General features: G+C 43.7%; 1 protein-coding gene across 1 annotated transcript; it reads right to left on the bottom strand.

Annotated features, from left to right (window-relative positions):
* Positions 1–4,253: 4,253 nt before the first annotated feature.
* Positions 4,254–46,786, bottom strand: SLC7A10 (solute carrier family 7 member 10). Its single transcript, XM_065661599.1, has 11 exons — positions 46,609–46,786; positions 20,267–20,471; positions 13,439–13,590; positions 12,584–12,709; positions 11,543–11,696; positions 10,020–10,143; positions 9,821–9,924; positions 8,614–8,710; positions 5,889–6,038; positions 5,501–5,678; positions 4,254–4,434 (listed from the first exon to the last, which is right to left on the bottom strand). The coding sequence occupies exons 1-11, from the start codon at positions 46,745–46,747 to the stop codon at positions 4,292–4,294; spliced, it is 1,572 nt and encodes a 523-aa protein (XP_065517671.1). The 5' UTR covers positions 46,748–46,786; the 3' UTR covers positions 4,254–4,291.
* Between the last annotated feature and the right edge of the window lie 7,208 nt (positions 46,787–53,994).

Here is a 53,994-nt window from a genome sequence, read left to right as displayed (position 1 = left end):
TATCAGACCACATCTGTTCTCCTGTCCCTTGTCAGCCTCTGTTATCTAATGGCAAATGCCGTTGGATTAGCTGGCCTCCTCAGATTCCAGCTCTTGTGTCTTTGCTACAAGGAACAAAAACCTGATGTGGGTGGTAGAAGTTTAATATTCCATCTTCATTCTGTATGTTTCCTGCCTTAACGGTGCCTTGTAGGTCTTCCTCCCTTCTATCGTTCTCTCTTCTCTTAGGACTTGAAGACAAATTTCCTTTTGGGCTCTAAACATCTCTTGGTCACTTTCTAATGCTTCTCCTTGGACTTTCCTTTCTCATTTGTCCAAACGCAGAATTTTCTCATTGAAGGTATAACACTGATGAGACCTGCCAAAGACTGAGGAAGGGAAGTTTAAAAACTGAAGAGGCTTTGCGTGCGTTCACTGCTGGAGGTGAGGATGGCAACAGGGCACACTCATTTGAACTCTAAGGCTTTAGGAAAAGACAAACCCCAAGCAAAGTTTACCCTTCATATTTTTTTTCACATTTTCAGTTATGATATATACTTCAATATCTCTCATGAAGCTCCTCAGCAGCTGAGTAATTGCTAACTTCTTGTTATTTAGTGCTTGATACAAAGGAGGTGGAAAGCAAATGTGGTTTGTTTTCAAGGCTTTAAGAATTCACACATAGGAGAGAGAGTGAAACATGAGAAATACCTTGACAAAGGCCTCTGAAAACGAAGTGTGGGAGAGCATGTTTGCTGGGGGTTGTTTGCCTGTTTGTTCATTTATTTGCTTTCACCTCCAAGATGAATCATTTTATTTAGCTTCAGCTTTTTGTCATGGAGAGGCACATCTGCTGTCACAGCATCAGCTTGTTCACAGACAAGCAACGGCAGTGGGCTCTCTGACGGGTTTCCCAACCTACCACGACTCTTCACCAGGCGATGGTGGTGGTCTCCAGGGGCCACTGGCCTCAGTCCCCTTGTCAAGGGCTGAGTCAGGGTTGTGCTTTCAGAAATGATTGAGTGTGGTGAACGACATCTTATCTGCATATTTCTGGATACATTTTTTGGTAAAGATGCTTCCAACTCAGATGTATTATTAAATACACAGCGATGCATCTATCATTCTGGAATCGGATGAAAGCTCTGAACTGATGCAGGTCTCTCTCCTTGACGCTGCTGAGATCGAACTTCTCTGATTTATGTGCTAATGTGAACTGAAAACAGCCAATTCCTTTATCAAGTTTATGAAACCACTGAAGAGCAGGTAGGCCAGCAGCAGCAGCTCTGCCTCATTCTCCCTGTGCTTCCCACTGGTGCCCACCCAGCTCTTATGTCCTATTGAGGATCGTCTTACTTGGAAGAGGGACTGTCTTCCCTGTCTGCATTTTGCACAGCACGTAGAAGAGTGATGGTATGATCTACTGCTGCTTTTCTCAGTACAGTGATAATGCAGGTAAGAATAATCCAATACATCTTTTATTGACTTTTCATTAAGCTGACTTAGATGTGACACCATTTGTAATGCTTGCATCATCTCATTTTCTCTCTGAAATTCTCTGAATGCTGTATTATTGCCAGTACTAAAAGAATACACAGCACAGAATATTTTTATGCATTGCAACCTCTAATATTTTATGCTACATAAATATAATAGCATATAATATGTAGTATTACATAGTATAACTTTGCTTTTAAAGCTTTGTTTAAATTCCTTTCTTTTGGAAACAACTTGCTTTTCCATATCAAGTATCACAGTATTCTTGGTGTGCTTGTCTGAAGGTTTGCCCCTTGTTCGGTGGGCTTTAAAATACTAGTAATTACATCTCCTTTGGGCCTGTTACTTCATCTTTTGGAAAATTCAATCTTACACGGGGTTAAGCATGCTGCTAAATTTTATTTAGCATATGAATTTATCTTTCTAGTGCTGTACATTGATTTCTGTGGTTAGAAATTTTACACATTGGGAACTAACTTTTGCAAGCCTTTAAAAATAATATATGTGATATTTGAAGGCACAGATGAAGCTGTTCCTAAAAATGAAATGAGACATTCTGGAACACCTTTTGGGGATTGGTATATAATTCAAAGATGAGCTCTACTAAGTCGTCTGGTTCTAAATTCAGCCTAGTGATTTAAGGACCAGTGTTGATTGTTTTAATTCAAGGCAGTATAATCAGGGAAAATTTGAGCCAAACTCAATTAACAAGGAAGCAATTGGTCCTTTAATTTTCCTTTTGATTTCATTTAAGAATAGCCAAGGAAAGCCTCAGTAGCACATTATTATTATTATTATTATTATTATTATTATTATTATTATTATTATTATTATTATTACCATTCTTATTACCATTCAGTCTTCTTGTCTCAAGAGCTGCAAAGTTTGGGTACTGGCTGATTTCCACACCTTAATTGTTTAAACCAACAAAAATAAAACCACACCAAATCTTCACAGTTCTGAAAGCAGTCATCATTGCGGGTGCTGTAATACATTTAATTTTACCACTAGATAATGAAGTTCTAGAAAAAATTAACCTGTTGGAAATTATACCACAGAATGGGGATTTTAAACTATGGAAAATAAAACTTGGCCACGAGAGCCTCCAGTGCGGGTGAAGTGTTCAGGTGCTGCTTAGTCAGAATAAATAGGGGAGGTGTGCTGTGAATTAAAAACAAAAGCAAGCTGAATATATATGATTTTCATTGGCAAACTTCATATATTCAGAACAGCATTTTAAATGTGGAATCTCTCTTTACATGTGTGCATTTGTACACACAAAACCCACACCTTTTTCTTTAGCTAAATACATATTTTAATCTCTTAGGATTTACGGCTTTATACAAAGAGCAGAGTGTAAGTTGTGTCTTTTGAGGGTCTTCTGTCTGGAAGTTCAGAGGGATGGATAGGTATTAAAAAAAAAAATACTTCCGAATAAAAGTTATGTTGGAAAGATAATGCTTCTTGAATTTGCTCCGTATTTTGAGTCCATACTTAAATCTTCGTAGAGCGTGTGGTACTTGATAAACTAAGAGACAATGAATCCTTAATTTTTATACCAGGGCCTGTAACACATAGAAAGATACTTTTAAAATTAAATCCACAGGGCTGTTACCAAGGCTACTGAACGTGACAGGGTTTGTTTTCAGAAGTTGCAGAAGAATGGTAGCGACTCAGAATGTTGCCCAGAGCTGTTCTTGTGTTTTGCATTTTCAAAAGATCCTTTGTTGTGAAAGGGGCCATATTGCTACAGCTGCAAATCTTTATATATTAATTAAATAGGTGAACTAGAGGTTTTTCTTTGCCACAAACAAAATAATGCAAAACAGTTTTTAAAGAGCATCAGATATGAGGATGATTTAGGTTTGCTGCTTAGCTTAGGGTAGTTGAAATGGGGAATTTGAAGCAATGTGACATGGAATCACAGAGTGGTTTGGGTTGGAAGGGACCTTAAAGCTCATCTGGTTACAACCCCCCTGCCACAGGCAAGGACACCTGCCACTAGACCAGGTTGCTTAGTGAGTGGTGTGAAGAGCACTGTCCCCATTGGGATAGAGGAATGCAGCTTTGCCCTTGCAAAAATGCCTCGGAATTGAGATACTTGAGATCTTTATCACTGCTTCTGCATATGTTTTTTTTTACCCATGTCACCAAACGATGCCTGGACAGTCAGGCAGGCACAGGTTTGTACCTTGGACTCTAAGGACCACCCTGGCTGGTTAGTGCTCAGTGCAAAGCCCTGGCTGCACGGGTGCTTGGGTGCTCAGACAGGGGTGATCCTTTGGGCTGGAACTCTGACACCTTCTGTGATTTGTGGGAATTCACCCCACCCAGGTACAGGGATTTTCTGGCTGTCATGGGTGTCCCAAGGTCTCCTCACTTCCTGATTTCTCCACTTTGATTTTGTGTTGGGAGCTGCCCTACTGGTGAAAGGCCTGAATTCGTATGTCTCTGATGGACCCTCACAGCAGCTAAAATCAGTATTCCAGAGCTGTATCTGTGCTGCTTTTCCCCACTGAGCATGTTTGCTGCCAGAAAAAAAAAAAAAAAGCAACCAGTGCCTTATTTTATATTTTATTTTTCTTTCCCCCCCCCCCTTTTTTTTTCAATTTTTTCTCTTTTTTTTTTTTTTTTTTTTTTTTTTCTTTTTAGGGAAAACCTAACAGCTACAGATGCCATGAGGGTGCAGCACGCTGATGGGCTTCACTACTGGAGCTCTAAAACCTTTTTTTTTTTTTTTCTTTTTTTCCAGAAAAACTTTTAGCAAAAAACAGGATGTAAACAAGAAGCCACTGCAGCCTCCGAGGCCACGCCGTTACTTCCTCATGTCCGCCCCGCTTGCCTGCTTCCGAGGGCGAGAGCGGGCCGAAGGTGCTGAGGGTGCCTCTTCCTCCGCGGCAACTCCCCCCTGAGGGTAGACCACAAAACACAGCTTCTGTCCCCAGCACGTCATGGACTCTGCAGGAGCAAACGTGCGGGCGGTTAATGGGGATGGCTGAGCTCGTCTAATATCACGATGCTGGGGTGATGCAATGTGTGAATCAGTGTGCATCTTCCCCTCCATGGCCGCTTGCTCCGGCTGCGCAGAGACTGCCCCTCCAACCCTTCTCAAACCCAGCTCAGTGATAAAACAGTGTTGGTGAAGCAGGGGCAGGTTAAGATGGGCAGTGTTAGGGATGCTTTTCCCAGCCCCTTGCAGAGCTGTGCTGGCAGAGATGGGCTGGGATGGCTGCCAGCCCTCCTGGCACTGTGTGAGCAGTGGGGACTGCTGATCTTGGGGACCTCTGGTCAGAGCAAAGGGCTGCAGTGTGCTTGTTTTAAAGTCCTCGCCTCAGAGCAAAGCAATTAAAAGCCAATCATAGCCAAGCCATCAAAGACTTATGTGCAGTTTTAATTTTATACGAGTGATAACATAAGGCTTTCTTATCTTTTGAGGGTGAAATAATTCACTGTGCCATGTGGGGTTTGTGCAGCACAATGTGCTGGTGGCAGAGTGGGATGAAAGCTTGTGTGCATTTATTAGTCCTTTTGTGATAGTTCATTGAGCCTTAATAGAATTACAGACTGGTTTCGGCTGGAAGGGACCTTAAAGCTCTTCCAGTTCCAACCCCCTGCCATGGGCAGGGACACCTTCCACTAGACCAGGTTGCTGCAAGCCCCATCTAACCTGGCCTTGAACACTGCCAGAGATGGGGCAGCCATGGCTTCTCTGGGCAACCGGTGCCAGGGCCTCACTGTTGCGCTCCTATGTATCTGGCTCTGAGGCAAACTCTGGTGCGTGAGCTGAGCGGATGGGGTGCTACACAGACGCACGAAAGGAGGTGAGCAAACATTCTCAAGAGTGAGCAAAAAAGCTGCCCAAAGGCAAGCTTTGTGCCCAGGGGCTGCCTGTGACCAGGCTGGTGGTTGGGCTCACACGGGATATTCCCTTGCTGTTTTAGTGCTGCTGGTTTAGAGGTTAAGCAGATCCCTGCAGACCCAAGCACAACCAGGAGTGCAGCAAGGCACCACGGCACTGGCTTACCTATTAGCCTGTTAACACTCTTTGGTTTATTTCTCCAGTAGACTCCAAGAAAGAACACTGGCACACCAGTTAAAATGATAATAAGTCCAACTCCACAGACAACTGGCTCAGAGTATAAGCTGAAGATCAGCAGAAATGCCCAAAACGCCAGGTAAGTGATGGGGATGAGGAGGTTCACCTACCAGGAGAGAGTAGAGTAGAGCACAGCTGTGGTTGTGTGTATCCCATTTTTACACTAATGGCTCTTTGGGACATGGTTTGGGACCATAAAACATTACTACTACATCAAAAAATAAACCATTATTCAAAACAGATGGAGGGCTTGGTGTGCCCATCCCACCCTTTGCACCACTATTGCAACCAAGAGATTTAGCTTTAACATTGTCACCTTGATAGGTCTGAAGATTTTGGGTTTCTTGCATCGTAACACAATCAGGCCTATAATTGTCACTCCGTAGCAGAGGTAGTTAATAAATGACACATAGTTGATTAGCGTGTATGTGTCTCCAACAAGCATGATGACAAGAGTGGCCATACACTGCAAAGAGAGAAGTATAACCTTCCTTGAGTCATTACTAGAAAGAGTAGCTTAAACCCAACAAAAACAAACAAAAACCCCATTAAAGCATTTAAATGCTTTAGGCCCCACTGGGTATCTGCTGCCTCCTGTGGTTCAGAGTGTTGTTCCTGAGCTGTGCCACTAGGGCTGAGGGGGGACTTAGGGTTATTTGGGACATGCAGAGGGTCTGTTTATAAATACCCCGAGGTGCTGGCAGAGGTGACTCTACTGGCCATAACTGGGCAGGCAGGGCTGAGAGGGTTGGCAGAGCTCTGTATTGCTCTACTCTACCCATTCCTGTTACTTGTTTTAAAAGCTATTGACCCCTATGGTGAGAACTGCTGATGGAAGAAGGATTTCGTGCAGACTGAACATGTTGTGGTCAGTGCACTACGTTGTTGCAGGTGCCCTGTATATTATAAAGAATGAGCTTTGCCCTTTATCCCTGCTGGCCCACAGCTCATTCTGCAGATGACTGGCATCATTAATCTTTTGAGCATTACTTGTGTTTGGAGGCTGGCAGATGGATAGTGGAAATTTCCATGCTATAAGCTCGCTTGTTTATACTGTGCAAAGCCAGGAGAGCCGGCCCCTTGAGTCCCACACCACTGCTGGTCAGTACCCTGGGAGCCGAGCCCTGGCCTCCATCACATACCGGTCCTGTGAACATTGTCTGCTGGTGGCCAGAGCCTGAGGGAAGCCAAGTATCCACATCCCTTCAGAGAGGGCTCAGGTTTTTGGTCTCTTACTCCAAGCTCTCTTTTTGCTTATGTCCCTTTTTCTCAATTTGCTCTTCCAATGGCAAAGTCCTCTTGGAAGGGAGGTCTTCTGCATCACCAGCACCAGGAATTAAGCACCAATATCAAATAACTCTCTGGTCCCTCCGTTCCCCTGTTCAAAGCCTCACAGGTTTGACAGGGGGATTCCAACACCTTGGGCAGTATCACCACAAAATGGATTTAAAATAGGAAGGTGTTTTATATCCATATAACATGTTTCTGGCTTTCCTCTGACCGTGTCGTACACACACACAACCCTCTCCTGCCACAGGTTTTACAGCGACGCTGCTCGGAGCGTTGTGATTCTGTGCATAGGTGACACCAATGTGTCAGGTCTGCTCATGGTGTGGGCACGATTGCTGGGTGGCACAAGGCTGCAGGGGGTCTGCTGCTCCCTCAATTGCCTGGCCACAGCCACACAGCAGGCGGGAGAGGTGGATGCTCCCCACTGTATTGCAAAGAACCCCAGTCTGTTTATTTTACGCTTAGCTTGGTCCCTTGATTTTTGAAAGGATTAGTAAAAATACAGGCCTCGCTGGTGGTGTTAAAAAGGCCTTTCTCCACGTACAAAGGCACCTTTCTTCATGCAAAGAGCTAGGTATGATTCATTGGAAGAGAAAAAGGAACCTGGGGTATTAATTAGGCTTGCCTAAATTCTGACCCAGTTTGCTATTGTAGCTGTCTACTTTATATTATATTTGTTAAGAAATCAATATTTCCTAGGACTTGTTATACCCTGAGCTGCTTTAAAACACCTTGTTCTGTGATTGCACTGTGATTCAAGGAGGATGTTTTGAACAGAGCAGAGGATTGGTGTACGCCTGATGGATCAGCCAGCTGTTTCACAGTGAAGCAGCCTCTGAAACTCAGTGTGTAATTTCAAACAATGTATTTTTAAGGACAAAAGAGTTCCGTTTCATTGGCACCAGCAGCCCAGCAGTAGCCCATGGTGGGACCAGGGGTCTCTGCCTACCCCAACACCTTGCATGGGCAACACATGAGGTGTTTGCGGTGGGCACTAAGCCCCAGGGATGCTGTAAAGCCTCAGCTAGATGCAAATGTTGCCATAAAAGCAGAATGTGCAGGAGGCTTATTTGGTGAAATTTGGTCTGGGTGTATTGTGCCAGAATTGCTTTTATTGCTGGGAGACAGATACACAAGTGTGCACCTTCTTAGTGCATCCGGGGTCAAACCTGCCTGTTTTTGTATCCGTGGCAAATCTGCAGCTAGCCAAGATTTCAAATAAATGCCCTTTGGGTAATTCCCGTTCTCACGCCATGCAACAGGGGACAGCAGCACCAAGGGTCATTTTCCTCTGTAATGTCTTCGATGCTGCAGTAAACCCCATCACATATCCTAGCGTCACTATTGGTGAAAGTGTATGAAGCTCTTTGTTCCCAAATGCTTGTGTAAAGCAGGCAGAATTCATCAAAAGAGCTTCTGCCTTCTTAAACAAATTGTCTGTTTCAGCAGTCAGTCCCTACCTCTGCCGTGGATAGAAAAGTGGTAGTGGGCTTAAATTGCAGCTCAAGTTAGATATGAGTGAAACCGTCCAGGCCCCCGGGATGGCTGGGAATAGGAGGGATTATTCCTGAAGCTGGAGGCTGCTCCCCTTTGGGGCCACTGGATGTGCTTGGCCAGCACCCACCAGCAGCACTCCCAACTGATTCTTCTCCTCCTTATGGGGTTTAATGGCCTCTCAAGCTCTTGTCTCTGTGATTTAGTATTTATAAAAGCAGGTTACAGAGAGGCAGAGCAGGGACAGTAAAACTTACACAGACGAGCAGGGCAGGGATCGGTGTGCAGTGCTTGACGTGGATCATGGCAAGCAGACTTGGCAAATGGCCTTCTCGAGCACCAGAGAAACATAACCTGGAAATGAGAGCAGTAATGCTGAACCAGCTGGTTGTACAACAGCCTCTTCAGTTCCTAGCCATAGAACATCTCTAATCTCAACCACCTGCACTGCTGTGGAAGAGAGCTGCAGCCTATGGGTGCTGGGCTGCAACTGGGGAGATGACTAGAGACTGCTTGTATAACCTGGTGTAAGTCACTGAAACTAGACCCTTCAGCATATGAGGCCTTTAATGGCTAATAGCATCTGTGCAATGACCTGCTTTGAGATGCCAAATTACCTCTGAGCAGGAGGACCGAAATCTGTCCAGTTTTGTCAGCGTTGCCTCCTTACCCAGGGTGGGATGAGTACTGTGAAGGTTGTGTGGGGATCAGCTATATACAGCCAAGGCACAAAACACCTCATAGGTAGTGTTTCCAGTGTCAGAAAGGTCTTAAATAAGGTTTAACATGCCTGAAGTTTAACTTCACTTCTAAGTGCATAACCTGTAACATATGCACTCAGATTTGTGGCGTCTCATTGTACTCGTGAAAGTGCTGAGATAAATAACTTCCCAAGGCACTTAAGGCTTGAGTTGTTTCCTCAAAACTTTTTTATAACTTTTTAATTAAGTTCAGAGAGGTCAGTTAATATAGGCCTTTATAGACTACACTGCAATATACTTTACAGATTCTGGCCCCACTATCAGCAGCGTGCATGCAAAACGTCTTGCCCGAAAGGAGTTTTTCCACTACAGAATGAAAATGTCTGTAACTGGGAACAGCACCAGGCCCTAAAACTGCTCTTTGAGTGAAGCACGATTTAGCTTGTAGCTACTGGAACTTTATTGATGTAAAATGACTTTGGTTCCATGCTAAAGCCGTGTTAGGCTCTTACTGTGAGTTATTCCACATCTGCAGACAATTTCAGAAGCTCGTAAGGATTATTTTGCAAGAGATTCCACGATTCAATATTACATTTGATGATTCAAAACAGAGCAATTCATAACTGAATGTATCCAACACACCCAACAACGACCTCATGCTCTACAACATCCAAAATGTCTATCTAGCATTTCTTTAGCAAATGCAATTAAACCAGCCCCTCCCCAAATTAGATAATGTTCATAAAATTGTACTGCATCTAACCTTGATGAGGTAAAAAGGTATCCATTTATTCCTCCAAATGTAGATAGGGCCACTGAGACTGGCATAACCCAGGAAAAATAGCCCAGTAACTTTTCACCAAATGTCTAAAGCAACAGAAGGCAGAGAAACTGAAATACACTGCAAAGCACAGAACCAAAATCAAAGTGTATTTTAGACATCCAGGGAATGGTTTACTTACTACCGCCACAGCGTTGGAGGACAAGAGCTCTTGGGGTGACATGGCAGTGAAATATGCAATGTTGGTGAACGTATACACAAATGTCACCAATGGGATGGATATGAATATGGCACGAGGTAGGTTCCTAATAAGAGAATTAGGAGGGTAAATAAGAAATTACAGTCATGTACAGTGAGACTACAACAACCATGTACAGCTGTATGTACAGGCACCAGTGATGCAGTGAAAGGCCTTGTTTTGCTTTACTTTCCCCTGCTCTGAAAAGGAATAAGATCCTGTTGTTCAGGTGGCTGTCTTGGCCTGCTCCGTGCCGTAAACCTGGTCTGGTCATAACACTACCATGACAACTTACAGCAGTACAGATCTACTTGACCTCTGATCCAGAGACCTCCTTAGAGGTGGACACCTGAACCATCCTGTATCAAAGATAATAATGGATTTCTCTCTGTGTGTCAGATTTGCAAAAAAAAAAAAAAAAGTCTTAACAAATTTATTTAACCTTTATGATTTTAAACAGGTTTATTAAAAATGGGAAGTCTTTTTTTTATAGTTTCCCCTTGGAGACTGCAATAATAATAAAACCAGCCATTCACACCTTTTTCTCTTTATTTCTCAACTGAGGCCACATTTGCCTTATTTAAGTCATGACTTTTCATTATTCAGCTTTGAAATTGTGGTGGTCCATTAAAACGATGGTGTTTTACTAAGGGAACACTGTGCCACACTTGCTTTATTCCTGCCAAGATCTTCTGGACGTGTACTTTGCCACTCACTAGTGCGAGTTACATGCAGAGCCGCTTGTCAGGCTGCAGCTCTAATTCATTCCCACCCAGGCACTGTAATAGCTTCAATTTCTCCTTGTTTAATCACTGTGTGCCTTCGATGCCCAGAAATAATGCTTGGAGAGCTGCTCTTGCCATTCGTCATTCCACTTCATCAGCTCAGAAATGTTTAAACATTTGAGCTTTGCTTACTAAATTAACATTCACTTTCCCTCCAGCTTTCCAGCCCGCTTGTGATAAATCATTTCCAAGCCCCTTCCCGTACCCTAGACCAGCATGATGTTGGTCACCCTGGGGGGAGCAGCCACACAATGACTTTCTGATCTTCTCTTTCTGGTGTCTGTGGAAGATCCCCTTTGGGTGAAAAAGCAAAGGGACTTAAACATAATCCCACGTTTTTCTGGTAGAAGTGATTCTCCCTATAGCCACTTGAATAGCATCTCATTGATGGTTATTTTTTGCTATAGAAGCACTGTATGATTGAACAGTGCCATAAAGATGCTGCTTTGTTTTACAGGCTGATTTCAGTTAATGCGTTACGCAATACATTTTTAATTCCATTGTTCCTTTAACTTGCCTCCCATCTCTTCCAAACAAAAAAATCTCTCTCTACTTTAGAAAGACCAGTCCCATAGACATGGAAGGATACTGCTGTAGCTTATGAAATGAATTACATTACCAGATAGCTCCAATGTCTCAGCACTTCAAGAAAGTGTGTATGGCACAGAATTGGATACTTGCCTGCGGGGGTCAACCAGTTCTTCCGTTACATAGTTCAAGAAGTTCCAGCCACTGAACGCAAACGACCCTTGAAGGAAAGCTAAAGCTAAATGCCCCACAGATGGAGTCATCCAAAAATTGAATGCGTTGCTTGGTGTCAGCTCTTTGTAGTTTCCTGCACAAAGAGCGCAAGCAAGAGGTTAATCCACCCTTACCTATCAGAGACACCGGGAAACAGGTGACTTTTAGTCTTTATTTTCATTGGATTTGGGAATTCATGCTCTTCATGTCACCATGGGCTGGCACTGCACTTGCAGGGCTTTCTGTGGGTTGGTGTCCTGGGGAAGTAGCTTGGGTTGTACTCACAGCATCCCTCATTGCACTTAGGCCACCACTGTGCCTCATGGGACCAGCCAGCACTGCCTGAGGATTGCTACTGGGCAAGGTCAGTTCCTACCTGTGTTTATGTGGTACAAGAGTTTGGTGGTGTTCAGTAGAAATACAGAAAAATAAAATGTCTGTGGGGCTGGCAGGCTGTGGGACTATTACCACTGAGAAAGCACGTTTGCTCTCGGCAAATGTCATACTTTATCTTCCTTTATATGACTCATCATATACATGATAAAGACAGTGTAAGCCTTTTGTGTTTTCTGCTTTCCGTTAAGTTTGTGAGTCAGTGAGACCTTGTTTTTTGCCTATTTTTAATCTTATAAATGACTTTTTGTAGGAAATTTGACTAGTGCCCGAGTTCATTTTACACCCGGGGTACTTCAAATTTAAGGAACATACCACAGATTAAAAAATTTGAGCAACTATTCTGGAACATCCTCAGCGGCATTTTTTCCATCAGAACCAATGAGGTGGGCCAGAAGGGGACTCTTTTGAGAGAATACAGCTGATTTCTCTGTGGCGCCATCCTTTCTGTGGCTGTGTGAGTGCGCAGCCCTGCAGCTCAGCTAAACCCAGCGCTCCTTTGGGTCAGTTTGCAAGGAGAAAACAGTAAGCGGGGAAAATTACTTCTATCAGCAGTACCATACCCGTGTTGGAGCTGTCTCAGAGTACCTTTAAAGATCTGTATGAAGCCCACAATAATGATAAGGGCCAGGGCTAGGAGTTTTCCTGCTGTAAATATATCCTGAATGCGTGTTGCCCATCGAACGCTGGAGCTGTTCACCCAGGTCAGGAGGACTGGAGAGCAAAAGACTGAATTCAGTGACATGAAATCACGTTTATTTAAGACCACACAAAGCACTGAAAAGCACAGAGTGACCTGCACACCCCTGTGGGGAGCTCTAGCGTGGCTGGGAGCAAGATGAGGAGGAGCTTTGCCTTTCCTTAGGAGAATCCCAGCTGCAGGGGCATCCCTATCAGCCAGCAGTCTTCCCGCCTTGGGTGCTGCTGGCTGCGGGTCCCCCAGGGTCTAGTTACTGTGCCTGGGTAGTGCTCAATGTGTAGGGATCACCATGTCCTCATGGAAATGGTGAATGTCTCTGGTCCTTGTAGCTCTGGCTTGCTTTTGCTGGCTCTGTAAGTAATTACTGTGGAGCCAGTGGCATCCTGCATTTCATACACACTTGCATTTGCGAATGCAAAAGAAGACTAGGAAGGGCTCAAATGGTGGGTCACCCATGCTGGGCCACCCATGCTAGATGTCCATGGCCCTGCCCCATCCCATGAACTCGCCTGCTGCCACTTCCCTGGGACCTGCAGTGATTCAGGCGCCTTTATGCCCTGCTCCAGCCACTGTGCTTGCTGCAGGCAAGCAGGAAGGGACTGAATATCCCACACCAGTCATGGTGCCTGTCTTGGGAGTTCCCTTGTTGTGGCCATGACCCCAGCCTGGCTGGAGTGGCCCCTCGAGTGGCCCCATGTGAAACCAAGACAAGCTTTGTGTGTGTGCGATAAGCAAATACTCACGTAAACACACCATGGAGAGGATCCTCGAGGCATTATAGGGGGGGATACAGTTAGGAAAGACAGGCTGCAGGACATAGTTTGAGAAGGTCAGCGCAATGACAGCCAGACTGGTAGGGTACATGATAAGCACTGCACTCCACAGCAGCAGAAACCTGGAAGACAAGCACAAGAAAGCAAGTGTTAGGGGTGTGCTGGAGCAGGTATTGTATACTTGGCTGTGCAGTGCTTCAGGACAGCTACCAATGCAGCAAGACTGGCACCTTCATCTCAGTCACATCTATGAGTCACCTACCTGCGACTCTCCTCATCCCTTTTCCCCTGTTCCCAGTGCAATCTCGATTTTGAATTAAACATTTCTAAGCAAAGCACAGTTTAGGGACATCTGGTAGAGTGATGATTATGCCCAGTGGGCACGTGTTGATTTAGCTCTGCATGCCAAAGTGAAAGCATCTCTTGCTCCTGGGCTGATGTGTCACTGCAGCCGATGGCAGTCCCTACATTGAAGACACCTCTGGAGGGTTTCAGCAGGGCCCCAGCTGTGCTCTTGGGGCTGCTACTGACTCCCCACCAGTCAGTGGCGAGTTCCTTGTCACTGTTCAGGTTGGCTGTGACCTGGGCCGGGGCAGGTTAGTGCTGCAGTGTTCTGCAATCATTCAGCTGGGGCGCACCGGGGCTGTCTGTCTGCAGCACCAAACGAGGTACCCTTGCAAATATAAAGTGTCAGGCAGTTTCTTGTCTCATGCTGAGAAAAAGGAAAAAGTTCACTTATCTTTAAGAGCAGCAGATCTGCTTTTAAAATCAGTATTCTGTTTTAAAATGTAAGTATTATTTCAGTAATGAGAAGCAGCTACTGCAAGGAAGTGAAACCCTTCTTGCCATGTATATACACAGAGGTACATACACATTAATCCATTCATATACATGTACAAGTGTAACATGCAGCGATGCCCAGCACAAATGAGGATTGGAAATGACATTTCCAAATACCACAATATAATTTCTGGGTTACATGGGCTGCTCTTTCAGAAGCTGCTCCCTCCCCACATGCTGCCTGCTGCCAGAAAGTGTGGCACTTAAGTCAAGGGGTCCCTCCTGCTGCTGTTAACATGGATGGAGGGAGTGCTGCTTGCTGGATGTTTCTTGGACAGATATGGTGAGTGTTTCTCAATTCTTCGTTATTTCTGATAAATATGGGGCAACCTGATGCTTCCTTTTTCTTATTCAGTGTCAGAGAATCAGTTTGGCAAGCTGGCATGATGCAAGAGCTTGTTACCTTCTCAAATGGCACCACTGATTTTAAAATTGGGTTTTTTTCCCTCTCCTTTATTTTGTTGTGTGACTCCTATTTTTTTTTCTTTTTTTCCTGATTTCTAATGTTTTCCATGTGGTTCAGAGCAATTTCCTTTGGTAATTGCTTTGTGCTATTTGGTGCTGTGGGTGTTATACCCAGTTTTGGGATAGCTCTGCAGACCCTGCTTGCTGGATGAGTTAACCCAGCTGGTCCCCACTAAGGCTAACTATTACTTAAATACTGCAATTTATTGCAGTAAAAATAATAATAAAAATATTAATATTAATAATAAAACAAATAATAAATGAAAAGAATACATAATAAAAAATAATAATTTGCTGACAGGGTTAGGATGCTGGAGTATTGTGTACAGTTCTGGTGTCCTCAACACAAAAAGGACATGGAACTGTTGGAACAAGTCCAGAGGAGGGCCACGAGGATGATCAGGGGACTGGAGCACCTCCCGTATGAAGACAGGCTGAGGAAGTTGGGGCTGTTCAGCCTGGAGAAGAGAAGGCTGTGGGGGGACCTCATAGCAGCCTTCCAGTACCTGAAGGGGGCCTATAGGGATGCTGGGGAGGGACTCTTTGTCAGGGACTGTAGTGACAGGACAAGGGGTAACGGGTTCAAACTTAAACAGGGGAAGTTTAGACTGGATATAAGGAGGAAATTCTTTCCTGTGAGGGTGGTGAGGCACTGGAATGGGTTGCCCAGGGAGGTTGTGAGTGCTCCATCCTTGGCAGTGTTCAAGGCCAGGTTGGATGAAGCCTTGTGTGGGATGGTTTAGTGTGAGGTGTCCCTGCCTATGGCAGGGAGATTGGAACTAGATGATCTTGAGGTCCTTTCCAACCCTAACTATTCTATGATTCTATGCTGGTGGTGCTGAGCAAGGTCAGGTTCAGCCACATCTATGGGGCCATGGGGTTTCGTGGCAGGTGCCACCAGCTCTTCCCTATCATGTTTATCTCAGGCAATCTATACAGGCTGAATTCAGCTGGAAGCATTCAGTGAGGAGAATGACTCTGAAAACAGTATTTCAGGCAAAACTGACCCTTGCTTCTACGTTGTCACATGGAGTGTGTTGGTATTGGGTAGAATATGATTTAATGGAAATGTGAATAATTCAGTGGATTTCTGACAGTCATTTTGTTTCATGCTGAATTGAAATACATGCAGGACTGATAACACCAATTAAAGTAAATGCAGAATTTTAGCAGAGGGTGACAAAGTTGTGCTGTCAAATGAGAAGCTCAAATGAGAGATGGCATTAAAATAAGACAGAAGCTTGCCTAAGACGTGGGCCCATTTTTATCTTGTTTTTCCAGGTAAGCTTTAACCAAAGTCTGGTTCTGAGAAAAAAGATACCCTCACGGGTCACTTAGATCACATCCCTGAACAAGTAGCTGTTGGGGCTGGGGACGCACTGCCAAGTGCTTGCCTTGCTCTTGTGGTGTTTGCTGTGACTGGCAGGCAGGAATTACCCAACACTCCAAGTCTTCTAGGAAGTCTTTGCTTTAAAAGCACCACATTTTATCATCTTAAGAGTACAATTTCCTTAGTGAGGAACAATTATTCTGGACCAGTTATAATTAAGTGACAGAGGGCAGAAATTCCCTGCAGACATAGCTGAGCATCAGTTGTCCTTACCATCGCGGAGCACACGATCAGGCAAAGGGTGGTGAGCTGCATGTGTGCTTTCTGCTCTGGGCAGTCGTGCAGAGGGAGTGTAACCAGCACAGGGAGCCCAAAGCTCAGTTTGGATGTCATCAGGGCACACCTGGAGTTACTCTGTCCAGTTCTTCAAATGGAAAGTGGGGGAACTACTGCCTTGAGGGCTGACTTGTGGCACTGGGGCTGCCAGGAACTGAACCCTGTCTGATAGGCTTTCACAGCTACTCAGTAATGTACAGCACTACAAGACCTGAGAAATGAAATCTTCTCTTATTGCTAAGAAGTGATGAGGCTGTTAGAAACAGGCTTAAAGCAGCTGAATGTAGAGAAAAAGGAGATATAGTTGCTCTTGCGATTTTAGAAACACACTGGAATAAGTGACAGACTGTGGTGGGATGTGCTGCTTTGGGGAAGGTGTGGCATTCATGAGGAGGCATCAGTCATCCCTGGACCAAAACTGATTTTGTTTTCAGATATGTCTGCATACTGATTTCTTCACCCCTGGAAAGAAATGAACAGCATGGTCTGATCTGTGTCTCTAGTAGTCTAGTGGACGTGGTGAAATAGGTTCTCAAATATGTATTTGGGATGTGACTGTACTCCCAAGAGGATCTCACATTGGATGTAAGATATCATGGAGTCAAAGCAGCCTGTGAAAATAGAAAATTACAGTGTGTCCTACTTGTGTGTCATTAACAACAGAGAACAGTTTGAAATAGATGCTGTAGTACAGATCACCTTACCACAGGACAAGCTGAACTGGTTTAAGAAAGTGGGAGCTAATTTGAATATTATTAAAATTACCCTACATTGCTGAAAAACTCACTGCCTTTGGAAACTTTAGATTTTTGCATCATCAATGAAAAGGAAACATAGAAGAGTATTTGAAGCATGTTTTACTTGCAGTCTGGAGTGACACGTACCAAAGCTTTGGCTTAGAGCTCTCTGCTGATACTAGTACCACTGATTTGTAGTAAGGACTATGTCCCAAGCCATTAGGCAGTGCTGGTGAAGCAGCTATGCTGGTTGCAATGTTATTGCTGAGCATTTGGAAGAAGCTCTATTTATCAGAAATGCACTAGTGAGTCTTTCATGGAGCTGAATTTATTGTCTTCTGCAAGAATACATATTAAGCCTATTACTTACTATTTAGGTAATGTTCTTTTTATGACCCGTACAGACATGTAAGCCTGTCTGCATGTAAAACGAGCTGTGCTCAGTCAGCTCCAGCAGCACAGGATGTGACACATTGCCTGCTCATACACAAATGGTACTTAAACCCAAGATGATATCTAAATGAAGATGAAAGTGGGACATCTGCTCTTGGGTACCCGAGCAGAGCCCACTGGTCAGGAGCCCACCCTCACCTCTTTCGCTGGTCAGAGCTGCCACTGGTGCCCTTTCTTCAGGGTCATGTCTGGCTGAGTTTTGCCATCACCACTGCTTTCAGCAGCACTTCAGGCACTGTCCTTTGCTCTCAGACTCGGAGCTTCTGCCAGCTCAGGAGATGGCCCTGTCCTGCCTCTCTCTTTTATTCCCTTCTCCCTAAATCACACCTAGCAGCGATATGATTTTCTTTTATTTTTTTTTTTTGTAGTTAACCAACCAACTCTCAATACTGCCAGGCACAGAAGCTGGGACATGTAATACTCCAATGCTGTTACAATCAAATAGTAGTACTTCTTTGTTCCTATATCAGGAAGGCATAATGAATGGGGAGATTTTGGGGGGCATGGACAAGACAGCGGTAGTGAAGAGGAAATGTTTGGGCGGGTATGGCGTGTACTACTATAACACACATCTTCACGTGCATAGACCAAACCATTCAGATTTGCTGTTGGTAAAATCCTGTGGCAGACGTAGGGAAGATTTGTGTGCTGGATTTGATGTTCTTTGCTGTAGGAGGATTAAACCAGAAGAGAAAATTGGCTTTTGGAGAAGCAGTGTTATTCTTCCTTGGGGGGAAGCACACTGCAGGCTCCCAAAACACCCTTCTCAGCTTAGAGTCCCACACACGAGCGCCAGCAGGTGAATGGGCACTTCGAAGTGGAAAACTGAAGGTCCTTGTGGGAGTTCCCCAAACCTGCAGGCTGTAGGTAGTAGCTCAGCAAAGGGCAGCAGGGCACAATCCCAGCCTGGCTTTGCTGCAGAACTGAGGTCTCCCTTTGTACATCAAAACGTACCTGGATGCTTCTTGCCTAAGGCAACCCTTCGTCATGCTTACAACAGGCTAATTTTCTTGGGAGAAAAGGTAAGGTCTCTGCAAAGCAAGAACAGGAGCACTACTTCCCTGCAACTGACAAAGTTGTGCTTTTTGACATTGCTTGTGCATTGCAAGCCTGGTCACCGTGTGAGCTGCTGCCTGCTTTGGAAGGTGGGAGCATTGCTCAGTCCCCAGGTAGATGATGGGTAGCAATAAGCAACAGGCATGTTGTTTGTTATAGCAATAGCATAGCCTGGTGCTTTCTGTCACCATGCAAATCCTCTGAATGTGGCGTAGAGTGAGCTGAGGAACAACTAAAGCCAGATTTAGTTGTACTTGATTTCTTACTACTTTCTTTTTCTCCAATAGAAAGCATCATTCTTCTGGTTTTGTGAAACTGATGGTTTCTGGCCTCCTTCACAGGGATATTTCCAGGATGTACTGCGCATGCAGTTTTATGTTCTTTGTTTTCTTTCAGATCCCATTCTGGGAGCAGGTGGTGTGAAAAGGTGCTGATTGCCTTCTGCAGGATCCTGTGGAGCAGGGGATTTGCCATGCAGCTCCCTCCCTCTGTGAGAGAACACACCTTGGTGAAGACGAGCTGAGATTCAGTGGTGTTGTTGCCTCAATCCGTGCTGTGACGCAAGTGTGATTTTTCCATGCAAAGTGGGACAGAGTTCAGAGGAGTGATTCCTCCAGCTGAAGAAACATGGACTTTTGTGACAACCAGTATAAGGCAACGGCTTGAATGTGAAAGAAAACTTGTCACCTAGTGCGTTTTCAGATGGGCAGCACTGAGCCAAGGCAGGCAGGAGCAAGGAGGCAGCCCAAGGGACAGGGTGACAGCCTGTGTTCCACCTGTGCTGGTCAGCTCAGCATCCAGGTCAACTGTTAATGAGCTTGTTTGAATCTCAAACGAGAAGGAATATTCTTTTTTCCTTCTTCTTTCTCTAGTTCACAGCTATGGTGGTTATTTTTCCACAAGTAAACCAGCATGTGTCATGGCATCTTTCCTTATGAGTGAGCTGGCCAGGGAGTTTCGGTGCTTCTCTAGCGAGCTGTGAGTACAGGCTCACTATTTTATTTCTCTTGTTGAATACACAAAAAAGTAGACAGTCAGCTATAAATGATGACCTTATCTCACTTGCCCCTTCCTCCCTTAGACACACTACTCTGTTAGTGGTATTTTCAAAGAGAAGTCATTCTCTGAGTTAGCATTTTCTCCTTTTTCTGTTTCCAACACTTATTTTGTACAGCTATAGTAAGTGAAGCAGCACTGCAAGCAGCTTTGGTCTACGTTAAGTAGCTCTGGCCTGGCTTCCCTCACATGTGAAGCTTCTCAGTACAAGGTACGGATCATTCAGGGCTGGCACACAGGAATGTCACGAGGACAAAGCATCATTTACAGCATTGCTCTTTCCTGTCAGGAACTTCACTGCATCAGAAAGGGAACGGGAAGTGGCCATTGTCTTCCCTTTGAAGGCAGCACCAGGAGGTGTGCATAGGGGCCATTTGGTATTTCTAATGAGAACAGAAAGAATGATTTTACCAAAGCATTTTATTGAAAAATGTTCCCCGTCTCTTCCAAATCAAACATCTTTTCCACACAAAATGCTTTATATAAACATGTTTTAAAATCACTTTATAGAGATAGGATACTTACCCAGCTAACCCACCAAAAATCTCTGTGACGTAGGAATAATCCCCTCCCGATTTGGGTATAGTCACTCCCAGTTCAGCGTAACATAGCGAGCCAAGGGCAGCCACCCCACCGCCAAGCACCCAGATAATGAGAGCGAGTCCCACCGAGCCGGCATGCTCCAGTACTCCTTTTGGTGAAATAAAGATCCCAGAACCAATGATGTTACCTAGAATGGACAAAAGGTTTGCAGTGAGGCAGAAGAAAATGAGAAATGCTCTTTTCTTGTCTTATTAAAAGGGGGAGTAAAAACCCCACAGCCTCCAGCAACCCAAAGCACCCCCTCCAAACCCTCTCTTCCTCTTCATAGCATGATTTTATTTTATATAGGTTGCTTCCTGGGGAAAGTGTTGCCATTTATCAGCAATCAAGGGCAATAAGCACGTGCTGAGCACTGCTGAAGCATGGTGAGACTCTGGTGAGCATCTGTGTTTGCAGCTAACAGTTTTGTGCTTAGATTCCTTTAGAGAGGAATCTAAACAAGGTGCATATTTGGGGGTGGGGTGGGGAGGAGGTCAAAACCCATTAGATCATTATCTATAATGTAGGGGCCAAGCAGTGCTCTTGCTACCAGGGCATATTTAAGATTTAGGAAGGGGTAATGGTTCTAAACTTAAACAGGGGAAGTTCAGGTTAGATATAAGGAAGAAGTTCTTTGCTGTGGGTGTGGTGAGGCACTGGAATGGGTTGCCCAGGGAAGCTGTGAATGCTCCATCCCTGGTGCTGTTCAAGGCCAGGTTGGACGGAGCCTTGGGAGACATGGTCTAGGGTGAAGTGCCCCTGCCCATGGCAGGGGGTTGGGACTGGATGATCTTAAGGTCCTTTCCAACCCAAATTATTCTATGATTCTATGTGCTTGAAAAAGTAATCTGAAAGTCCGAAAAACTAGAAATCCATTAACACTTTATATTTGCAATACCTGTGCTGTGCAGTCATCACTCACAGATTTGTAAAGGGATATTGTGGAGTGAGTAAAATGTTGGACAATGTGGACTTTGTCCTACTAATTTTGTCTGATTAGCATGAGCCATGGCTGTGCTGGGTGTAGAAGGGGAGTGCTGGGTATCACAGATGCTCTTTGTTCACATGGGGCCAGGACATGGCTGTCCTCCCAGGCCAGCAGAAACCAACTCTGCAAGTGGTGCTTTGTGGCTGCTCAGTATCTTGAAGGAGAGTTTTTATATCAGGCTTGGTTTTTTTTGAGCGATATCTAAATAGTGCTTCTCCCAAAAGGATGTGAAGATCCTGCTGTCTTAAGACTCTGATGAGGGCTCTCTTTTTCTATGAGTTGGTATTAAAATCCTCACTTATAAAGTTGACTTTATAAGCATTTCTCATCAGTGCAGTCATAAAAATAAAATACTGGATGCTGGTTGTTAAGGCTGGTAGCCCAGTTGGGCTCGGCAGCTCTCAGTCCAGAGACTAAAATAGGATGTGAGGGATGGAGGTTCGCTCTGAGAGGCACTGAACCAGAGAAGATAAGTCTGCAAATATATATTCAGTATTTGTAAACATTTTCTGTATGCACAGGCTGCTTTTTTTAATGTCCATGATGCACCAACAAGGTTAAGCCAGAAATCAATGTATTAAATGGTGATGGAGGAGACTGAGGGTAGAGCTCAGAAAAACCTTCAAAGTGTTGAGATCTTTGGCTGTGGAAGGAGCCCCTAGGAAAGAGCAAGGCATCTCTAAATTGGAGAGATATCAATTTGATGGATGGACCACTCGGTGGATAAAGAACTGGCTGGATGGCTGCACACAAAGAGTTGTGGTCAATGGCTCGATGTCCGGCTGGAGACCGGTAATGAGTGGTGTCCATCAGGGATCGGTGTTGGGACTGGTCTTGTTTAACATCTTCATCACTGACATGGACAGTGGGATTGAGTGCGCCCTCAGCAAGTTTGCCGATGACACCAAGGTGTGTGGTTTGGTTGATATGCTGGAGGGAAGGGATGCCATCCAGAGGGACCTTGACACGCTTGTGAGGTGGGCTGATGCCAACCTCATGAAGTTCAACCACGACAAGTGCAAGGTCCTACACCTGGGTCGGAGCAATCCCAGGCACAGCTACAGATTGGGCAAAGAAGAGATTCAGAGCGGCCCTGCACAGAAGGACTTGGGGGTGCTGGTCGATGAGAAAATGAACATGAGCTGGCTTCAGTGTGCGCTCGCAGCCCAGAAAGCCAACCGTATCCTGGGCTGCATCAAAAGGAGCGTGACCAGCAGGTCGAAGGAGGTGATCCTGCCCCTCTACTCTGCTCTTGTGAGACCTCACCTGGAGCATTGTGTGCAGTTCTGGTGTCCTCAACATAAAAAGGACATGGAACTGTTGGAACAAGTCCAGAGGAGGGCCAAGAGGATGATCAGGGGACTGGAGCACCTCCCGTATGAAGACAGGCTGAGGAAGTTGGGGCTGTTCAGCCTGGAGAAGAGAAGGCTGCGTGGGGACCTCATAGCAGCCTTCCAGTACCTGAAGGGGGCCTATAGGGATGCTGGGGAGGGACTCTTCGTCAGGGACTGTAGTGACAGGACAAGGGGTAACGGGTTCAAACTTAAACAGGGGAAGTTTAGATTGGATATAAGGAGGAAATTCTTTCCTGTTAGGGTGGTGAGACACTGGAATGAGTTGCCCAGGGAGGTTGTGAGTGCTCCATCCCTGGCAGTGTTCAAGGCCAGGTTGGATGAAGCCTTGTGTGGGATGGTTTAGCGTGAGGTGTCCCTGCCCATGGCAGGGGGGTTGGAACTAGATGATCTTGAGGTCCTTTCCAACCCTAACGATTCTATGATTCTATCATTCTATGTTAACAAAACTAGATCATACTAGAACAACAGTAAAATTAAACATAGCTATTCCTTAGCTGAGCTAGCGCAGGCAGCCCTAAGCACTGCTGCAGCATTAATCACAGCAGCCTGCGCTGAAGGAATGGTTATGATGCAGATGAGTTGCATGATATTGTTCATTGAACAGATCTGTTCTGGATCTTCCCTACTGGGATGCTACATGGCTGGAGTGGTGAAATCTTTCAGGAAGATAAATGAGGAGTTAATGTCTTGCAAAAGCATACATAATACGTGTTAAAATTTATGGGGCTTTTTGGTCATAGTTTCACCTGCTGGCCGAAGCATCGTGACATACTTAAAACAAACAAGCTTTCCTGGGAGACTGTTTGTGCCTTGTTCAAGAACAGTAACAAATCTTGAATTTAAGCTGAAAAGAAATACCTGCCTTAAGAGTTTAAAAACAGTCTTGGCAGTCTTTGGTCCTGCTGTGAGCTGCAGCTGCAACAGTTGTGTATCTGGAGGAAGGCCTTAAGTTACAAAGGACCCTTAAAATGATCTGCTACCTACCAGTACAGATACCTGTATGTTTCTGTTTTTGACAGACCAATGTACCTGAAAATACTGCAGTTTTGGGGAGCATGTTGAACTTCTCACATACATACTGCTTTTCTCCACAATAGATCCATAGTTTTTAGCTGCCTCTTTGGGATGGGACAATACTCCTTTCTGGCAGCTGCAGTACTGAACAAATCAGAACTGTGAACAAACGGGAATTGCCCAAAGACAGAGTAACTCATAAATGAGTTCCCTGGCTCCCCTCATGCTGTTTCCTCCTGCACAGTGCTCTCTTTCACCTTAGCTCAGGTTTACTGCTAATTTTGGCAGCAAACAGCAGATGCACATACACATCCTGCAGCAAGCTCCTGGTGAGAGCTTCCTGTGCTTTGTGTCACCTCTGCATTGTGTCAGTATTTTTTGGATGAAATCCATACACAGCATGGCATCCCCCAAACTGATAACAGGCGAGAAATCCAGAAAACCCCCAAGCTGGCACGCAGCATTGCAGTGTGGTGTCCCTGCAGACCTGGGCTGATGGACCCAGGGAAGAGACGAGTCTTGGCAAGGTGTAACTGCAGAGGTAAGGTGGTGACAGCTGTCTGGCATGGTGGTAATAAGTGCAGTCTAAATGCATTGACAGAGAGTCTATGGTGTGTTTTTTCTTAATGCTTGCACTCAGTACTGTCAAAGCCCTGAATTTCTTTGGGTTTCCACCTCTAGCAAAAGGCACTGCTTGTCCCCAGCAGCCTGGGTAGCGAGGGGTATTGGCCGTGGGGATTTACCCAAACCCAAACTGCTGCAGGGAGCAGGCACAGCGCAGCTTAGAGTGATGCTCTCCTGTCATGGCAAGACTACCAAAGCAGTCCTCCTCACGTGCAAGTCTGTACTGAGCTGGAAAGAGCTCGTACTTTTTGTTTATGAATAACGATTTTTGGGTGCAGCTACCTGAAGGAGCAGGACAAGAAAGAACAGGCAGCCTTCTGCATGGTCCTTGTACACAAACATTCACAGGATTTATTTTTTTGTTAAACTAAGTAATTAGTCATATTTTAAAAGGATCTTACATCCTTCATGAATGAATATATGATAAGGCAAAATTTTCTTCCAAACACATTATGGATTTCCTATTGTTTTGCTCTTGCAACATGTGCAAAAGCCGTAGCAGCCCCAGTGGAAATGCTACACCCCTTCTGACAACAAAATGTTCTTATGGAAACCTGCCATGAATGTGGTAAATGTGCCTGGGAAATACAGCTTCACTCGGCTTAGGACATGTTTAAAAATAGATATGGTGGAGATGCTGAAATGCTCCAAGAAAATGAGACGGCAGAAACTGCCTGATGAGAAGCAGAGTTTTCAGGAGGTCTCCTGTTCCTTAGCAGAAGTTCTTGGGCCACAAGACTTACCAGTAAGGCAGGTGCTTCACCTACAAATAGGCATCTCAAAGAAAGCCTTGGTCAGCAGGAACAGAGGGAATTTGGTGAGCGACTCTGGGCCAAGAAAGAAATTGGCTGTGCAGTTGAGGAAGGCTGTCGTGACCGTGCTTGCTGTGTCAGGGATACCTGGTTTTGGCTTTTCTAGTGCCAGCATGCCTCTTATTCACTGCATTTATTTTTAATTCTAAGACGTGAAAAGATGGAAAAAAATTATTTCCTGTAAAACAGCCACTTTCTCTGTGCCTTTGTGGCCTCTGCTACAGTTTCTTGCTAAAAAACTACTTCTTTGAACCAAAAATTCTTGACTTACATATGTAATTCAACATTGTAATGTACATTGCCTAAGTTGATGCTGATGCATTCATAAAACACAACTGCTAGGGCAAGGTAGAACTATTCTGTGTTCATGGTGTGTGTGCCCCCAAGCCCACTGCAGATGCTCAATGCATTCCACCAGCCACAAAAGTGGAGATGGAGAAAGATGGGGCCACATGAAATGGGGCAGGTGAAATGTGCCAAGAGGGAGAGAGCAGGATGATGAGCCTGAGTCTGTCTCTGTCTGCTGGCCAAGCGGGCTCCCTTGGCACGTGAAAAAGTTTCAGGTAGTAATAAAACAATAAAGATACTCATTTCCTCATCCCTTTCCTATTCATCACCTTAAACAACCATTGGTTTCCTGCAGGACAGAAGCTGACCTCAACCTAGCACTGTGTTGTGTAGCACCAATGAGCCTTCAAAAGACATCCTGCAAAAATACAGACCTCTGGAACAAACTCCTCTTTCTGGTCTAGTCAGTTGAGACTTTGTAAAAGTGAGATTTGAGAGCCGTGAACTTGACAAATTCTGTGAGTTTGGTTTTTTGCTTATTCACAGTAACAATAGTCCGTGATGGAGGCAAAGAGAAAGGCAGACCTCGCAGATACGCCTGCTTGTTGTTAAAGAGAAGCATTTTGTTCTTAACTTGGAGAAATTGGCCAATAAGTTTGCTCGGGAGCTGAGCCAGGGTCAGCAAGACCTTGGATGATTTGGGTAAGATCTTAGAAGCGATATATTTCGGGCTATTTTACTTGCCTTCTCTGTTTTGTATTTATTCATTTTCTTTAAGGCTGCAGTGTTCAGATCTTGACAGTTTTACAAAACAACTCAGGAGGGCCAAGAACATAATTTTTAAACAAAAGCTGAGGTTCTTGTGGAATAATACCTCTTCAAGAGTTATTGTAAAAGTGGTGAAGGAAAGGCAAGGAACACTTAGATATATGACAACATACTGTGCTGTATATAGATGGAAAAGAGTGCGTGTTGTGGTGACTGACTATGGTGAGACAATAGGATACAGATAACAGAAAAGTCCCATGATACAGGAATTTATGCTTTTTTATTTCATTTTATTTTTTACAAAGCTGAACACATCTTTTCCCAGCTGCCCTTTGTATGTGCTGCTGTAACCTTTTGAACTATGAGAGCGCAGCTGGGGCCAGGTTTTTATGTTCTTCAATGTAAGTGTGGAGTTGGAACTCATCTTTAAAACAAAAGCTAAATTCTCATTAAAACACTTCAAGAACTGCACTTTGATGGAAAACACTAAATATTACCATGTTTGTGAGAAAATAAAGAAACCTGGTAATACTTTGCATATTCAGTTGGCATTCAAAGTCCTTAGGGCATCCTTTATTTATCTGCAGCACACCATCCACACGGACTGTAAAAATAATGGATCTTGCATCCTGTTGAAAGCAATTCTTAAGGAATGGCCTTCCTGATTGTTTTTAGAGACCATATTTCTGATAAAACTAAGCAATTTCCTGTGTGGTTAGCAAAGAAAAATATCACTTGCGCCTTTTTACTGCTTGTGTACTTCTTTAAAGGTCTGTGGTACATCAGAAATTCTGAATGGGTCTGTAATATGAACTAGAAATTGGTCTAAGCAGCTTTCCCCTACAAAGGGAAATATTAACAGCAAAGAAATTCTGCATCCTTTTTTTTGGGCCACGGTGAGGTAAATCACCTTGTGGCTTGCTGTTCCCTGAAGGATTACAGCGGGCTACCCTCCTGAAAAACTGTGTATTCATGAGCATAAATCCTGCTTTTATCAAGTGCTGTTTGTTGTCCACGGGAGATGGTTCTCCACCACTTGAGGTGGGTCATGCAGCACTCAGGGGCATGTTGGGGATAATGGTTGTGGGAGATGTAATGCTCAAAGGCAGCCACTGACAGAGGGAAAGCCTGCGTTACCAGTGTGTCCTTCGTTCCTGCAGAGAGGCATCCCATGGTATTGAATCAGAGTGGAAGTTAGTAAGACAGCAGTCGAACACAGTAGTTGGTATCATCAGAGATTATAACCCCAGGTGTATATTGGGTATTTCATTGCTACAGTTGTAACAGATGGTCTGAGCATGTGTTTGGGTATCTGGGCTATGGAGGGCAAGTGCAGAACATGGGGATTTTCTTTAAATGAAAAGTTTGAGACCAAACTGGAAGAAGCTCTTCCCTGTGAGGGTGCTGAGACACTGGCACAGGGTGCCCAGAGAAGCTGTGGCTGCCCCATCCCTGGCAGTGTTCAACGCCAGGTTGGACGGGACTTGGAGCAGCCTGGTCTAGTGGAAGGTGTCCCTGCCCATGGCAGGGGGTTGGAACTGGATGAACAACCCAGTCTGGGATTTAGTTACAGCTTTCTTTTGATATACTGTCTCCTCAGCAGCAAATACAGACAGTTTTCACTGGTAGCTGTAAATAGAAGAATAATCTAAAGTCTGCCCATCCTCTCAGGACTCCCACATATAAGTATTATTCAGGCCAACAGGATGACAGTCTGTGTCATTGCTTAAAACACCTCTCTTATAAGCAAAAGCTGGAGCTTTGCATCCTGCCTCAGAGTTAATAAATGTATCTCATTTGAGTATGAAATATTGTAAAGCTTTGTGGTTACTGTCTAACAACAACAACAAAAACAAAAGCGTAATCAAAAGGAATTACAATTTATAAATTGTTTAATTCCAAATTAAATATGAGGTGGATTAGGTCAGTAATGGTTATGATGTAACTCATCATTGTGGATATTGATTTATGGATTTATGGATTTATTTAGCAGAGAACTGCTAAACTAAGCAGCCTCCAGTGCAGCTAATTGTCAGTTGCTAGTTGGCCCTCAGGAGTTAAACACTCCTACTTGAGGACATTAGTGACCAGTTCTGGTTGTCACTGCCTGTGAACTCAGGCCATGACACACCTGCAGAACCAGCCGTAGCTCACCACTTTGGTGTTAACCAGAAACCTCGTGGCAGTCCCGGCAGCTCTAGTTGTTTACTAGAATAACCTGGCCCTGGGTGACCCCGGAATCTGACCTGACCCTTGTCCCAGCAGTGCTGGCCACTGAAGCTGTGCTGAAGCACTTAATGGGATGGATGGGCACAAAGCATTGCTTAGCCTTTGCTCTGCTCCTCTCCAGCTTATTAACACAAGTGCCACCATTAATACATGGCATTATAACTGCCCTCTCCACCCCCAATTACAATACAAACTGTAAATGATGTTCTGAACCCACAAAGCAGTCTGGCCTAAAATAATTACCAGGCTATAGGGACTCTGCTGAATTGAAAGCAGCAAAGACTCCAAGTGTGTTTTCTTAACCTCTATTCAAGCATGAATTCAGGCTATGTGGCAGGGTTTTAGATATTTCATGTAATGACCTTGAATTTCTTTACTTTTGAATAGCATTCAGGAAACTCTTAATAAAGAATGGATGAAGAATAAAAGATTCTATGGAGCTTGGCGTTAAAATAATAGCTATTTAACTTCCTATGCAAGTAAAACTGTAACTACTGTACCAGTGGAAAAATGAATTATGGCTCCTCTTGCTAATACATTTGCAAAGGAAAACTGAAAAATGGCTGTAAAAATAATGGTGATAATTTGATGTCTACAGGGGCTGGTATTTAACAAAATAGTTATTTTAAAATCTGACTTCAGTTCAAATATTTATGTTAGAATTCCTAGCAAGTAAGAACATGACCAGTCATTATAAACTGCAATTCCAGCATTCCAAGTGGATTTTACTGGGTTAAGAATTTATAATCTGATTATGCTACACCCAACTTTAAAGATTTAAAAAATGAGGCTACTTGAAATACTGACAAAAGTGTTTTATTCAACTTGTCAGAGATTTATAAGGAGGATATTTGCCTTTTGAGCACTAAAGTACAGGTGTAGTCCAGGAGGGCCTGAAGTACCAAGGTTTTCTAACAATGCAGGTATGGGGAGAACAGGAAACTGAGGAAAGGAACATAAATATTTCAGGCATAAACCCACTAATAAGGAGTGATGCAGTCTCACACAGGGTGTGATGGCCGGGTGTAGTAGTAGGGTTACATTTTGGTATTGCGCAAGCTACTGTGGGTATCTGTCAATAATTTAAATATCTCTATATAAAATTTTGCCGTTTTGTATTAATTTTTGGTACTGTAATATTATCTATTGCTATCTTATATTGAGTTTTGATAATTTATATTACTCTTTGGTATATTATTTTTTGATATCAAATTTTGATGCTTCCATATTAAATCGAGCCACAGCACCCTCAGAAGGATGCTTGCAATTGATCGTATCACCTTATGTAATGAGCCAGGTTCAGCTTCCTTTAAGCCCGCTTCACTTAATTAAAACCAACAGAAACGCTCTAATGAACGCTAACGCGTTTCGAGGCACGGCCGGCCTCAGACCCCGCCCCTTTCGCCTCGGCCGCAGCCAGCCCGCCCCCTGCAGGCAGCGCCGCGCATCGCCCCGCACAGCCTTTCCCGCAGCGGGACGGGCCCAAAAACGAGAGGAAAAGGGGAAAATGAAGCAGTGCCGGCCGTTGGGAAGCATCAGGGACCGAAAGTGTCTGTTATCCGGCTAATGTGGGGAGCTGCGGAGCGGGTGGGATCTCATTCAGGGGATGTTACTGTGGCTGTCATGTTCTTGGTATGCTGTTTTCCCCCGAGTTGTCATCAACTCATTTGCAAGATGACAGCAGGGATCTTTCCCTTGGGAGACAACCGCCTCTGCTTTCTTGTCTTCGATACTTTAAGAAAACCTAAGTCTGATTAAAAGGCGAAGAGCAGAACTAGCACAGGGATGCTACTGGTACCTGGTGGCTGTGCTGCAGTGATTTCAGCGGTGTTCAATAGGGGAATTGCAGCCCCTAATTGCTGCAATTAGATGAAAAATTCACTATCTACAGACAAACAATCAAACAAAATTTATGAGAACTGCCAACCTCAGTCTTCCTGGGACCTTTAATACATCTGGGGCAGTTTGAATAGCTCTTTAAAGGTAGTAAGCTGAATATTTGGCATACAAAGTGTATAAACTGCTTAATAAAAATTGTTAGTTAGGAATCACTGTCCACAAGAGGTGGAAAGCAGCCTCAGAGGAGAGCACGCCTTGCCCAACCTGCACAGTGCATTTAGGGGACCACGATGGCTTGCTGTTCATGTAAAACCTGCAGCTCATCACATGGAGGTGACCATGCTCAGGCCATTAGTAGCCCAACCTCTGTCAAGTTAGTCAATAGCTTAAAAACAGAAAATGTGGTGGTTTAAAATTTCTACCTTTCTGAAAGAGAATGCTCTTTTATCTTCTTTGTGTAAAATTAGTGCTAATTTGCCGATTGCTTTTCTTCTACAGAGGAGGGCTAAGCCAGAGAAATTTCAAGGAAGCCTTTGAGTGTCTGTTTTGGTGACAGGATTGTCAAGATTGTTCAGCCTGGAGAACAGAAAGCTCTGAGGAGACCCTAGAGGAGCTTCCAGTGCCCAGTGGGGCTGGCAAGAAACCTGGAAAGGGGCTTTTTACAAGGGCATGTACCAACAGACCTGGGGGGAATGGCTTTAAACTGACAGAAGGGAGAGGCTTGGAGCAACCTGGTCTAGTGGAAAGTGTCCCTGCCCATGGCAGGGGGTTGGAACTGGATGAGTTTTAAGGTCCCTTCCAACCCAGACCATTCACTGATTCTGTGAAAATAATCTGCTGCTTGAATAGCACTTGAAGGAGGTTACGCTGGCAGGTGCTGACTGTAGGAAGGACACATCAGTACTGTAAAGACCTCACTGCAATGGAGTCAAATGCAAATGCTCCTTTAACCAAATGAGCACTGGAAACTGTGATCCCATTCTCTGGCTTGCAAGCACTGTGCTCTCCTGAGTACACACATGGGCATACACTGGGTGTCATAGATTAATGTACAGACCTGTGTGTTCAAAATTGCAGGGCCCAGGTGAGCACCTGAAAGGAGACACGGTTGTCCATATCAGCCATTGCTGGCCCCCACCTGTGTAATGCCTCCCTGCGCTGGCATTCAGAGACCAAACATTTGGATAACGTGTGCAGAGGACAGACCTGCACTAAGGTAGACAGAAGGTCAAGAGGTGCAGGGATCAGGCCCCTTAGGAGCATGTGAAACAATAAAGGAGAAAAGGGACATCTGCTAGTGCATGGTTTTATTCTGTTTTCTTTGAGTAACACTGCTGCAATGTGTTTATATCAAAGGAGAAGTTAAAGCCTGTATGATAGGATTTTTGTTGTTCTAAATCGAGAACTCCTTTTATTCTGCTAATCCTTTCACCGGCTGCAGGCTCTGTCTGCTCTTTTCAGGCACACAGTCCACTGCTTTATTTCCTGCTTCTCTGTTCTGACTCTTGTACTTGGTCTGATTTCTCCACTTCCTTAACTTCTGACTCGTTCTCCTCTTCTCTTGCCAGTGTTGGGATATGTGGGCTGCATTTCATTACCACGGAGAGCAAACCTCAGGCTCCCATGCCCTTCTCTATACACTGCAACGATAAGGAAGAAATGTCTTGGGAAAAGTGTTGGGAAAAGTCTTCTCCTAGGGACTAGGTGGCATTTTCCTTGGGATATTCTCAAAGGAGTAACACTAAGTGCACTCCAGCATGCTGAAAGCAGCCTATGCAGAAATAGGGCTGTGTGTCCAAGCGGGGATTACTACCAGCCAACTTAGAGATTTATATTGCACCTTCCTTTCCTCCTTTCTCCTTTCACATCGGGGACCCTGAGCAGGGTTTCTGGCAGGGCACTGCTGCCAGGTGAAGATGAGGGGGTCCCAGCAGAGAGGTGTGGAGCAGTCATTTTTGATGATTCCCACTTTATTGCCACTGGCAGCAGTGCAGAGGGCTGCAGGGAACAGGAGCTCACACTACCACCTTGACTGCAGGACTTCAGCACATAAAGGAGCCACTGTGACCCTTGAAGCAAAGCACTCCTGTGGCATTAAAGAAGGCTTCAGCCCTTGCACCAGTTCCTAAAAAGGGTGGATTTAGATTGGACATTAGGAAAAAAGTTCTTCCCTGTGAGGGTGTTGAGGCATGGGCACGGGGTGCCCAGAGAAGCTGTGGCTGCCCCATCCCTGGCAGTGTTCAAGGCCAGGTTGGACAGGGCTTGGAGCAAGCTGCTCCAGAGGAAGGGGTCCCTGCCTGTGGCAGGGGGTTGGAACTGGATGAGCTTTAAGGTCCCTTCCAACCCAGCCTGTGATTCTATGAAACCTACCTTGGTGCTGTGAGAGTGTTGCATAGGAAACCTGTCTAACCTTCCTAAAACGCTTGGGTTGCCCTGGTAAGAGAGTGCAGCACTGCACACTGCTCTCTATAAACAGTGCAGCTTTATGCTGTATTAGCCCTTGTTATCTGTCCAACATTTTTTCTGTTCTCTCTGGTCCTCAGGATCCTGACTTGGAATTTTACCTGCCAACAGCAGAAATGTGTCGTTAAATCCCCTGGTGCAGAAATAAGTGGTTCCTCATGCCCTGCCCTGCATGCATGCTGGAGGAGGTGGGGGTCTTCTCTAGGACACTGCATGATTACTGATTACTCCCAGACAAATCCCAATTTTAAGGAAAGCATCTGACAGCGGGACAAGGTCCCACCACAGTGACTTAGGAGGCAGATGCCAGCCAACGCAGCTGTCTTAATGTTTGTCCCTTGGCTGAGAAGTCCCACAAGTGCCAGCTGTGCCTCTGGGACAGCTCTCACTGCGCCCTCTGCACCTGCAATGATTTTCAATGTTTATCAGGATGAAAAGCAACTACAAAATGCTGCTGTGAAGCTCACCAACTTGGCTTTAGCAACAGCCAGAGAGTTCAGCTGTGCTGGGGAGGGCTGGGCATCAGAAAAGGGCAGTATGACACACACAGCTTTTTGCCAGCCCAGGCTCGTCAGCCCTACTCGTGCCAATGGCAGGGACCCTCGCACCATCTTGGAAGCATAATTTGTTTAATGGAAAATGCTGTGTTTGTTTTTTTTCCTTCCCCCCACCAGAGCTCTACTCTTCTTGCTCACTGACTGAGCACGGTAAACACTCTGGAAAATTGACGAGCAACTGCTGCCCAGTGGGAAAGACTCCTCCTGTCCACCCAAAGCTGTCAGTCTCATGGAAGCATCATCATTTGCCCTGTTAGAAAGGTGAAATAAAATGGCAGTAGGCAATGTCACGAGTTAGACAGCACACTAACACAAGTGCACAGAAGGATCTTTCTTGTTCTTCTAGCAGAAGAAACCAGGCTGGAAGCTGGCATCATCTCTCTGACCCCCACCCTGCTCCACAGCTGCTGCGGCACCTCCCTTACCTTGCAGAGCATCACTGCCTCTTTTGGCGAAAAATGCTCCTGCTTGTGAATGAAGAACTTTGCTGCCTCTCAACCCTTGGCTGTGGCTAACAAGAACCCACACGTGAGCTGTGTTTGTCCCAGGGCTCTGCAGAAGCAAAGGAACATGGAGGGACTCACAGGGCAGCATTACAGGAATGAGCAGGTCTGGAGCAAAGTCACAGCTTGAACTGATTTGCTCAACTGTAAATAAGGCAAAACTCAATTCCCACTCTTGCCTCTGATTTTCTCTCAAATTACTGGGGTTTATGCCTTCTGCTCTGACCCTACAAAGAGGAGCCCTGCAAAACTGCACTTAGGCCACTTGGTGGGTTTCTGGACCATGTTTGTTTAGCTTCTGCAAAGCTTTGACATTATAACCTGAGATCCATTAAGAAGAGCATCTCTAAACTGGGCATCACTTTACCCTTAATCTCTGAAGGGGTATAATGGGAAATTAAGTATGTTAAACTTTTGAGATAAAACCTAGTCCTCAGTACTGCCCTGAAAAGTGAAACAATTAAATGTTGAAAGTGCCTTCCTGAAATTCCAGGCAACACATACTTAGAACAAAGCAATATGAAAACAGCAGTAACAAGCCAACCAAATACACAAACTGTTGTGTTATACCTCAGGTTACATTTCTGGGAAGAAGGACCGGTCTCCTGCAAGCTCTACTGCCACTGCCTGGGATCTTACACAAACCTTATTTTGGATGCAGATGTAGACAAACATGAGCTCTTTAGCAAAGTTCGCTGTTCTTGCAGGTTTCTCAGCTCCTTCATTGGAAATCATTACAGCTCTCAAGTTTACATGTTTCTGTTGTAAATCTGTGTTAGCAAATTCTGGTGTAGTTAGTTTTACTTCTGTCAGCATGGTATCATTACATCTCTAAATGGCTTTGTTTCCATTCCAGCAAAGAACACAAAGATAGGCTTATGTTTCACTATGGTCAATGAACTGAGATGGAAGTTAAAAGTGAAAAACTGGTATTTATGCTTCCTGGCATGAGTACACTTGCATAATGATTTGATTTAAAGCTTGCACTTAAAATTAAGTGCACTTTAGTAACTAGCTCAAGCTGGGCTTAAATGAGATTTACAAATACATATCAGCTTAGTATATACACTTCTACAGGCATCACTTGCAATGCTGTATTGCTATCCTCATCTATTTAGAAATTGGTGCTGACTTGTATTTTGACTTAATTTTAAAATATTTTGTTTATACATTTAGGTAATTCTACTGACAACAGCCAGAAACCTTTCGATTTCCAAAAGAAATGGCAACTTTTCTTGATGCTTTTAAATACCTATGGTATGTGAATTTAAGGAAGATGCCAGATGCAAAATACAGATTAGTACAGACCTGAATGCCCCTGCCATCGCAATTTGTAGGACCCTAGTAATACACTTCTGTTCTAGTTCAGCCACAGATAGGAGATACTTGATTCGTGTTGTTTTCCTTCTCTCCTAGTTTCCTAAAGCAATAGACAGATCAGGTCAAAGCCCAGTAATTAATGAATGTTTGCTGCTCTGCAGTGACGGCATGAAGCAAAACACACTTTAATTCCCAAAATGGCCAGATAAAGCCTCTACAAGTAAAAAAAGAGCCTCATCCCAGCATGGGCCGTATCTGAGCTCTGCAGGAGCAGTGGACTGGACCAGGTAATGCACAGAGCGAGGCTGTTAGAGCCACAATGCTGCTGCCCATCTTTGGGTATTTTATTTCTGTGACATCCATTAGATTTGCTTTTAAAGCAAATGCAGATGTTATTCTGCTTGAAGTAGGTTCTTTATAAATATCATTTTACAGAAGTTGTGTCATTGGTTTGGGTTTTTTTCAGGTCTGGTGCTTTTGAGCAGCTAAATCTCTGCCAAAAAGTCCCCAGACTGTCACAGAAGGCCACAAAGGTAAATGCAGGAATCTTCAACAGATGGTGTATTTAGAGACCCCTCTTCAGGGAGGTCCTGGGAGTTGGTGGCTGGAAGTGGATTTGCTCCTCTTGGCTTTTGTGTGTCACCTCCCCTGTCAATTCAGAGGGCCCCCCAATTGACAGAGCTCAGCAGCTCCTGCGCCCTAACTGCGTTTGGTCAATGACAGGCGTTTCCTTTATTAGATTTGTGGTATGAGGAGTTTACAAGACTATCCTATAACTTTAATCAGCAAGAACGGATTACACATGTCACCATTGCTCTCCACTATGCTGTGCAACCTGAACACAGTACGGTGTATTCTCACCAAACTTCACTGCAGTATGACTGCCAGCCTTGCTCAGCTATGTGGGTAATAAAGGATTAATGTGCTTTGTACCTAGCTGCTTTAATTTCATTTAGGAGCCTGCTCCTAGGAGGCAGTGAGGTCCTCTACTCTCGTTGACTTCAGCAGGATTTAAAAGACTTGGGACCTGTTAAGAAAAGGGTCTTTAATCTTCATTTGGGAGCCCAAGCATGTGAAGTCGAGCTATCCTTCTGTATGGACTTGTAATATGTGCAGGATTTGAGTACCTTTTGTAATAGTCTGCTTAGACCTTAATGCGTTGCTAGGGAACTGGCTGTGTCCACAACCAGTAAACATGTAGACGTTGTGTCCCAGTGGTCTCTGGCAGAGTTTACCATAAGAAATGGCTTTATTGCAACAAGATCTACTAGCAGGAGTATAAAAAAAGTAGTTTGCCAGCTTTTTTTTAATTACAAGCATTTTAATTCCATCACATAAATAGAAACCCCTTCCAGGCTGAAGGTTAGGCATGTGAGGACACCACCCAGAACAAAATGATTTCCCTTAGTCTTTAAAATATTGATTCAGCTATTTTTCATTTACTTGAGTCTAAGTGCGGTGTTTGGAAGCTTAACAAGCTTTCTTGCATTAACTAAAGCTACTACTATTTTCAAGACACTTATAAAAGAGCCCACAATTTGTTTCCAAAGTGCATGGCTTTTCAGGTTTTCAGGCTGCACTGGAGAGTATCAGAAACAACAAAAGTTTTGCATTTACGGAGTCCTAGAATGCCATTTCTGAAATGATCTTATCCCACTTTCATGGACATCAGTACCGTCTGCTTTGTTTTAAATTAGGAATAAAACAAGTCTGAAACCCCAACTACCAAAGAAACAAATCTGCTATCAAAACAGGACAAAATCTGGGCAGAGAATAAAAAATTATATAGAAATGGAAATGAAATACAGTCCGATATGACCTCCCTAAAAACAAGCAAGCAAACCCTGTTCTACTAAGCTCTCAGGAGAGCTGCTGAAGGATTTTGAAATAATGCAGAAAAGGATAGTAATAGAATTATTGCATTCTTCTCAGTGAATTCCTTGCAACTCCCTAAGAAAAACTGATCCCTTGGGTGCTTTGTATAAAAGGATAAAAGTTTGTGACATAGAATCACACAGCTTAAAGCTGCAAGCTCTCATATTCCTTGGCAATCATTATCATCAGGTTTATGGAAAAGCATATATTGATCCTTCCCAAGGCATGTGTTGGCAGGGAGGCAAGGAATACTCTTCTGGGTTCATCAGCCTTCCTTGTGGGGCCTGAACAGGAGCAATCGCACAGCACAATATATGCCTATCAAAAACTCGTCACATATGACATACGCTAACAGCTTTTCCTCCTTGTCTTATGGTGGTTGCGCAATGTAACAGCAAAGAGATGGAAGACACTTAGGAAGTATAGTAGACATTCCAACTAATGATGCTTTTCCTTGTCAGACCTGTAGCTTACATGTCGTGTACATGTATTCAAGTGCAATGACCTCTTTGCAAAACTGCTTAAGTTACAGAAAAGTTGTTTCAGTACTCAGTGTTCAACCCCTGTCCTCCACTGTCTGAATGCGCCTCTATGTTTACAGCACAACTTCTTGTTGCCTGACTGCTCATCCCTGTGTGATTATCTGACCCAGAGTTAATGTAGCATAACTAAAGCATCTGAGAGTTGTCCAGTGTCACAGGTGAACTAGAGGTTTTGTGATGGGCAGCCTTGTGGCATTCATTGTAACAGATGATATAAAGTTGTGGATTTTAGTTCTCTGACCCAGTGTATTCAACAGAATGAGATTCTCCCTTAACATGATTTCTTCCTGGCTTTTGTGACTATAAATAAGGTCCTTACATTGTTCAAACTTAACATATTTTTTGTGGTATATTAAGATGTTTGGCCTGATCAAGATTATGTGGCTTCATGTAACTGATGAAAGAGCTATTGTTTTTCATTGCAGAAAAACTGCCACTCAACCAGATCCCTGACCTATTTCTTGGAGTCAGAAGTAACCTTTCTGAAGTCTTACAGATTTTTCATGCTGTGTTTTACACTATTTATCTTGAAGCCCCTTATCTGAAGTGTGATTACAACTGTATTTAAGGATCAGTTAAAAATTTTCAACTTAATCTTCAGGTCTAGAAAGATTCTGTTTTTTCTTATGTTTTGGTGCTATTCTAAAGAAAGTGTTAAATGAATCAGAGCAATTCAGCCATGGGGGTTCTTCCATTACTGAGTGATAAAAGAAATTCCTCCAGCTTAAACATCACCAGTGTATTCCTCTCCACTTTTCTTTCTCTGAGATATGGCGGAATTTGTCTGTATTGTTGGAAAGAGATGATAAACCATGTCCAGGAGCAGTAATTTAGCCATCTCACCCTAACAGTAGATTGGGCCATTTATTACACTGAAATCGGAAAAACAGAATCTACAAGTTCCTGAAGATGGGAACAACTTGTAATCTTGCTTTTCAGCCCTGACATGCAAAGGCCAATGCCAGCAGAACACATCAGGAGAATAAACTAATACTGCATAAAGATTTTGTAGAGGCTGTCAGATGAAGAAATGTATTTACCATTATATACGGCTTTCCTCTGCAGGAGAACAAGCCTTGCATATTCTCTCTGCTTTCTCACTACACAAAGATGGATACAGGCATTTAAAAAGGAATTAGGATGCTGAGATGCTCAGTCCATGCTGGATTGCTGGCTCCCCAAGCTTCGCTGTGGAACATGTGCTAAAGAACTCCTTGGGAGTCTTTTGGGTTTTTCAGGACCAGCAGAAAAAAACAACACTGTTTTATATTTGGGGCACTTCGGTGCTGACAAATGCCTTCTCATTTTATCATGCTGCAATCAAGATGACAAAAAAGTGTGGCAGCTTGTAGAAACTCCCCCTGCAAGCCAACAAAAAACGGGGTCTTGAAAAGAAAAGTTTGGCACACAGAAAGCTCCAAACACAAAAAAGCTAAACCTCTACCAAACCATTTCTGCTTGTTGTGAGCCTGCCAAAGCAGAACAGACTTTCTCAACAGAAAAGGCTACATTATGCTAAAAGGAAATGAGCTGCAAGGCACAGGAAAAGGGAACACGAGTGGAGATTTATGGCACCACTGAAAGCAGGCACTGTATTGCCAGATCAGGAGTAAGACACTACCAAAGGATGCTACCTTTGTTTTTTCATCTGTCAGGGAAGAAGGAGAGTTTCTGCTGCAGGATATCCAAACTACTGACATGAATTGCAGAAAGCCCATAGCTCCAGCGTTCTGATCAGAGTCAGTGCATCATAATCAGAATTCTCTACTTTTTCAGACAAAAGGAAAAAAAAATAAAATTAAAACAACTAGCAACCCCCCCAAACTAAATCCACCCAAACCAAAACCACTAGTCAATGAATACCTGACAGTTAATAACCTGCAAACAGAATTGTTACAAACACTTTTGATCAAGTATCACTGAATTCATACAGAAAAAATCGTGCTATTTTTGAAAAAGATCTTTATTACGTATGCCCTACTGCTGCTTTTGAAGATCATATGGGAAGGATTTGATATTTTTTACATTGTTTTTTTGCTGCTGTTTTGGCTTTCACTCTTCAGATTGTACATGAGGGACTTCACACACTGAATGCTCCTGGATACGAACTGCAGCAGAAAGGCACATGTGTGGACAAACAAAACTCTTTTTTATGTCCAGAAAGACTCAATTATGAAAAATAAAAAGTTAAGGCTTTTTCCTTTTTCTGCCAGAAATTTCTAACTAGAGCTCCTTTTGTCTCTCTCTGTAAATTCAGCCTCAGAGGTAAGCTGCTAGCCCAGAGGAGCTGTAGGATCTCCCTGGATTTTTACCAAGCTTGATTTGAACTTTGCCATGGTTTTTCCTAGCAAGTGAAAATGCAGCTTGTTTGCAGCACTCTAAGCTCAGGTGCAAAGCTATCCCAGATGATTCTGATGGGTGGAGCAGCCTCAAAGAACGCAAGAACATGGCATCACTCCTGAAACACATCATGCCATAAATGTAACTTTCACAATGCATTTTGGATAGGCATCGCTAGGTTGCTTTCTTTCAAAATGTAGGCTCTGATCTTTCTCAGTAGCATGCAGCTCTTTTTCATATTGGGTATCATACCAAATTATGGACACCTATCAGCTTTAATGTATATATGGAACCTGCACATGTAATTTTCAGTAGTTTTGAATCTCAGCCTAAGCCTCTGGACTGTACAGAAAAACCTCTTCACAAGTACCTCACAAGTGTCTGTGGTTTCCCACTGCTAAACAAGTGCCATTTATCCTGCACAAAAATCGACTGCTGCCTTTATTTAACTGTGATTTCATTTATGAGAGGCCAAGATGTTAAATTACACCTCTCTATAGTCCAGAGCTAGATTCTGAACTACTGCTCTGAAAAAAAATCAGTCATGTACGTGTAAATACTTTGTTTCGTCAGCAACTGCCAGGAGAAACTGAAAGCTCAGAATATTAGTTAGCAAGGTGTGCAGCAGAGATAGGGAAGACCTGCTTTTGAAACCCTGAGAGAAAGAGAAAGAGAGAGAGAGGGAGACAGAGAACCACTGAAGTAATCTGTATTACTCTCACAAGTTGGCAAACAAAAGTGTGTCCTGAAACTTCAGCCAGCTATAAAAGTGAAACACTCTCACACAGATTCAGAGCAGGAGAAGATTCTTGCTGCAACACCACTGTTTTCTGTGTCCCCAAGCAAGATCACAGAGATCTGAAAAACTCGCCTAAAGATATAGGTGGTTTTCTTCTTTCTCATACATTTTTCTTTCTGCTGCAGTTCTGTAACTTGGGTACTAATACAGAGAAGCCTGTTGAGCCTGACTAAGAATGATCTAATGATTTGACACATTACTTGATAAAGAGATGGATCTGATAGGTGCCAGTTGATTAAGGGACAAGTAATCAGTCTCCTTAAGCAATGGCAGCATATGAAACATGATCAGAGAGGATTCATCAAGCAGCTGATGTTAATACCTATCAAGTTTCAACACGTTAAAGGAGCCAACAAGAAATCTGGAGAGTGACTTTTTACAAGGACATATAGTGATAGGACAAGGGGGAACGGCTTTAACCTGAAAGATGATAGATTTAGGCAGTTCTTCCCTGTGAGGGTGCTGAGGCCCTGGCACAAGTTGCCCAGAGAAGCTGTGGCTGCCCCATCCCTGGCAGTGTTCAAGGCCAGGCTGGATGTGGCTTGGAGCAACCTGCTCTAGTGGCAGATGTCCCTGCCCATGGCAGGGGGTTGGAACTGGATGAGCTTTAAGCTCTCTTCAACACAAACCATTCTAGTTTTATGATTTCTACTTCAGTTCTTGTATGTTACAAAAAAGATGAGTATGAAGGCTATCTCCAGTTCCCTGTGTTCTCCTTCCCCAGTGTTTAATCCCCAGGATTCAGCAAGCTAGCTGCTGCTTGCTGAATCCTGCACTAGGTTTCTGTCTATGAAGACTGGGGGATTTAGGGCATGTTAGAACGGCAGGAGACACAGTGTGAAGGAGAGAGCAAACTGACAAGCAGGAAAGCTGGTAAACAGTTTTCTGTTATGGGCAAGGAAGAAAGATTGCATACAGTGCAATTATATCTCTGTGTTATCACAGAATGCTGTCCTTGGAGGTGATATTTATGCAGATGAAAACTTCCCTGTAGATGCATATGCCATGGTTAGTTAATAAGCACAATGCCAGGCAGATACAATGACAATCAAGGAACCTTATTTGGTTATTCTCTTGATGGGTTATCATGATGTGAACAGTAATTTGCACTACATACTAGGAAACCCCCGACATAAGGAAGCATCTCCAATGTAAAGGAGCTTTTCAGCTGGTATGCATTCTGCTGACATCATGTGTAAGGCCTGACTGACATCAGCTATGGAAGAAAGTGAGTGTGTGCTGTTTTCCAGGTGATGTGAAAGGGTGAACTCTAGAATGTTACTTTCAGAAGTAGCAGTAACGAACATATTGCTCACTGGCCAGGGTTGTATCATTGGACTTGAATTGGGAACCAGTTTATAAGGGAACTTACACTAAGCTTGTGAGTAGAAGGAGCACTATAAGCATTTTTTAAGCAATGCCAAGTCAGTGGATACAGATAACTTCACTGCCTGTGCTCAGCAAAATAAGGAAGTATATTTAGTTTTAGCTAATATATTTTATTCTGGCTTAATCTGTAGGTCTTCCAATGGGCCTTATAAGGCCTGACATAAAATCATTCACATGTTTACAACAGACTTTATAACGTGAGTATGAACCTATGGCTACTTCCACGCAGTTTTACAAGCTGCCTAAACAAATGTTGTAAGAGACGTTTAATTGTTTTTTTTTTTTTTTTTTATATAAAGCTACTTGGTCTGTTTCAAACCATCAAACTACACTCATTAAATGTCTTATACAAGCAATTTGTATATGCAGTTATATGCACATTTTTAATGTGAGAATGGTGAATTCTGTTATTGAGACTAAAAGAATAGGCTGGTATCAGATGTTAATCAGGCTGCTTTTTCTAATTCTTGTACTTCATTCTAAAGAACAGTGGAATGTAGTAAAACTACACAAAGCCAAGTCATGGAGCTTTCTACTCAGTTTTTCACTGACACAGGCAAAATGCGCATTGAAGTCACTGTATAAGAGTTTCTCTGTATAGCTTATATGCCTGCGTTCATAGAAAAGATACATATGCAATAATCTTAATTACACATGTAGGTCTACAAATGAGATATAAAGATAACTATGTAGGCAGTGCATAAAGTGTTCAATTAAACAGCATAGATTTCTCTATGTGCTAAATAAATAGTAATTTGGGGTTCAAGCAATTATATAGTATCTGTAAAAGTTGTTACCTAGTTGATAATAAAGCACATATGTTACTACTTTTTAAGCTATATCTCTTCATCTGAGTATTGGCAAGCTTAATTAGCAGTGTAACTGAGTACCTTAGAAGATTATTAATTGCAGGAACCCATGAAAGATTTGGTTTCCCTGTATATAACCATGTTTGAGCAGAGCAGTTTGGGTAGTCCTACAGCAAGTCTCAGTCACTGTCCAAAATTCTGTGGCTGAGATGTATTGTCAGACAGATTTGTTACTAAACACTGTGTTCAGTTTTACAGTCATTAAGTATTAGTCTCTTCTTAGCATTAAAACAAGAAGTTTTTGTATTTAATACGTGTATTTACATTAGGATCTCCAAAGAACTGTCTTCTGCCTCAACATGAAACAAGCTTTGTAAATAGCTTTCTTCTTTAATTAGGCCTGTTTCATATGCAAACTAAAAAAAATATAAATAATGAAGTAACGAAGTGTTGTGAGAAAGCTAGCCTGCTGGAAGAAATCAGACCATTTTATGGGGTGGATATAGGACAGGCATATTATCTTCCTAGTTTGACGTACTTTCTTCTGCTATTCTTCTGAATATTTTCTGTTAGATGCACTGGTATTTCTTATGGCAAAGCCTTTCAAACCTCTATATAAGAGGATAAAATTTTAAAGGATAAGTTTTGTGATTATTGTTGTTATGCCATTACGATGGCATAACAATTTATTATGTTGACAAGTATCTCAGTTGTGAAAGCAGTAAGAAAATTGTCCTATAATTACATGGAAAAAAGACTGAAAGGGAATACCTATATTGCAGGCTATGAGAGCTGCAGGGGCAGGATGAGGGCTGCCTCTGCCCACCCATGATACAGTTACTGCTCCCTGAACCAGGATGTGCCCTGCGTTCACAGGGAAGGCTGAGCAGCTCCTCAGCTCCAATAACCAGAAGCCTATAAGGTTTAAGTTGGATAAAGTGATGTACCTGCATCTAGAAGTAGTAATGATTTCCTCAGATGCAGCTGTGACACTTCATTACTATGAAATATTGACAGTCTTTGGCACTATTGGCATAATCTCAAATATACCAGGTAACAATGCTCCCACCTCCAAGCCTTCTCTTTCACTCAATTTTATTGTGCCAGGGAGCACTTACAAAATTATCTGATTCACCCCTCCCCAGTTGCAAATCATATAACGCTTTATTTTAAACAAGCAGACTCAGTGTATAGAAGGCAACCACAATCTTATTAATCACATATTCACAGGCTCATATTTGAAGTATTTTCTGAATACTCCCTTGTTTCCTCTTCCTGTTATCAATTACTAGAAGATTATAATCATCTAAATCCATCCTGCAGCTGATTAGAAATAGTAGAGCAGTCAGCTAAACCAGAACATTTGGTGTGAAGCTGGCAGGTCACAATATCAAGCTGCTATTTGATAATGCAAAAATATCTTATATCTTCTATATCTTGCAGCAGTTGTTTACACTATTTGAATAAAGATAACCTACAAGAATATTTAAAGAAAAATAGAAAGCATAATCTTCTTTTATCTCCATGCAGAGCAAGAGGAGGTTTATTTCAAAAGTGATTTCTTTTTTCTTGGTGTTCTCAAGCAGTACAACTTTGCGATGGGACATCAGAGTATCAGAGCTTGATTAAGCCATTGAAGAGAAATGGGTTTTCCTCTCCAATTCAGAAATAGGAAATGCATTCTGATGGCTGACACGAGAGCCCTGCTGTGTCTTCAGGTCAAAATGCAGTAACATCAACTACACCCATTCCATGCCCCCCATTCAGTCATTTGGAAAGAAGTCTTTCCCCGATGTTAAACTTTATCATACAGAAAATCTGTGAGCTAACTAGTTGCCTAATACCAATTCAGATCAAGTAGTTTAATTTTGTGTTGAAAGAGCCTTAAGTAAGATTTCTCTTTTAACTCCACTAATGGCGAGCTGATCTGGTGTAATTTACAGAGTCCTTTGATTATAAGCTGTAATGTTTTATGTAGTGATATCTACAAAGCTGTACTATACTATCTGTCACTTTGTTACTGAAGACTTTGTGATACATGATGTAATTTCATACATCTCCACACAAAGCAATCAATCTCCAAAATAGGATCCTAGGGTTGTTTTTCAAACTTCTTTTATCAAAATATGGGAGAACTTGCATCAGCCTTTTTAGGTTTTATATGGCAGTGAAAATAACTTTCTCAAATACTTGAACTGCTTGACAGTACTAGACTTTGTCATAAATGCCAGTATTTTTCCCTACTCAAATGTCTTTGATTAGATGAGAGGCTGTTTCACAAGATCTATCTTGTATAAGATCTATTTTGTATATATGTGCTCTGCTTGCAACATGTTGCAACTGAGTCAGGTAGACTGGGAAGGGATCTGGGAGGGCAGGGTAGCAGTCTTGAGATACAGTTACCTAATACCAGGACCAATAAATGACAGAGATGCCATAAATTTCCTCTGGGGCCAGCAGCAACTCAGGTGATACCTGATACTGGAAGCACTGTGCCTGGCCGATTACCTGTACGTACACCACTCTTATGCAAGGTCACCTGAGCTCCACTGAGATCCAGAAACTAGATTTTCCCCCTTAAACATGCTATATGATTCAAGGTAAAGGCATGTCTGTGCACCTAGAACACATCTTCCCACAGACTGCAGCTATAGCTGCCCATTAGATTTCAGTGTTTCATTATAGGAACAAGTGAAATATTTTCCTTTTCCATAGCAGTCTCGCTTGTGATGTAAATGATCCTGTTTAACAGCATTGAAATTTCTTTTATTTTTCTTTTATTTTTTTTTTTCAAGACCCTTCCCACCAAAACGGGGCATAAAGGGATACAGGGCTAACAGCATAAAATTGCCATAAGGTAGTATGATAACCTATCAGAAGTACACAGCAAAGTCCTCTGCCTCAAGCTTGGGGACATCATTCATGCAGATACGGTGTGGTGTCCCAGTCAATTCTGCTACTGTGTTCCTGTGAATCCAACAGCTCCTGTTGTGCCTGCTGCCATCTCCCCATGCTGCCATGGACCTTGCCCCAGCTGCCATTGCCAGTCCTTCCAACATCTCATGGAGGTGAAGGTAATGGATTGGTCTTCCCATAGGGTTTTCCACTGGGAAACTGCCCAGGCTTGCCCCCACTTCTCTAGCCCAGACGCCGCAGTGACAGCACTCACTGAAGGAAGGTGCGAGCAGAGCCTGCCCGACCTCTCAGTTTTGGCTCTGCCACGGGGGAAACACAAACCAGAAGGTTTGTCAAAGAAGGCACCGGTGGGCAGAGACTGCTCCAACCATCAGCAGGCGCGGGAAGCGGGATAGCGCGTCTCTGCCGACAGCCGTGCTGCCAAATCCTGCTCGGCTATTGCAGGTCGCAGGGTATTCAGCGGCCTTCTGAAAGTCCAAGTCACCACCTTCACTCTGAAGAACCCCAATCTCAGATAAAAGAATCAACTTTTAGTTTAGCCTTACACATAAGTGCCACGTAAAGCCTTAACAGCTCTCAAGGCCAGCAGGAGAACGCCTTAGGAAAGTTCAGCTGAGCAGCTGGGGCAGAGGCGGCTTTTACCCACCGCTGGCTGGCACTTCCAGCGGGACCGTGCGCTGTAGGAAGGCGATGGCGAACCGCGCCGTGCCGTGCAGCGCCGCTCGGTAACCTGGCCAGGACCAGGCGGGGAGCTGGCGCCCCGGGACACCTGCCCGCGGCACCGTGCCTCGCCACGCGGCTCCGCGGGGCTCAGCCGAGCGGGGCGCGCTCCCGGGCACCGGCGCGGTCTCTTACCGATGATGATGGCACAGGCGCTGACCAGCCCGATCTCCTTCTTCAGCGCCACGGGCTCGGGGCCGCCGGGCGCGCTGCGCTGCTCCCCGCCGGCCATCGCTGCCCGCGCCGCTCTGCCCCGCTGCCGCCCCTCGCGCATGCGCCGCCCCCCGCCCGGGTCGGGTGTGATGCTGCGGGCCGGGGGGGGCACGGTCACCGCCTCCCTGCGGAGAGGGTCCCGTCGGGTCCCGCTCGGTCCCTCGCAGGCGGCAGCGCCCGCGGCGCTGCGGGTGTCCCGGCGTGCAGCGCCCCCCGGAGACCTGCGAGCGGGTGGGACAGCGGCGCTAACCGCAGCGTCTGGGGGGGCTGCGACCGAGCCGCCGAGCTCCGCGCAGGGCTCGGCTTCGCAGCGGTTCTGCACGTCTTGGCGGCGGTCTGCCTGCTCCGGAGCTTTGTCAGCGGCGGTGGTGCAGTAACTTGAAGGAAAGAGAGAAACAACCGCAAACACTTTATTGCTTGTGATCGTTACTGTCAGCGTGTGGCTAAGCATGGTTAACATCACCAGGGCAATGACTGCTGCGTTTCTGCCTTTACTTTTCTGCTTAATTCCTTCTCTCCTCCTTCCCACTTTGTTTCAAACCTCCCCGTAAGGAGTTAAACCCCTGGCCCGTGTGCGCAGCAGTCGCTGTGTACCTGAGGTGCTGGGGCTGAGGGACCTGCACGTGAGGTTATCGTGTCATATGTCCACCCGTCCACCACCAACCCCCCCGGTGTCCGTGTTGGGTTGTTGATCAGGCCCAGCTGCAGCCATCTGTTCGCAGGATTGAGAAAACAATACCTATTTCTTTTCCTTACACAGGGGATGGAGTATAAATGTTGGGATACTCCACTGCAGCAGGTAGGAGTATCAAAGTAAATGTAAGAAAATAATGGTATGTAGCAGTTCTGCATGTTCTATGAACAAGCCACCTTCATAAAAGTGTCAAAGGAGGATTTCTCCTCTGCTCTCAGATGAAATCAGAAAGTTAAATCGTAATTTGGGAACCTGGGCTTTTTCCTCAAGCTGTAACATCAGGTCTTATTGATGGAGATCCCTGTTTCGATCCCTGTTTCCAAGTCAGAATGAACAACTTCCTGCGAGCACCTCTACATTCAGAGAGGATCCCCTCATGGGTGTCCTGTTCTGGTAGTGCATAGGCTAGAGAAGTTTCACAAGATTATGTGGTATCTGGGAGGTGTGGGAAGGAGAAAGTGTGCATCAGAGGGGTAACTGACATGGTAATGGAAACTGAGCATGGTGAAGTGGTAGCAATGGGACAAGTAAGGTCTGGCCCTTCACCTCAGTGAAGGAAGGTGAGAAGGTTCTGTGGCGCCATCAGTCTGATTTTGTTTGACTTTAGAATTAAAAGCATGACCTGAAAACTGTTGAGTGGCTTGAGAAAATCAGCAGACTGTTCTTACGAAGCTGATAATTGTAAGTGATTTTACTTTATAAAGCTGCTTTATACTGCTGCTGTTACAGAAAGGCTTATTGATTTTCAGAGGCTGAGACTTGTTTCCTAAATCGATCTACTGCTCTGTGGAATTGTTGTTTCTAAATGAACTGCCTCACTAACTACTTTGAAAATGTCCTTTTATTGAATTGCAATGTACTTTTTATAAAGAAGAATTTTACAACAAGAATTACTTTCTGAACCATGTAAACAGTGCTACTGTTTTCCTTTTAAAGGCAGGGAAATGCGAAGATTAAAAGCAAAGTTTCAGATTTTTGAAAGTAATCGGATGTTTTAGCTTTTCTTCTAGGTGGTGTAAATGATGGCTTCAGAGCTATGTTTTCCACCGGCAGCAACTCAAGTAACTTGTAGTACCTCTGAAAGACTCTATGTGCTGTTCTTCTATGGACAGTATGGTCTACTCCAGTCGTCTATGGTGGTCTATTTCTTCTTAAAGGCTAAAAAAATACATTGAACTTCATCAAAAAATCAAGAAATATGGGAAAGAATGGTATTACTAACTGTGCTACTGACTGTATTGCTGAGTCCTAAGAGCCTAATGAAGTTTAGGATCAATTAACCTTACCAGAACAACCCCAGATCTGTTACACGTTACATGACTGCACCTAGTTTCTTTGTTGGATAGGAATTGTGTGGAAGATAAAATCTCAGTCCTGGGATTAGCAAGGAACAGTGTGTGCTGGCTGTAGGATGCTGAAAATGAATACTATAACTCATTTAACTCTAGTAATCTTCAACTCAGCTGTGCAGTAGCTGTAGGTTTTCTCTTTTTTTTTTTTAACATTTTTGCCAGTTTATTGGGCTTTGCCAGGGCAAATGCTAAGTATGCATGTATGCACTCTGCCTGCTGGTGTAAATATTTTGTTCTGTAACTGTTCCCCCTTGCTGAAAGCCACAAGGCACAACTGGCTGACTTTACGGATATTTTTTAAAGTATTTTACTGGTAATTAGAAAGGAAAAACCTAACAGAAAAGCACCAGAAAACTCTCCTTAGAGCGAGATAGTCAACAAACCATTAAATCTAAGAAAAGCAGAGGAACTTTAAGAGTCTTAAGAGCATTCTGTCCTCCTATCCAGTTTCACACTGGTTGCATTTTTGAACAAGGCCAAAAGAACAGAGCTGGTGCAGGAGAACCATGGTGTGAAATCTCAGCTATGTCCCAAGAAGACCTTTTGCAGCCGAAACATTAATGAACTGGCACATACAGCTGTGGCTCAGCAAGGCCAGGTATGTGGCACCTTACAACTTCAGCATCAGATTCTGTTCTGTGAATTTCATCCTTGAGGGCAGCATCTGAACACTTTCACTTGCATCGGGCTGTTCCCAGAAGGAATAGGCAGCCTCTGTGGCTGCAGCATGTGATACCCAGGCAGCTGTGCTTCCCAGGGCCACAACAGAGGCCTCTGACAGGGGACACCCAACCTCTCTGCTGCCCACCCAGGCTGGGGGTACTTTACAGATATCCATGTCAGGGAACCAGTGCCCTTACCCTTCGTGATGAGGATAAAGGTATATTACTGCCTTTTTCTCAGGATATATAGTATTACTATGGTAGGTGCTTATTTGTGATATCTCTGTCAGAATGTACTTCCTAGGGCAGGCAATAAGCTTGTAAGCAGTTTAGCTTAGTTATCAGGTAGTGTGAGTAATAAACAGAGTTGGCAAATGGGGTTGGGTACAGCTGTGTTGGTGATGGAGGTTGATGGTGGCTGGTCTCATATGAGACTGAGTGAATGGTGTGTGGGGTAACAATTGTGTGTGAGGAATACAAAGCCAGGAAATCTGTCCCGGTGACTTAATTTAGGTTTGTAGTCCTGGACCCCTATATAACACTTCATTATTCTCATTTGTCCTTGGGAAGAGGATAAATTCTTTACCTAAATCCATATAAAGAACATCGATTTACTGATTCTTTTCCCAGTGTGTGCATAAAATTTTGTGAAGGGAAGTAATTCATGAAGTGTTTTACTATTGCTGAATGAGTAAGCAGGTGGCTCTTTACAACAAGAGCTTTTGATATGCCCACATCCATAGCAAAACACAGGCATGTAAAAGAGCAGTGGGCCAGAAACCTGTTGGAAAAGACAGTGGGGACAAACTTTGTCCACATTCACTGCCAAAAAATGCTCCTTTTTTTTTTTTTTCTTAAGCTAAGTGCCTGCCTGCTTCTCTGTGTTTTTTACATGAGGGTGAAGAGAGGACTTTTCTTGTTTTGTGATAGTGTTGGCTGCTTATTTAGGTTGTATATTCTGTGTTATTGCTCATATATTTCCAAAACAAGCAAGTCAGAGGGCATGTACATTCTAATTAGTAGTTATCTGAGACAGCTCTCAGAGCAAAGACTTCTTTCAAATTGTTTTGGATCTGAACATGCCGTATCTGCTTGAATGATGAAATGTTAGTAAGCAAAAAAGCCAAAGTTCTTTGTGGGAAGGCAATTGCTGCATAGCAACTGCACTGAGAAGACGCAATGAAGCTTGCATGTGTTCTCTTTTGTTGCTATTTTTGTCCTCATTTTCCCCATGCTCTGAAACGTACAGAAGTTATTAAAGTTGTTAGAACCAGTTATTTTATTCATTGCTACTTATGCTCTAAAAAACCAAAGCAAATGATGTAGTTTGTTTTTTTGTAAAAATAATAAACGGAATTTAATGTGCCTTTTATGAAGGGATGTTGTGACTGAGTTTTCAAATAAATATTGTCTTTAATATAAGTGAAGTGTATGGGAAGAAAGCAAGATTAAAGAAATATTAAGTTCCCGTCATAGCAGATGTTCAGAAAGCTGTAGTAGAGGAAGCTGCATTAGTATGTGACTCCTGTGTGACTCCCCAATATGTAAACTTGGCTTTTTTTTTGGGTAGCTACTCTTCTCTGGAATAATGACAACAGAAAGAAGTTCCTTTAAATGTGGAACAGTTCTGGAACATGTCAGAGAGGCCAATTTGCTCATGCAAACTAGCTAAGCTTTTAGGAAGATCCTCTTTTGCCAGTAAAGGATAGGAATGTAACCAAATCTGGAGTTAGCAGATGCATAATCTTCAGTCTTGCAACAGTGGCTTCTGAGCAGGCTGAGCTTTAGGAGTATGTAGCAGGCTTGCTGAATGGGGAACTGGATTAGGTATTTGGAAAAGCAGGCTGAGAAGCAGGTCTTCTGTGAAGCTCTTTGTTCTGAGTTATTTCTGACAATGCACTATACCTTCTGAATTCTGTAACATATTTGTAGTAATGTAGTGCATTTGTTGGGCATTGGGAAGAGCCTTAGTAGGTAAGGCTGTTCAATTGGCCTGGCTGATGCCACTCTTCCATGGCCTTCTGCAAGATCTGGGAATGTTAATTCCATGATTTCGGAAGCTCAGAAGATTCTTCAGGCAGTATTAGTGTGTTTCAAGCCCCTCTAGGAGGAATGTGGGTCTTGTGCACAGCAGGGGCTCGCCTGGTGTCAGTAACTCTCTCCACAGCCTCTACAAAGGTCAGTAGTTTGGCAATGTATGGAAAAATTAGGGCCAGATACTTTACTGCACTTACAGCTCCCTTTGAGCAGCAGGCTTTTATCCATAGCTTCTGGTTACCAGAATGTTTGCTGTCTTCTATGTAAATTATTCATGAGGTGTGAACTATTGGACACTTAGATATCTGTATAAAAACTACTTCCAAATTTCCACCTATGTCAAGTGGGACATTGCATATTCAAATTATATCACCCCTTCAAAGATATTTCATGACAGCTTACAAGTAGTTGAGTATAAGCAGATTACATAAAGAGATTTTGTAGGTTGTTGAGAATGAGGTTTCTGGAGACAGGCTTATAGAAAGAACCTGGTTCCAATTAAGCACTGGTACAGTTGGTGTGCTATCAGAGTACACTGAACTGCAGTGGTGAAGGGGACCTGAAAGGATGATCGATTTCAGAATGAGTATTTCATTGTAGTATTTCAACATTTCACCACTATAAAAACTGAAAAGCTTTTCTTTGTTACAGTTAGTATAATTCTATCTTTTCTTCCTCAGTGGTCGCTGGGAAACCATCTCATATTTTTCAGTACTGTTCTTTGGTTTATCAGTTTGCTAGAACACTTCTATTAGTCTCTTATCACAGAATAGGTTGCACACACCCCTTATTTCTTAATTTCATTTTTTTTTCCCTCAAAGGACATGCTTTCTAAACCCTGTTCTTATTGCTGTCATCAGGAAGGCTTCAATTGCTGAGGATGGTGTCTTCAGCTGGACAGTGTTGAAGCTAATGTATCACAACTGCTAGCTGAGCTTGGAATAGTCACCTCTGTTTCTTAGAACTGATATTTCTCCCAGTTTGGGCTGTTATCCTGTTGACTGAGGCTCTTAGCTTGAGGTTCACCATAACCTGTTGCACATTCTTTTCAGAAGGAAGTACCAGGTCGTTTTCCCTCTGCATTACTACCTACCCTGTTCTTCCCTAGTCTGTATCTGTGAGCTAGATTTCTTTTGCACCACTTGTTCAGCATCCTGGCTTGACACCATTGCACTAGTCCACTGAGATCATCTTGAATTTTATTCCCCACTTCTGCATTTGCAATTGCTCTCATCTTTTGCACCCGTTAACACTTAGTCTCTGTTTGGTCCCTCAAAATGAATAATCTTGGTTAGATAGATTCCATAGAATAGATAGATTCCATAGGATAGATTTCATAGGATCTACCTTGAAACATCTTTCTGGTTCACCAGTGTATTGTGAATAATGACCTTGAGAGGGATAGGAATTTAATCTTTTTTAAAACCAGTTACACAGGTAACATAACAACTGTCACCTCTTACTTCGTATTATCTTGTTTATGAACAGGACACGTTGTTCAGAGTTAAAAGCTCTATTTCAGAGGAAATTAGTTCAGTTCTACCGCTTCCCCTTTATCTAGTAAAACAAGTTCCCTGTCAGACACGAAAACCACACTCGAATCATCCTTCTTGTGAACTTCTGTCATCCTCTGAAAATCCCAGTAGATGGCACTCTGGATCTGTAACTCGGTGTTTCAAAGCCGGAGCAATCCCAATTGGCCTCCTGTGCTGATTATTTTAAGTACTTGTTTCTTAAAGTTTGGTTCCTAAGCTGAAGATTATAACTGCTGTAGTAGCAGAAGTCTTCTTGAAGTGGGTTTGGGTTCACACCACTAAAAAAAAAAAAAATAAAAAAGAAAAAATCGGGTAATCCTTCAACATACATATTCAGCTGATGGAGAAGAGAAGCTGTGTGGAGATCCCATAGCAGTCTTCTAGTTCTGAAGGGGGCCTGCAAGGATTGCAGAGAGGGACTCTTTATCAGGGACTGTAGTGATAGCACAAGGGGTAATGGGTTTAAACTGACAGAGGGGAGATTTACATCAGACATTAGGAAGAAATTCTTTACTATGACTGTGGTGAGGCCCTGGCACAGGTTGCCTAGAGAAGCTGTGGCTGCCCCATCCCCTGGCAGTGTTCAGGGCCAGGCTGAACACGGCTTTGAGCAACCTGGTCTAGTGAAAGGTGTCTATGTAGCAAGAGGCCTGGAACTGGGTGATCTTTGTAAGTAGATGGTCCTTTGTAACCCTGACCATTCTATGATTCTGTATTTGCAAAGCACAGTTTTATACAGAATTCTATTGAGGGAGTGAGCCTTCTTTGCAAGTGTGGCTGGAACATGTTCCAGTGTTGGCCATGTGATAGACTTGTGCATCTATGCCTGATGCATGAAGATGCAAAATAGGGAAAATAGAGGACTGGGGATCATTCTGCCATGTGCTCTCCCAGTCTGCGTATGGCCAACTGCAATTTAGATGAAGGAAGGAGGCTGTTCTCTGATTAGGCCAACCATTATCACCATGATCCATAAGTCCCAAAAAAAGGTACAGTTTGTTTTAAAAAGACTTCAAGTAACATTAGTT

The sequence above is a fragment of the Lathamus discolor genome, chromosome Z (genome assembly GCF_037157495.1).
Source record: "Lathamus discolor isolate bLatDis1 chromosome Z, bLatDis1.hap1, whole genome shotgun sequence".
NCBI lineage: Eukaryota > Metazoa > Chordata > Aves > Psittaciformes > Psittacidae > Lathamus > Lathamus discolor.
The sequence above is the reverse complement of the archived record's forward strand: the minus strand, read 5'-3'. Positions and strand labels throughout refer to the sequence as shown.

What these genes read in the sequence shown, in the direction of transcription:
- SLC7A10 (XM_065661599.1), bottom strand. Translation starts at nt 46,747, where the DNA reads ATGCGCGAGGGGCGGCAGCGGGGCAGAGCGGCGCGGGCAGCGATGGCC. An exon ending in CGCCTGTGCCATCATCATCG is followed by an intron (nt 20,472 to 46,608) that starts GTAAGAGACCGC and finishes TGTCCATTCTAG; the next exon opens with GTAACATCATTGGTTCTGGG. An exon ending in GAGTGTTAACAGGCTAATAG is followed by an intron (nt 4,435 to 5,500) that starts GTAAGCCAGTGC and finishes TTGCTCCTGCAG; the next exon opens with AGTCCATGACGTGCTGGGGA.